The 72089-nt window shown below is 43.2% G+C and overlaps 1 protein-coding gene across 4 annotated transcripts; it reads right to left on the reverse strand.

The window, feature by feature from the left end:
* Nucleotides 1-29468: 29468 nt before the first annotated feature.
* On the reverse strand, nt 29469-45324 carry LOC120563183 (axin-2-like). 4 transcript variants are annotated; one of them, XM_039807344.1, is made up of 11 exons: nt 45036-45324; nt 42603-43532; nt 39875-40015; nt 36990-37092; nt 34917-35057; nt 33906-34327; nt 33646-33795; nt 33308-33541; nt 33028-33120; nt 32309-32434; nt 29469-29715 (listed from the first exon to the last, which is right to left on the reverse strand). In XM_039807344.1, the coding sequence occupies exons 2-11, from the start codon at nt 43427-43429 to the stop codon at nt 29589-29591; spliced, it is 2364 nt and encodes a 787-aa protein (XP_039663278.1). In that variant the 5' UTR covers nt 43430-43532; nt 45036-45324; the 3' UTR covers nt 29469-29588. The 4 variants fall into 4 exon arrangements, with proteins under 4 accessions (XP_039663278.1, XP_039663286.1, XP_039663275.1 ...); XM_039807352.1 differs by lacking the exon at nt 45036-45324 and adding an exon at nt 44691-44708; XM_039807341.1 differs by lacking the exon at nt 45036-45324 and adding an exon at nt 44458-44683.
* Nucleotides 45325-72089: the final 26765 nt, after the last annotated feature.

Genomic DNA, 72089 nt, shown 5'->3' on the forward strand with positions numbered 1-72089 from the left:
GTTTTGAAGTGTGCACTGTGATGAGGCAGAGACTTGTGCCTCGCAGTTTAACTTACAGACTACTGCTCATTTACAGTAGCGTGGCACCTTTGCCCCCGTCACCCACCGCACATGACTCGATCTGGGAAGAGAAAGGAGCGGGATAAGAGAGAGCTGTCACGGCGAGAGACGATACGATGGCGACTAAAATTAGACAGTGAAAAAAAAAAAAAAAAAATTCTGGAGAGAGACTGAATGAAAGTGAACAAACTTGAGGCGAAGGTTTGTCTCACCCCACCGCAAACTGGTGAGGCGACGTCGAGACGTTCGAGGCGGCGACTGTGATGTGCACGGAAATGAAAGAGACAAAAATACAGGAGGGAGCGAACGGGTGCTGATTACAACGTCGAGGAAGAAAGAGAGAAAGAGGGAGAGGGGAGAAAACAAACTGGAGTCATCATCGCTAATCGTGTTATCGCACTTTTGATGTGTCACTGGCACACACAATGTATTTCCATCATTTCTGACTTTAAGTGAACACATGATGGCAGAGGATTACAATTGTCAGTGTGTGTGTGTGTGTGGGGGGGGGGGGTTGAAAGAGATATGTTAATTTAGCCAAGGAGCTAAAAGAACAACATCAAATATGTCCCAGTGAATAGCCAGGAGACTTTCAAGTCTTAATATCCGTCAGAAGTGCTCTATCTTCGCACCACAACCTGCATTTACAGCACAAACAGGAAAAAGAGCCAGTTGTAGCTTCAAAGCACCGCTGGGCCACGAGTTTAATTCCAGATCAGGCTCAATAAAGGTTATCAGCTGGTCCGCTAATGAAACAAAAGGCGAGTGCACATATGCAAACGTTGTTAGCGTGTTTCGCACCGCCCCCTCTTTCTCTTCTCCTTTTCCTTTCGGTAGACGTTTGATTTATTTTTTTTTTCTTTCTTTCTTTTTTATTTCCGCCAGCATTTTAAGTTCTGCATCAAAGTGACTGGAAACAATACCCGACCCGCCTGACTCTGACTCTCTTCTCGCTCTCCCGCAGTCAGCGTTTGGAATCATAGCAGGGTGGTGCTCGTTTGATAGCTTGATAGTCATTTGTTTTGATCTGCGACTCCTTTGTCTCTGTTTGGGTCTGAAACAATAAGAGATTAGAACCCTAGACTGAGGGCGCAAGCGCCAGAAAGAACAAATGCTCTCTTTGTTGTTTTCCTTTCAAGTTTGCTTCTTTTTCGCCACAAATCATGCAATCTTTTTTTATTTCTTTTTTTATTTTTTTTCCCCCCGCCTCCGAGTGACTTGCTGTTCTCTTAAAGCCCCCCAAAAAGCCTTTCTCAGAGGGTTGTTATGAGCTGGAGCAATAATGATTTCGAGCTGTTGCATACGCAAAAAAAAGGTCGCCTCGCTCACTTTCTGGCACACTCTGACAACAGGCAAAATTGGTTCCCGCGGATCAGTGATGGTATCCCAATTATGAAACCACGAACACAGGGAGAAGGGGATGCATGATGTGAGCATCACAGCGAGGAGAGTGGTAATCGAATAGGGACCGTATTAAAGATCTTTTTCTCCGTCTTCGCCATCAAACATCAAGGCAAGAGACAAAGAACAGGAAGAGAGAAAGTGCCGTCTACCAGCAGAAGGCCTTGACTGAAGATGAAAGCTTCCTAGGAATCAAAGAAGCTTCATCACTCATTATACCTTTGGTGGGATGCCTCAATCCCCATTCGCCACAGTCACAGCTCAGGATGCCACAGTGGAGGTGGACAGAGGACCAAAGTGACGGTCCAAACGTATATATCAAGCCGTTCTCGGAACGACGGTGGTCAAACGTAATGCCTTGACATAAATATGTTGTTTTTCCAATTTTCATGAATTTCAGCTTTTTTGGGGATGGGAATGGTCAAAATTTGGGAATTACAATGTCCTTAAGTAGGGTTAGCTACCGTTTGGATTTTTACGATTCCGATGCCGGACCGGTACTTTTAAAACGATTCCGATTCCGAATTATTTTTTTTTTATTGAAAATTATTTAAATTTAACAATATATTAACGTTTTAAAGTACTTAACTATATAATAAGTAAACGCATAACTACAATCATTTAACAACTAACAGTTACACTATTAACAAGTAACAACTAAATAAATGTTGAGTTGGTATGCCAACCAGCTTCAAACATTAGCAGAAAAAAACATTTGGTCAATAGACAATACGGTAGCTGCTAGGGCTGCACGGTATAACGGGTTTTTTTTTTTTCTCGTCATGGCGATATCAACTTGCACAATAAACTTTTCGCGAAAGGCTGTGACATATCGCGAAAGACACTTCAAGTTTTTTTGTTCCAGTTGAAAGAGAATATCAGTAGAAAATTGCACTTCATAATGTAACTGTCTGTAATTCTTTTTGAGAAAAAAGAATGCTGGAAATAATGTCCTTTCATTTGTTTAAAATTCAGCAAGCAATTTGTTGTATTTTAGCAGAATACTGAAAGCAGCAGAAATACAGTAATAGCACGATCGTGATATTCAACGTTGTCTTTGGCATTTCGTATATTTTCGTCATATCGTGCACCCCTAGTAGCTGCACCTTCCCCATATGAAAGAATTCAGACACAGATACCTGTGTCTCTTTTCTCAGAAAGCCCAAAGATAAGGCTGTCGGGAAAGACAGAGAGCTACAGTCAAGAGAGCGGGAGTAATGGCAGGGTTGGCAAGGGAGGTCAGCGATTTTAATAAGCAGGACACACAATCTGATAAAGGATGGGACTCCACATTGACACACTTTGTCTCTGCAAGGTTCGTCCCGGACAGTCACCTATGCTGCCTCATTTCCTCCCATCATGCCCTCCCCCCCACCTTCCCCACATCCCCTCCTTGTACCCTCCCATCCCTCTGTTGTTACGTTTTATCTCTGTAGAAAATAATGAAAGCATGCACTTGCAACCGCGTCTCCATTGATGTTCGAATACACAACCAGCAGATTCAAAAACACAGTCTGGGATCAAAGTAAGAAAGGGAGGGAGGGGTGGAGGGGGGTCTTCTTCTTTCCAATGAAATTATGAGCGCAAGAGTCTAGGGTGCAGAGCTCATTTGCTAAGACTGTGAGGCAAATAGTCGTTAAAGAATGGCCTATAAGTAGGCATTAAATGGAAATGCCTGTGATTCCTGTGGATTAGCATAAGAACCTTTTCTTGCCAGGCCAGCTAATAATATTCATTTAAAATAAATACATGGGAAACGAATCTGTTTGAAAAGCGGGGCGATTGCACATATTTACCGAAGGGGCCGTCGAAATGAAAGAATGGAGATTCACGGACTGCTCGGAGGGATGTGGACTCGCGAATCGTCGGTTCTTTGAAGTTCCAGAGACTCAGAAATTAAAGTCTTTACAAAAAATTAGAGGAGGAGAAAGGTTGCATGATTCAGTAGACTTGTGAGGGAACACATAGGCTGAAAATGGCAAGTGCTTATAGTAATGTTAAATGAATGTATTCATCCTGTTTATCATAACTGTGTCACACAGCAGACCTTTGATCCTTTACCTGTGGCAGCAGTCGCCGTTGAACTGTGAGGAACTCTTCTGCCGTGAGTTTTTGACCCGGATTCAGCGAGTAACGGGACACAAAAGAAGAAAGTTTTCTTTTGTTAGCAAAGTCTTACATCTGTGACATGAAAAAAAGAGTGAGTTCTCTGTAGTCCAGACACATCAGGCCTCCGTTGCTCATACGTTCTCTGTTGCCTGTAAGTTCGTAGGCCAAGCCAATTAAAATGACCCCCCCTACCCCCCTAAAAACAAACAGACCCGCACGTACCCACTTCCACCGGGCCTTGTTTATATACCCTGTGTCAGCAAATGTGCCAATGTGTGTCCTGTGTGCGCCGGCTTCTAATGATGCTGGCCCATCGTGACGGCCCATCGTGACGGCCCAGTCAGACGCTGACAGCCGAGCCCTAAAGTGGAGGAACTCCAGCCGTTTCTATAGCTAGTGTGGAGTTCAAAGGCGGCCATCTTTTTCTGAGTATAACAAGAGAAGAAAGGGGCCATCACAGAGCAAGAGACCAAAGACGACCTACGTCAAGCCCAGTCCCCTCGACCCACAGACCCTTGCAGCCCCCCCTCACCCCATGGCTTGAAGGCATGGTCCCAGGATCTGTGGCTGGACTGTCAGAAGCCTCGGACGAGGTCAACCCAGCCAGGTAAAGCTTCTCCTATCAGTATTAAATCAGCCCACTTTCTTAAAGTCAAGGCTTTGAAGTGACACCAAAGTCTGTTGCAAGTATCTCTCATCTTATGTCCTTTTTTCCAAAACACTGCTGTGTCGACATTTCAAGCATCTTTCAGCGTTTAATGTTGAGCCTTTGATTTCTTTTTTAAGACACTAATTTTAACATCTTCAAGGGAGAAGCGAAGTCTCTGCATTTGGGTTCTTTTGTCTGCCCTTTCTCTCTCTTTATGATATGAAAAGATCTTAAAAGGAGAACTTGTTCAAAGGCGAATCTCCATCAAAAGTAATGCAGAATGTGCTTTTTGGTGACATTTCTGCTACTTGGCCATTTTAACATGATGCCTGTCATCCTAGGGCTACTTCTTCTCTCAAAAAGAGATTTCACAAAGCACATAGACAAAGACCGCATTTCAAGAGGCAAACAAACTTAGATTGGGAAACCTTTGATATATTATCATGCAAAGTCTAACAGCAACCAACGCAGACTATGGCCAAACCTTGCGTTGCGAAATTTGGGGTATTCAGTATCGAGCTTTGAGGCATCCGCCACACATCTGGTAGAGAAATCATCTCAGTATCTGCTGGGTGAAACTGAAGACACATGGGTTTAGAAATGATGAACGAGGGAGTGGGATAGAAGAGTGAGTGTTGAAATAGGGAAAAGGACATCAAACTTTCTAGTGAAGTTTTCATCACTCTATCCAATTACAATGTGAAGATTGTTTTCTTATTACAATAGACACATGTCATATGTAATAATAATTCCCTCTGTCCATATGGCCCGGGAAAAGACCCTCCCTAAGGCACCTGCAATGTAAAGGTGGGTTTAGATGTGGCGTAGTAAAATTCAAAGTCAATGGAAAGATGTCAACAGATACAAATCCGCTGATTCAGGCAGCTTTATGGATCTACTTCATAAAAGTACAGACTAAAGAGGAAAGGGTTACACTTTACCTGAAGGTATCTACATAAGCGTGACATGACACTGTCATGAACATGTCATAAACATTATAAACAAGTCATGAACGTTTATGGCATAACGCTTCTTTTAGTAAGTGTCATTCAGTTTTTGTCATGACAAGTTAGGGTTAGGGGTTCATGTGGCATACTGTCTTACAACAGTGTCATGTGTTCATGACAGTGTCATGTGTTCATGACACTGTCATGTCACTCTTATGTAGATACCTTCAAGTAAAGGGTTATCGAGGAAAGAAAAAACTGGTGAGTTCTGAAATCAGTCAGAGCTGACATGACAGAAACCCACAGAAACACTTTGCACACAGTCGGTGTGTACCAGGGGTTGATGCATGCACTGTATAAGAGAAGCCAAAACATCTGGGTCGCCCCCTGGTGGCTGGCTGCAGTATATGTCATAAACCCCACCCCCCTCCATGTTAGCAGACGGGACATGGGCCAATTTTAAAAAATCTAAGTACACGTCAAATAAATTATTCCCAAAGATGGTTTCTGTTATTGTAGGCAGTTTTGAACACACTGCTGTTTGTTTTGGTGTTCATTTTTCTGATAAGTTTGGTTATTAGTTTAGGTTATTAGTTATTTGATTCTATAAAAACAGAGTGAAAAGTCATGACTGACAGCTGTGATTGACTCGCGATTGGTCGGACCGGTGTAGGTGCAGGACTTCGATACTGCAGATTCTCCGCCTGATCACTTCTGTGCTCCAAAATCAAAAAAATAAAAATGTGCAGTCTCTGGTGTGTACGTGACTAGCTAGCTACGGCTAACACAAATAAAGACTGCACAAGCTATCCAGCGGTCAAGTTTGCGCAAACTAGGCAAGGCAAAAATTTGCTTTGCTTTCTGTCTAAAGATGAGGGAAACAATTCAGTCTTCATTAAGCAAAAGTGATTTCAAAAGTTCGGCCAAAGCTAATATGAGGCTCCAGGAGTCAGAGCAAAGCTGCGTTCAGACCTATTTAAGCTCTGCATAAAACAACACAGCCTTCTCAATCATTTGAATGAGAACAGTCCGGTGACGCAGCTGGGATGCCAAATGCAGAAATCCCCAGCAAAAAAAAGCAGGGTTGTCCTACAAAAAAGTTTAACCTGGCTGAGCTTTTGCCGCAATGCAACATCTGGCAAGACGCTGCGGTGGCCAATCAAAAATGCGCTACTGTTTACTTCAAGATTGTTGCAACGGAACAATCTTGATAGTTCTCCAGAGTTGTGAAATACTGTCTCATTGTCAGGGTGGGGAGGGTTACCTAAAATGTACAAATTACCTGTTAAACAATTGTAGTCAGTAACATAATCCAAGTATCACAATATTAAGGTAATGTAACTTAGTCAGTCCCAACTAAGTCAGACTGCTGAAGCCCTATATTAGCTTCCATTTAACTCTAGGAAGCATAAAACAGACTGTACATTTTCTTCCATGTCTTGTAGTGTAGTAAGAAACTATAACTCTTTCAACATATGTATATCATGTGTATTGTATTAAGACCGATTTGATTCCTTTAAATCTTGTTTTCTGTCCTCTCTTGGCTAAACCTCAACAACACACACTGTAACAGGTGTGATGCAGCTATGATGTCAATCTCGTCCCTTTTCCAGCCTCCCTTCCCCTCTCTGCTCCATTTTCTCACCCTTTTCCAGCCAAGGACACCAGTTTGTATCTATGTATGGAATCATCAAACAAAAGTGAGCTTCACATCAGGTAAAGAAGGCATGCCCGGGCACTTCTAACAGCCTCCCAAAGATGCCTGTTTCAAGTCCTCACAAGAAGGCTGCCTCTCATTGAAGTTCAAATGGATAGCTCTTGGGCACAAGCTTTCTAGGGGGGAGGGAGGGTAGCTTGCTCACCTCTGTACCAAACTCACGCATCCTACAAGGGAGTTACGTGAGAAGGGGGGGAATGGGGGGGGACTAAAAGTGCAGCTCATGGGCAAAGCAACTGATTCCTTCTTTTCTGTCTCTCAAGTAGCCCATCATCCCCTTTTATCACCCAACCGCCCCTCACCGCCTCCATCCCCTCAAGCCACTATTGCAATGTCAACAAAATTGGGGCTGGGAATGTGGCCCATCTGATGAAAAAAGGCTTGCTCAATGAGATCCTCACATGAAAAGAACAGCGCCTCAGCACAGATTTCCGTATCTATCATTATGAGCCCCATCTATAGTGAAAATGAACTAATCGTCGTAGTTATTGGGGCCTTGTTATCCACAGTATGCCCCAGCTGAATGGTCTTTCGCCACAAGGACCTGTCATTGAATTAAGAGACAATTAAACTACAAAGGGCTCCATTACAACTCTGCCACTTTGATGAGGGAACAATAATTCCACCAATACCAATCCTTAGGGTTAAACATCTGGGGGGAAACAGTGTTAAGCTGTAGTAAATTAAGTCAGAAGGGGGAAGTTCATTTAATAGCTTGGAACTCCCAATCTCAGACTAAATATCTTTTCCCATGAGCCTTTGCCTGCTGTGCCCCTCCTCCTTCTCTGCAGTGAGGCCTAATTTGTCCTGTTTTCACCGAGAAGATTTCACGGTTCACAAGATCAAAAGCTTGCATAAGCTCTGCGTTTGTTTACATCAGCCTACAGCCAGGCAAATACAGTCATGTTGACTATCTTTCTCTTTCGCTTTCCTGGCTTGCACTCGTCCGCCATCACACATGACCTCCCACCTCCACTCAACGCACATTCTCTGCTTTCTTTCTCCTTCCAACACTCCGAGGTGAATAGGAAGACCATTCCTTTCCCTAACTTGGTTGATATTCGTGAAGTGATTCCAAAGAACTCGGATCCTCCGAAACTCCCGTCTCAATCTGTGAGAGCAGTGACGTCTTCTCCGTCTCCACATGGTGCATTTTGACACATCCCAAATAAGGTCATTTGACATTTGAAATGTGTGACAAGAGGGGCAAAAACAACCACCAAATCAACACATGAATAAATGATGCGTTTGGCTTCGCGCTGTCCCCATTTAGACAAACCACAGGCCATCTTTCCTGAAAGTTGTCTGTGACTCATTTAGTGCCGAACTGTTTTGAATGAACACATCTCTTTGATGTTGGGCAGATGTCTTTATAGTTCTATTGTTTTATAATTTTCCACTGAGTCCCTTAAACAATAGAAACCAAATATCATGCAAGCAAATATCTTGAACCAACTGCTTGAATTTTACATATTGCAATAATTTGTTTGTGTTCAAATCTGTACCTCTTCTCCACACTATGTGTTCATGAGAGTTGCAGCTCTCAGGGAATTGCTGAAAATACCACGTATGGTTGCTTCTTTGGTAATTAAAAAAAAGCCTGTATCTTGTTAAATCACATTTTATTGGCCTTGCAACATTTCATTTGTCACCAAGACAATATGTTAGTCACAACATGTTTGCTTCAAAATTCACAGAACATAATAAAAATTGCTCTTTGACATGAATTTGAAGACCTTTAATACAACCAAAGGGAATAATGGACCGAGGAGTATTGTTGAGGTCACATATTGTCAGTGGGAAGCTCAAGATCCCAATTTTTTTTCCAACTGTTGGTACTACATCTGCTCCACATCAGATCCATTCATCTGTCATCGCTCACTGGGGTTATTTCTCCTTGCTAGCATCCCTCCTGCTCCACCACTTGATGCATTTAGCATTACCAGATGCTGAAAAGCAAAAATTAATACAAAAACGCAGTCAGGGGCACATTTCACAAAGTGATTTGCTAGCATTGCTTACACACGTTTCTGGTTTCGGCCCCAGGCTGGATGCAAATCGGCTCCGTACCATTTCACTAATATATAAACTAAAAGAAATAAACTATACTTAACTGTTGTACACTGAGAGTTTTTTAGAATTATTGATAGAACATTGTACAAAGGGCTAACTGTACACATTAGTTATGGTACACCTAGCAAACAATGTACTGCTTATCAGCACTGACCCAATGATGCTGCCCGAGCAACATCTGGCACATTAACAGAAACAGGTCATTTGTGAAATCAATGCTTTGTTCGGATTTTCAAATAAAGCTTTATAACAATTCCAAACACATACATTTCTGAATGAAAAAGCATAACAATGTAACTGTGGAGTGGAGTAGCGATCAGGAAGACAAACACTGCCACATGCAGTGCATATGCTTGTGTGGAAAGCTGTCGCTTATGTCAATGCAATGCAAAACTTGTACCAGATAGCAACGTTTTGGACTTGTGATTCAATATTTAGCGCATGCTACTATATTTACAATATTTTTAGCACTTTGCCTTGCGGTGAGACAGCCCTTTCCTGTCCACAGGAGTTTCCCCTCTCTCTCTTTCGGTCTGTTCAGCCTTCTTCTGCAAAAGGTATCTTCTTGTCACCACAGTAGATGGCATTGCCGTTGTTATGTTTTTTATATATTTGTTGTCTATTCAAAAAACCACTAAAAGTCTGAGCCAAACAGCTGATCTGCAGCGTAATACAGTGCGGGGCACAGTCACACTTCTGCGTAGGAATACGGAAGTTCGTTGTTTGAAAATATGTAGTGCCAAAACAAAAGGGCTGTCTGACGAAAATACTCCTAATATAGCATACACTTAAACTGATATTGGTTATTTTAGGTTGACCGGTTGGTTTCTCCAAACTGGGGATGTGCAGACCCCTCAAATCTTTTGGTTCTTGACCCTTCAACCATTAACCAAAGTACTGCAGATGAAAGTTCAGTAGGTGAAGGGAAAGTGGATTCACCAAAAAGAGTAAATCACGCCAACTTTCAAACTGCTGTTGCATCATAAAATAACACCTGGAATTACTGATAGATGAGATTTTACAGTGTAAGAGTATCTAAGGGTGGAGTTCCTTCTATATGAAACCAGGCCAACAGTTCCAATACATGTACACTAAACCTTTACCTCCCACAATCTGCGAAAATTACGAGGATCTCAGACGATAATACTTCCCACAGTGTATGTAAAGTCTGGTCTTGAGCAGATTACAAGCCAAAGGTGTGCAAAGGAGAATGGAATGCCCCCAGCTCCCGCTTCCACCCCTACAAGGCAATTGGACAACCAGAGATTCATGTGGGTAGAGGCTGGCATACCTCAGAGACAGCAGAGGAAGAAGGGGGAGCAAAGTACCTGGTTCTGGTTCTCATGCAGGCTTTATAATGGCGAGACCGTTGCCAGCAGTTGAGGTGCCCAAGGCATACACAGTGAAAGAGTTACAGCAGGGGGAGTGTGCACCATTGAGCCTCAGCCAGAGAGAGAAACAGAGAATGTGAATGAGGGAGACTTTGAATTTCTTTTTGATAAGCAAAGAGTTTCACTTTACAAAATCGTCAATCCAACTCTGAAGACCAAAACTACAGCTTTTCTGCTTCAAACGAGAGACACTAGTTCTTGTTTTTATGTACAGTATACATTATGTATGTAAAATGCATTGTTTATATATATATATATATATATATATATATATATATATATATATATATATATCTTATTTCAAGGAAAAGCCTAACCACTGCCTGGGGTGGACTCAAGTTTGAAGATGATTACGAGAGCGTATTTCCCTCTGCTCATCTCAGGAAACAAACAGTCCGACTCTGAATTTAACTCAACAAACAAGAACCATATGGCTGTCTTTCCTCTCCCATCATCCCCGTCCACCCCCCTCTTTTCCATGAGAAACATGTAAATACAAAGACCCAGAAACACATGTGGTTAGTCATAAAGCTGCAAATGTTAAAACCCCACCACCCCTCGAATTTCTTCTTCTGTTCCGCCCCCAGCCTCGACCTCCTCACCCGAGAAACAAACCCACAAGAAGGAGGGCGAGAGGGAGAAAAACTGAGTAACAGGAAAACAACAAAAAACAAGAACAAAGAATGTTGGAGGGGATCACAGCATTGGGAAACAGACTTAATTGCCTGTGTGTGAAAAGCAAAGGAGAAGAGGGACAAGCTGGCGACAGGGAGCCAGCAGACAGAGCTGCTGTGGGCTCCTGCAGACTCAGAAGCCATTTCCTCACAATGGTGGCCTCTTGTCGTGCCGGGGGGGGGTGGGCATGTTGGCCCATCAGTAAGTGGCATGTGAGATGAAGAACACAAACAAGGAAAGACAGTGCCACTGCAGTCCTCGTTAAGAGACGGCTGGATTGCGCGGTCGTCCATTAGCTCGTTCGGAGACGGATAGATTCCCTCGGAGGTTGCCGTTTTGCGGCCCGAACTTTCTACCTTTTCATCCAACTTGGTCCCTTCCCATCATCAAGGCTGCTTAGCCTAATCGTTTGTGCTTCAGGGGTAGTTATCTACTTGGGTGTTAGATGAAAATGGCTTGCAGCTGGGTTGTGTACAGCTCAATCTCTAACAGGTGCTGGGCTCTGTGGGTAAAGAGTAAACAGTGGCGGCAAGCCCCGAGCTTTGCCAGGCAGAGCGTCTATGATGGGAAACAGTCAGGCTTGAGGGCTCACACACCCACAACCCAGGTGGTTTTCAGAGGTTCATTTAGGCATGTGTAAACTCTTGGTGTGGTTTCACTTGTTTTGGATTGTAAAAAAAATCTGTGAAAAAAATACAAAAGGAACGTTTAGATCATTTTAGCCACTAAATAATGATGTGGTTTCCATCTTAGCAAGGCAAAGAACATGAGATAGAAGACGGTAGCATTATGGAATCATTAAATAAAGACTTTTTCTCATAAGAACTCCGGACAATGTCAGGAGAATCAGGTCCTGACATAGGCTAGATTCAGGCCACTTCCATATGTGGTCCTGAATCAGACCCAGGTCTGATTTTTTTTCAATGCGGCCGCAGTGTGAACAACCAAGGCGGATTTGATGCGACTTTTACCTCAATAACCCTTGCTGCGCCCTCTCTAACCCGGGGAGGGACGGGGCCATCTGCTCCCGGTGTGGCTGTCTGCGGCGATGTCGGCAACCCACCCGACCCGTCTTGAGACACGGACCAAGGAGTCAACTCACGCGCGAGTCAGAGGGTTGCCCGTGGCGCAATGAATGTGAGGGCTGGCGCGCGCCGGCTGAAGTGGGATCTCGGCCCCTCGGGGTCGGGCGCAGAACCGCCACCGTCGGGGAGGTGGAGCGTGAGCGTGTGCGATGGGACCCGAAAGATGGTGAACTATGCCTGGGCAGGGCAAAGCCAGAGGAAACTCTGGGGGAGGCCCTTAGCCCAAATCGGTCATCCGGTCACACAGACCTTTGGAGTGAATTTGCAGCCATAACCGCGCAAAAGGCCAAAATAGCCAATTTGGCTCTCTTTCTCTTCATTCTTCTCCTCCTCAGCACCTGCTCATTAATGTGACGGCTGCCGTTACACAACCATTTTGAAATAAAAGCGAAAATGCTGACTTCCTCCATAACCTCCCTAACTGTAGTGCAACAGCATGCTGCGTCTGATGTCATTGTTCTTCTGCGCATGCGGGTCAGTTCGAAGCCGCAAACAGTTCACACTGGAATCTGATAGGCCACATTTTAAAAGGTCATGGGTACAGCCAAACAAAAAATCGGAATTAAGCATTAAGACTTTCACACAATGTGAGATTGTCCGTGTCAGACATGTCCTCACTTCCTGGATATACTGGAAATACCCCATTCGGTTTAGGCGAGGGGTGGCGCCTGCAGAGCATGCATGAGGCCTGACGCGGATTACACCGTTCGTAATTTGGTCATAAACAAGCAATGATCTTGAATATGTCTGAAGATTTCGGGGTCGGCTCTTACCGACAGAACTTCTCGAATGGCATCATCTTTCCAGTTACATATTTCTTTTGCTGTCTTTGTGCAAATCATTCTTCTCGGATGTTTGCTTTCTTCCGGTTTTGCGCAAGCCCCATGATAGAAACGTCATCAACACATCCACTTGCTCACTTTTAATTCTCCGCACAATGACCGGCTCTATTCTCACATGGACTCAATCAGGCATTATACGGACTCTGTACTAGGGAGCTGGCAGGGTAGAATCCGTTTAATGTCTGGTCCAAATGATTCACATGCTGTCCCATGCAGCTCCTCTGGGTAATGTCTAGATAAGTTCAGGGTTGCAGTGCATGTTTGAAAGAGGCATAAGATTCATGACACACTATATACAAAGTGGATTTCTCGTATATCCTTATATTGACCCGAGTTGATGAAAATCCTCTGTTCCCTGTTTGCATCTCCTCTTCATAGGAATCGAGAGTCACATGAGCGCGTCACATGACGGAGGCTAGTTTTTATCCCTGTGGTGCCTGGGAGGCCTCCAAACCCAGAGTGCCCTCACCACATTTCCCACAGCCGTCTGGGGAATGGACTGCAGACCTGAAGGTATGTGTGAGGCACAACACTGAAGCACTATGGCTGTCTTAGGATAAAAGCTCAGTGAAATTCCCCAGTTTCTAAGAAAAAACTCAGTTCAATATTGTCTGTGGCAGCCACACCCAAGCAAGACACCATGTATGGATGACAATGTCTGGACGCTGCTGCAGGTTCTTTGTGGATCATGTTGGGGTTTTTTAATTGACTTGAGCTGTAATTTGCGACATCTACGTGACTTTATCATTGCTAAATTAGTATCAATACATCTTAAACTGCTAAACAAAACACAAATAGAGTTTGCAGCACCAGAATGTGTAGGTGTACATGGGCACGGCAAGAGCAGTACTGTAACAATTTCATCTTGCACTTTTGCACTTTGGGCAGAGTCGAGCTAAACTGAAGTGATAATATGACAATAATAAAACTAAATCACAGATTGGACAGCCAGCTCCATGTTGTACATCCCCACCCAACAGAAGAAAGAACAACCACAACAGCAAAAATGTAACAAATCCTGTTCTTGACGCCTGAATGAGAACTGTGTTCCTCCTCAATCTCAGTTCTCTTTTTAAATTTGCTTTTGGCCACTTGTAACCAAAAAGGCAAACAAAGTGGCAAAGCCAGGCTTTATCTGTAGGGAATTTTAGTTTTCCCCACTTGTCTATGCCACCAACTTATGACTGGACTTCCAGGGCTTCAGAGTGGTGCTGGTTTATTGGTCTCATCTGTCCCAGATATAACTTTATGACAGAAGTATGTTTAGCTTCAAAGCCTTTTCTGACCCCAAACTCCAAACCAGTTCTCTGTTTGCATACCAAGCTGCCCGCAATGTAATGTGGGCCAACGTGTTAACAAGACTCAAGGTTGCCATATCTTGACACATTAGCATACTTTGTGTGTGTAAAAAGGCCCAAAGGGAGTGAGGTTCGAGCATTCATGTGAAAAACCACAACGCCTTAATCATTGTATTTTTAGAATTGCCGCTCTCGATAGTCACAAAAAAAGACAAGAGTCTGATGGATTCAAAATACACCACACACCCTCCAACGTGAGGCCACAGGCGAAGCCTTTCGACGACTGCATTCCGTCGGGTCACTGAGGAATGTGGACGAAGTCTCTTGCCATGACAAACTTGTGTTATCGGATCATTTGGCCGCTCTGAAGTTCTAAACAATGGCGGTCCGAGCGGTAGTCGGCGTGGACCAACTTTGCGCCGCATGGCATAATTCTATCTCTATTCCTCCTCTTGAGATCTGAGAAAGATACCGTCCTGCGGTGTTTACTGACGAAAGAACACTGCTAAATGGAGCTGTGGTTCACCCATCTGTAAATATGACCCTTGCCAGCCAAATTGTTCCCCTTGTTGACAGTGGTTTGGGCCCGAATCTCTGTCTTGCCCAAAGAACACAGGCTTCCCTTGGGGATGGTTTGAGACCCGACAGGGGGTAGTTAGACAAAATAGATAATGCCTATCCACTGCTGACACTGACTTGGCAGAGGTAGAGAGAAAGGGAAAGAGACGGATGGATGCTCCCAAAATAAAGGAACAAAAGTTGTCTAAAAAGAGTCCTCTTAAATCAGCGCAGAGAGAGCCAGAAAAGCTACTATATGCTTTTTCTCCTTTGAGCTCGTGTGGACAGTCATGTAGTTTGTGATTACTGTAGGCAAGGAACTACCATCCCTGAGATAATCAGTGTTATCCACAATTTCCCAAGAAATCTGCTCATAATTTAAGATTGAAAGTTCATTCCTAATCTTTATCCTCAAAGTGCCATACTCATCAGTGCCACGAGATGATAACTGAGACACTTCCATCTGCTGATGAAGAGCGTCTAATGTCTTCAAAGTTCCAGAACAAGCTGCTGAGTGTAGGCTCATTTTTTTGTTGTCAATGTGCTCATAATTTGTTGTTCTCTAGTTGTTGGGAGCAGCATTTCATTTTGTCAAATTATAAGGTGAGTATTTTCAGAACAACAATTTTACAAAAAGATATTGTGTTATCACCACAGAGCAAGTTTGGAGCAGGTTGTACAGATGACAGTGAAACTGGGATCTGGGATCTCCACCTCGCTGACAGATTTCCAGATATGACAGAAGCCCTCTGTATTTTTGTAGTTGCATAATTGATAATCACTCAATATACATGTTTTGTTTGGCTATCAATTTACAATGCTTACATCCCGAAAAATAAGCAATTTCTATCAATAAGTTGGTAGAAAATGGAGTTTTATTGACAGTGAAGACAAAGCCCACTTCTATCTCTACTCTCGTAAACCTCGTAACTTGTGCACATAATCTTAGAATGACAGGTAAAGACAGTAAAAGGAGAAGAGTTATGGACTTGCTCAAAAGGCATGCATGCTAGTCAAAGTTATGTTGAATCTAGATATTCCCTCCAGATAACAGATACCCCCACAACACCCTCACACCCACATACACATCACCCTCACAACAGAATGGCAGAGAAACAAGATAGTTTGGGGTAGCTGGAAAGATAAGGAAAGATGACAACACAAGAGAAGGGAGAGTGGGTGAAAAAGAGAGAGAGAGAGAGAGAGAGAGAGAGAGAGAGAGAGAGAGAGAGAGAGAGAGAGAGAGAGAGATCTCCAGCAGTGCCAGCCGAAAGAGGATCAAGGTGGTTTTGGATGAGTTTCAGAGGTAAGCTGCAGTTAAAGCCCCTAGCTTGGACTGTTCACACGCAAATGCCAAGCCACACACACACACACACACACACACACACACACACACACACACACACACACACACACACACACCATGAAAACACGACACAACACTCTGGTGTTCGGTGACATCCGCTGTTTGGGGTTCATTTCTTGAATGCAAATGCCGTATTATATGCGCCGTCCTTCCATCCTGTGGAGGAATAGTTGTCACACTTTTTTTCGTCTGTTCCATCTAGTTGATGCTGACACTATAAACTAGCTCCTCTGCATGTCACCAAATGACTTCCATCGCATCCTAAGTTCCAGTGAAAAGGCTGCCTTTCTCCCTTTTCACTAGGCTCTGTTCCCAAAATTAACACTGACTACGTTTACATGCACATAATATACCGGTTTTGGCCCTTATTGCGATAAAATACTATATTCCTACTAAGCTGTTTACATGCGCCCGTGCAAAATAGGAGTTTTTTACCGGTGGTGGACTTGTTTGACCGTGCAAACGCAGCCTCCCTCTTTCATTCCTTCAAACACCTTCTTGAAAAGGTCGGTGTTGCGATGTTTGTGCATATCCAAAAACCTGTTGGTTTAAAAGTAGGTGTGTTTCTCATTCTTTGCTTTTAGGCATGCATCTCTACCCCAGCCCTGCAAACTGTTGGCTGGTTGATTTGTGTACAGTAACCATAGCAACGCACGGAGCTGACCGTAAGCTGTAAACAGCCGAGAGGCCGTGAACTGCCGTAAAACCCCAGGATTGAGACAGATATTCCTAATGCGATGTATACATGTCCAAAGAATGCCTCTAAAACACAAATATTACTGGCATATCCCACATTGTAATTGGAAAATGCTAAATTTAGAAAAAAGGCCTTATTCAGAATATCCAAACGGAATTTGCTGTTTACGTGACCCGTATCAAATGCGGAATATTGTCAAATTCGGAATAATAGTGGAATATTAGTGTGCATGTAAACATAGTTACTGTTATGTGTCTGCTTAATCCTTAATTTCTGTATAAAGTTTTAGTTTATTCAATAAATTATGATTTACTGTGTATAAAATGACACAGGCCTGTTTAGTTGGTCTATGGGTTCATAGTCTTTTAGTTGTGGTTGTGCCTGTGGTGTGTGTGTGTGTGTGTGTGTGTGTGTGTGTGTGTGTGTGTGTGTGTGTGTGTGTGTGTGTGTGTGTAAATCAGCTCAATCAAGCAGAGTACATACAGGTGTGTCTGATTAGCTCCTCTCAGCAGGGAGGGGCGGGTGGAGGAGAATAGGTGAGATAGTTCTGCAGAGAAGGATATGCTATTATATCTGGGGGTGCTTATTGTTATGGGTGCCCAGATATATATAAATAGTGATGTCAGCAGCAACTGATATATGTGAATGTAATGGTATTTTCTGGATCTAGTGTGTTAATGTTGCTTTTTCAGTTTAGCTCCACTTACCTGTGCAGGTGGTAGGTTCCAGTTAGGTGAGGCTGAGATGATGAAGTGACTTCAGAAGAACGGAGAAGAGAGAGAGAGAGAGAGAGAGAGAGAAAGGAAGGAAGGAAGGAAGGAAGGAAGGAAGGAGTTGGCAGCTTGCTGTGAGGTTGCAGTTTTATTTGTTTGTTACTTTGCCTCTGTTTCATTTAGTTTTTTGTCATTCAGGACTTTTTTTTTGTGTCCTTGGTTTGAGTATGTTTTTGTTGTTGTCAAATAAACACCACAGTTTTTGCACCTATCCCGTTTCCTGTCTAGCTTCTTAAAAATCCCTGTGTAAAAGTTCCTGGTGCCCCCACCACTTCATCGGCCTTTGCATGAGATCGAATGCTACTGTTGCTCTGTGTCGGCTGGATGAGTGAATAGGCAACTGTTTGCTAACAGGTTCGCAATTTATTAGATTACTTCTGTTGTTCATCAACCAGTTCAGCTTTAGGTATACTTAGTCTCTCATTGCCAGACCCTCCTCCACAGCGCTGTGGAGGAGGGTCTGGCTAGTCCACACAGCATTCCGGGATGGGAGAAATACGTGCTCTGGTTTATTGGCATTTCTTTAAACCAATGACAGTCATCACATGCGGTGCTAACCTCCGGGCGGAGACACGGTGCCTCTGCAAAATAGCCTCAGGAAGGAACTTGTTTTGGTGGAACATGTGTAGTGGATTTACCCTGCAGAGATCTGAGGAGCAGTTAACCATAGTCCTCAGAAATCCACCGGAGTTTAAAATACCAACACAAAGGAAGCGGAAGGTGACGGTCATCCGGCCGAAAATTAGGGACATCTGGCGGAATTTCCAGCGCCACTTGAACAATCCCGGAAATTAAACGTCATAGATATAGACTAAGGTATACTACACCTGTCAAACCGTCTTAATAAGACAACTTTCTTATTGTATTACAAGCATTATGGGATGCAATGAGTAAAATTGAGCCTGGACTATGCTTATGTTTTGAATTACTGATTTCATGTAGGATGCAGCTTAACCTCGATGTAACCTGTGACACGCCAGATGGTTTGTTACACAGAACCATCTGAAAAGCCATCACTGGAAACTGTTTGGAAAAGTGCAGGCACGAAAAAGTCCTTGGCGGATGATTGGATGAAGCATATGTCTATCGCTGTCACTGTCACGGGCTAACTTCAACCAATCAGATCAACAAACCATATGACGGAGTTGGTTAATCACACTCTTGCTGACGCCAGAGAAAAGCCTTCAGTGCCGTTCTTTGCTCTTCTTTCAATCAATAACTATTCTCCAGTTCCAAGTCAGTTCTGGTATAATCGATGCTTTTGCAACATCTATGCTAACCACTTTAGGAGGCCTCTCCGTGTCGTCACACACTCCTAACCTACACCTGTAGCTGGCAGTAGCTCCTCGAAAGGATGCTGAATTGGCAGAGCCACAGTCGTTCGGGCACAAATGCATTACAGTATTGCAGAAGAGGGTATGACATGCAACAAAGGTCTCTGTCCAGAATCACACCGGGGAGGCCAGGAGGCCACCCTGAGGCATGTTGTTACCTGGTTAAATACATATGTTTATGCATTCATGTAGAGCTGGGCGATATGGAGAAAATCTAATATCACGATATTTTTGACCGAATACCTCTATCGGTTTTGCTAAGATATTGTAGGGTTGACTATTGGTGCTTTCACAAAATATTTGAACAAACAGTCGCCTCTCCGTGTCGTCACACACTCCTAAACTACACCTGTAGCTGCCAGCAGCTCCTCGAAGGATGCTGATTGGTCCGAGCCACGGTCGTTCGGAAAAGAAACGCTTCACTAAAAGCCTGACGAGATGGATTTTCCGGTGATGTCGGGATCCCGCGATTGTGATATCGCGAGAAATCCAGCTGCTGTGCAACGTAAACCTCAATTAGACCTCTGTCGGAAATGTTGATCAAAAGAAGTTCAAGTTCTTCTCAGTGCTTCCTCAAAACATTCCCTGCAGACAAAGTAGGGGTGTAACAATACAATCGATCTGGATCGATGTATCCATTCAATCGTCAACGATCCAATATCATCGATACAAAGGGAAAATATCGACACATATCGCTATCTATATGCGCCTTTATTTGGAAATATACCACTTTATATTTATTATTTTTTATCAAAAAGAGTTGATGGCATTTAATTGTAATGTCTGGAAGAGCTTAGTATTGAAACTGTCGTATCACATTTTAGTTGCTTTTTGTATATAAATATAACTGATTGTGTTGGGCTTTTGTATCGTCTCGTATTGATCGCAGGCCCCCTGAATCAAATCAAAATCGTATCGTGGCAGACTTTGTGATATCAGTAAATATTGTATCATTAAACTAAGAATCTATATAATATCGTATCGTGATATCAAGTGTGATTTACACCCTAAATGCAAAGTGTTAAAAAATCTGTCCATGCTAATACAAACCCCAATTCCAGTGAAAAAAAAACCAGAATACAATGATTTGCAAATCCTTTTCAACCTATATTCAACTGAACACTACAAAGACAAGATATTTAAGGTTAAAATGGATAAACTTTGTATTTTTGAAACTATTCACTCATTTTAAATTTGATGCTTGCAACACGTTCCAATAAAGCTGGGGACAGGGGCAACAAAAGACTGGGAAAGTTGTAAAAAAAAAACACCTGTTTGGAACATTCCACAGGTGATCAGGTTAATTGGTAACAGGTGAGTGTCATCTTGTTTCTCCTACTCTGTCTGTCTGTGTTTTTGTGTGCTCTGTTTAACTATTGTATTGTTAGGGAAATAGTATGTTGATTGTTAGTGTCCCAGCAATGTTGTTTTTGTGTACAGTACAGGCCAAAAGTTTGGACACACCTTCTCATTCAATGTGTTTCTTTATTTTCATGACTATTTACATTGTAGATTCTCACTGAAGGCATCAAAACTATGAATGAACACATATGGAATTATGTACTTAACAAAAAAGTGTGAAATAACTGAAAACATGTCTTATATTTTAGATTCTTCAAAGTAGCCACCCTTTGCTTTTTTTGATAACTCTGCAAACCCTTGGTGTTCTCTCAATGAGCTTCATGAGGTAGTCACCTGAAATGGTTTTACCTTCACAGGTGTGCTTTGTCAGGGTTAATTAGTGGAATTTGTTTCCCTTATTAATAAAAAAGCAAAGGGTTGCTACTTTGAATAATACAATGTAAATAGTCATGAAAATAAAAAGGAAACTCATTGAATGAGAAGGTGTGTCCAAACTTTTGGCCTGTACTGTATGTCCACCAGAATGTATGTCCATGCTATTGTGCCTTGTTTGTTATCTGGTCTGACAGTTCAGCTGTCTGTGTATTTGTGTTGATCTTACCCAACTGTACTTGTTTTTATGCTGCTGTCTTTTAGCATTAGTATAATCAACTTATTGTATAGGGCCAAATCTGTATGTATAATTGATAGCCTAATCGTTTTATCTCATTTTAGGGTGACTTCTCACCACCAGTCCAGGGACAGCGGATGTAAAATAGCCTCCAGGCTAATTCTCGCACTTTTTACTTTTATGTATTGTTAGCGTGCATTGTCCCTGACAAATAAACCTGAAATAAATAAAAAATAAATTATTGGGTATAAAAGGAGCTTCCCCAAAAGGCTCAGTCGTTCACAAGCAAGGATGGGGCAAGTTTCACCGCTTTGTGAACAACTGCGTGAGCAAATAGTCCAACAGTTTCTCAACGTACAGTCGCACGGAATTTAGGGATTTCATCATGTAGAGTTCGTAATATCATCAAAAGATTCTGAAAATCTGGAGAAATCTCATAATCGGCAAGGCCTAAAACCAACATTGAATGCCCGTGACCTTCGATCAGTGCCGGCCCGAGCCTTTTGGGGGCCTTAAGCAGAATTTGATTTGGGGGCCCTAAGCAGAATTTGATTTGGGGGCCCCACCACGAGGAGTCACCTGTGCTTGACGATTATTGACACAAATGTCACGCTATAATGTTACATTATAAATTAATACAGTGAGGTTATGTATTAATACAGTGACGTTTTCTGAACTACTGTCCCCCCGGGGCACAGATGCATAAGGACCCTCCCCCCCTATTCTATTTGTGCAAAAGTGGATGCAAACAACGAGGGGTGGTCTGGGGGTGCTCCCCCAGAAAATTTTGAATTTGGTAGATGTGATTTCCTGTATTCTGGTGCATTTTTGGGATGGTCAGCTTGAGAAGGGCAATACCTAAATTTGTTCAGATTCATAGCCTTTTGCTTTTTGACTTAATAAGGTAGTGACTTCACAGAACTACTTGGGCTTCAGGGCCAAACAATACTGACATACTCTGTGTTAGTAGGAAGTAGGGCTGGGCGATATGGCCTCAAAAAAATCCCTGATTTTTTCACAAAGAATCTGATTCATGATTTAAATCGATCCCCCCCCCACCCCCACTTAAAATTAATCTGCAGATGACAAATGACAAGATCTCACACACACACACACACACACACGGGGCATGTATAACATCATGATTATTCATGCCAATTTTATGTAAATATTGGTTTGAGTGTTTTCCCTATCATTGTATTGGGGGGGCGCCCTCTGTGAAAGAGTGAAAAAATGATATTATGCTATATATTGAACAAATTATATAATAATGTTATATATTCAACAACAACTAAACGGATGCGTGAGATAAAGCTGTTTTCACACATACAGGTAATTCACTTCTCGTTCCTCAGTAAAAGTTCAATTCATTTTAACTTTAGTCGCGCAACCTTGCCCCTATTTTCACCTGTTGCTGAGTAATGTACATTAACATGCCATGGTCTCATGAGTGTAGCATACCTGTAGCAAGCTCCTTCGTAGTAACTAGCGGTAAAAACAAACGTCGAAGAGGAGCTCCGTGCTACAGAGTGGCGATTGCTAGTTGTTGTAAGCCGCTACAGACCTCCGTCACAGCTCGGTCGTATCAGCGGCTTTTAGCTAGTAGATGTGTTGAGCCGCATCAGAGATCCTCAAGGAGGCGGTAGTTCAGTAATCCGAAAATAGGTGACTTTGAGCCGGGTACAGAGCACAATGTGCTGCCGGTCATTTTGGCGGAGATTACGGTTAAGTAAGTAATGAAACGATTAGTTAAGAAAATAACTAATGTTAGCCGCTGTCGCTGCCATGTTGTTTGTGTATCACTATGGCAAACGCGCGGGGGGAGGGCTGGTCCCATTCGGAACTACGGGAGCCCAGATGGGACTGTCGGCAAATTTTAAGAGGGAAAAACAACACTCGGTGGCCAGGGGCCCCAAGCCGCCGCTTAGTTCGCTTATGCCTCGGGCCGGCTCTGCCTTCGATCCCTCAGGCGGCACTGTATTAAAAACCAACATCATTATGTAAAGGATATAACATGTGGGAACACTTTGGAAAACCATTGTCAGTTAACACAGTTGGTCGCTACATCTACAAGTGCAAGTTAAAACTCTACCATGCAAAGCCATATATCAACAACACCCAGAAGCGCCGCCGGCTTCTCTTGACTGACGCAAAGTGGAAAAGTGGGCTGTGGTCTGACATTTCAAATTGTTTTTTCAAATCATGGACGTCATGTCCTCCGGGCCAAAGAGGAAAAGGACCATCCAGATTGTTAACAGCGCAAAGTTCAAAAGCCAGCATCTGTGATGGTATGGGGGGGTGTTAGTGCCCATGGCATTGGTAACCTGCACATCTGTGAAGGCACCATTAATGCTGAAAGGTACATACAGGTACAACATATGGTGCCACCCAAGCAAAGTCTTTTTCAGGGACATCCCTGCTTATTTCAGCAAGACAATGCTAAGACACATTCTGCACGAGTTACAACAGCGTGGCTTCGTAGTAAAAGAGTACTAGACTGGCCTGCCTGCAGTCCAGACCTGTCTCCTATTGAAAATGTGTAGCGCATTATTAAGCGCAAAATAGAACAACGGAGACCCCGGACTGTTGAGCGACTGAAGTCGTACATCAAGCAAGAATAGGAAAGATTTCCTCCTACAAAGCTCCATAATCAGTGTCCTCAGTTCCCACTTCAACACTTATTGACTGTTGTTAAAAGGAAAGGTGATGTCACACAGTGGTAAACATGCCCCTGTCCCAGTACTAGCTTTTTTGGAACGAGTTGCAGGCATCAAATTCAAAATGAGTGAATATTTGCAAAAGCAAACAATAACGTTTATCATTTTGAACATTGAATATCTTGTCTTTGTAGTGTATTCAATTGAATATAGGTTGAAAAGGATTTGCAAATCATTGTATTCTGTTTTTATTTACGTTTTACACAACGTCCCAACTTCATTGGAATGGGGGTTTGTAGTTTAAGTTGTGAGAATGGCATGCAACAACCTGATCTGTGATGTCCTTGGGACTTCAGATGAGGCATTGGTCGGAATCTTGCGCTCTTTTAAGCTAAATGTTTAACATGGCGACAGCCTCGTAATCACTGCCAGCCTCCAATCAGCCCATTTGACCCATCTCCTCTCTGCTACTCGGCCTTCAGTCATTAGAGGAAATGAAAGTGAACAATCCAACTAGCTTCTCTTGCTCTCACTTTCTTTCTCTCTGTTCAACCCCTTCTATCTGGCACAGGGTCCCAATGTTTATGCATTTACTGAGATTGCTGGCGGGATTGTCAGAGAAAAAGGAGGGTTTATTTTTTTTATTTTTTTTTCTCTCTTTCTTTTTTTTTCGTGCAATCTCTTGCCTTCAGAAACCATTAATGCCCATTCAACATCAACATCAAGGCACAGCTTTGATGTCTATTCTGGCAACAGACCTCTTTCTTTCTCTGCTGCCTGCTGCTCTCTCTCTCTCTCTCTCTCTCTCCGTCTCTCTATCCCCCTTTATCCCTTCCACTTCCCTTCGCTCACTCTTTACGCTTACTGTACAATCAAATAATTAAACGGATTGCCAGACAAAATGATTTTACCTGGCAATTAAATATGCAAAGCGAGTCGGCAAGCCGTGTATGAGAAGGCGATTAAAAAGGGGCCCACTGCAAATCTACAAAGGCTTCAGCAGCACAATAGGCAGCAGCCCCTGCCTGCCTCGCACACTAGCTTAGCCTGGGGAGTGACTGGTGCCTCTTTATACCAGTCTCACACAGCCATGTTTACAATAGCCCCAACCATGCTATGCCAATTAGCACAATGCAAGGAGAAATGAATGCCAGTGTTTGAAGAAAAGACAGGGATGAAAGTAGCGGCGTATGGGACATACATATGGGATGTATGGGGGGGACGCGTATGCTGCCAATGAAATGAAAGTTACACCACAGAAATGCTCGCATTTCATTGATGAAAAGACACTGTGAAAGAATCGTGCAGTTTCGAATTAAAGTGTGAGTTTGAGGAGTCAAAAGTCATGTTTCCGTGAAAGCTGGAACTTCAGAACCTGTGTAAAACCTGCATTGCACTTCAATAAAGCACCTCCTAGGACTGGAATGCCACAGAAAGGCTGAGAGCAGATAGCAGGGGAGTTGGGGGGGGGGGGGGAGCCAGAGCTCCTGATGTGCAAGAGAGGGAATGCGACAGTCAATGTCCATCTATCAACGCTCCGGTGGGGAAAAATGCAAGCAATTTTCCTGGATAGGTTTCCCTTCAAAGCCAGAGCCCCAAGAGGCTGTAAAAATAGAGTTGGGGAGAGGCTGGGGAGGGTGGAGGGTTACACCTGCCCCGTTCCAGACAGTTCAACAGAAACTAGCTGGTTCAGCCTGATTTAAACCCTACTCATTGTGCAGTCAAAAGTGTGGAGGCATTGATGTTAAGGTTTGGGGAGTATGTAATGCATTGATTATGTGTTGGAAGTTTCCCCCGCATTGTGCCTTTAGATGAAGAAAAGAGCCTTTTGAAATTAATCTGCTAATTGGGGTATGAAAAATACAAACTGTTTTGGGAGGGCTGCCGTAGAACTATCTTCTAAGGCAAAACACGGAGTGTGTACAGTATGTGCTTTTAGAAAGAGAAAAAAACCTACAGTATCTCCTAGATGTGACAAGCATTGGCGGCTTGTCTGTTTATTTATTTTTATTTTTTTTGTGCCATTTTGCCAGGAACGGGGAAGAAAGAAATGAGCAAATCATTTTGTGGGAAGTGAAAGCTTGTCAGTAATGACTGTTGTTATCTTTGTTACGTGGCTACCTCTGCTTTTGCCAATTGCAAGTCTCTTTTTTTATGTCAACTATTTGAATTGAGCTGTACAAGTGAGTGAGTCTGCACGCGCTCCCCGCCACTGAATTATTTCCCCCCCCCCTCCCCGTTGCTGAAGTGAAGCCAGATAATTGAGGCAAACATGGCTAGGCCCTCTGATAGGGGATGCAGGGTGCTTCATTAATGTTTGTGTTGACTGTCAGAGAGTAGCGCTGGTCCTCATTGCTCTTTAATAGGACCAATTAGCCCATGCCCCCATTTCCATGCTTAAACGTCTCCCATTTAAGTGCTGAATACAGTACTGAATACAGAGCGCACACATTTAACCACCGAGGGGGCTGTAACGCATCAAAAGGTTGCAGGCTTTTAGTGATTTCTGTTTACGCAGGGAATTATACAGCATTCATACATGAATTTTAAACCTGATTTTTTTTTGGTTTTATTCAGCACAGAGACATGTTTTTTTTTTTTTTCAGGTTTCCAGTCCAGCTGTTTGTGAAACTCCCGACTGTGTGACGCGACTACAAGACTGACTTTTATAAATCATTGGGTTTAAATGAAGAGTCACCTCTCCACACCTTCAATCTGCGTTGTCATTTTTTCTATCACAGCGCTGCGCCGCTTTCATGGTGACGACTATACCATTTCATTACTGAGGAAGACATGGAGGTTATACAGAAGGCAGGTAACTGTCAGGAATAATTATTGCTCTAAGTATTTACCAACAGGTTCCACAGACCTGTCCTACTGAGCACATTCTGTCAGTTTCACTATTAATCATTTCACTAATAGCATGGTGTGGATTTTGTTAATGTTACATTTATCATTAAACAGCTGATACCGAGGTTTTTTTAGTAGTGTTTTAACTAGCATTACATGTGTTTTGCATGGCTTTTACAGTATCCCATGAGAGGGTATGACATGCAACAAAGGTCTCTGTCCAGAATCATACCGGGGAGGCCACGAGGCCACCCTGAGGCGTCTTGTTAAACACTTGGCTGGTTCAATAATACTCTGCGTGCTGAATCCATGACTCGGGCTTTTCTAGATTTGCACGACTTCAAGAACCCCCCAAATCATACATATACGTTTATGCGTTCATGTAGGACTGGGCGATTATGGAGAAAATCAAAAAGGCACGATATTTTTGACCACGTACCTCGATATCGATTGTGCGACGATATTGTACGGTTTGTCTATATCCTTCGTGTTCCACTTCCGGGATTGCTCCGGATGCATGTATTTTCTGTTTCCTTCCTCTGTCTCTGTGTTGGCGTTCTAACCTCCGGTGGATTTGTGAGGACTATGGTTACCTGCTCCTCAGATCTCTGCAGGGTAAACCCAGACAGCTAGCTAGACTATCTGTCCAATCAGAGTTTTCTGTTGCACGACTATTTTACAGAGGCTCTGTGCCGAGCTTAGCCCCGCCCATGATGATTGTGATTGGTTTAGAGAAATGCCAATAAACCAGAGCACGTTTTCCTCCCATCCCGGAATGCTGTGTGGAGTAGCCAGACCCTCCTTCAGCGCGCTTTGGAGGAGGGTCTGGCAAAGTGAGACTACAGTAGGGTTGACTAATGGTGCTTCACAAAATATTTTCACAATAAGAGTTGTGATAAATAATCATCAGCAATGCGGCTGTAACAATAAAGTGGGTAAAGGCAAATAATAGAACAGCTAGAACAGTCTGGTAAATTCAGAAAATGACATCACTTGACTGCAACGCTGATGCCATATTAGGATATCCAAAATCTAAGACGATATCTAGTCTTATATCACAATATCGGTATATTATTGATATATGGCCCAGCCCTACATTCATGTGTCCCAGACAAACAGTTGTGTTGTGTATGTCCCTTAAAGTGGACACGGCACTCGAGTCCACTCTTGTCATGTCTAAATAACGCTTCAACAAATATAATATATTATTATGTATGATGTTCTCTCACTAATGCTGGGAGATTTGCTGGGATATGAAGAAAAGATATCAGGATGACGTTAGAAGTGCAGTGATTTCCAGTAACATTCATGAAAGAAGCAAATCCAGGCACAAACAGCTTTCATTTGAAAAATATAAAACTTTAATAAAGGCTACATCTCTCAATAATTACAATAATTATAGGTCCATGTAAATCTTTAAATGAAACTCTTTATATAATGTATAATTTACAGTTTAGATAGAATGAAACAAAACAAAAAGGTTGTGGTGTAAAAAAAAAAGGAAGAAAAAAAACATGATTACAGGATATTATTAAAAGCATAAAAATATCTTTTCAACATAAAACCCTTCTGAAAACCAAGGGATATATATTAAAACCCTGAAACAGGGTAGCACATGGTATGGCATCCATGTAGGCACAGGTGCTGCTGTACTCATAAAACACCAGCGATACTGTGTGTGTGTGTGTGTGTGTGTGTGTGCATCACATGTGTCAGTATCCATACTTCAGAATGCATAATTACAATGTATACAGGAGCTCTGCTATATACGATGTTACTGTAACAACATTCAAAAGGTATATCGGAGCCATAATTCTTCAACGGTTCTTTTTCTTATTATTTTCTGACACGCTAGCAGACTTCCTTTCGAGAAGTCGCTCTTTAGTGACCCAAACTTGTTCTTGTTAGCGCAAGTTATTTTGGTGTGTGGGCTGTAAACGCTGCCATTATTAGATGGTACAGCTTGTGCTCCAGGTCTCCTTCTCTGTGTGTATCTGCAACTGTTTTGACCCCCCACCCCAACCCCCCCCCCTCTTCGTGCAATGCCTGCTTCACAAACAAAGGCACAACAAAAAAAAAGAAGAAAATAAGTTTGAGCTCTGTCGCCGGACTGAGACAAAAAGAGAGGGGGGGGGGGGGAGAGAGAGAGAAAACGAGGGAGAGGAAATACTAGTGTGACAAAACCTAACATTACAAACTATCAGCAGCATATAAGACTGGGATCGACCATTAGAATAGACTAGGGGTGCGCCTCGTTAGTTGGGATCAGACAGGGCTACAAGGCTATGGGAGGTGCTAGGCTACAGTCACATCCTTTGTGTAAAAAGTTTAAAAATAAAAACAACAACTGAAAGAAATACTAAACAATATCACCACAGTATTCTCCCAACATTCAAAGCAGCTTGCCCATTGGCTGGAAATAGGGAAAGGGGGAGGGACACAAGTTTAAGAAGACTTAAGGAAGGGAGAACTTGGGGGGGGGGTTGTTTTCTTCTCCTTTAATAAATACTTAATAAAAACTTTCAACTCATGACAAAAAGCATCTCTATAGATAATACATGTATGTATACATATATGCATGTATGTATATGCACATGTACAGACGTTTGTTTTGTTTTGTAACGACGTTGGGAGCGTAACGTTAAGAGCAGGTCGGTTGGCGCCGTGGCTTCAGTGCCTGCGAGTCCGCCGCGCTGGGGCGTGAACGCGCCCGTCGGTCTCTCATCACATCGCGACACAAACAGTCCTCTGCATCTTCAGTGGTTATATTCAAGAAGAGGCGGGCTCGGGACCGGCCTCCAATCATCTTTCATCATCGTCCTTGTATTGGTCTCTCGTGTCATTCCCTTGTGTTTCTAAGGCTGATTGGTTGATAAAGTCAGGGAGGGGGCGGCACCTCCTCTGGGTTTCGGTATACTTCATTGGCTCGTCTTCCTTCAATCACTCCTCTTGTGCTGGATATATTAACTCTGTTTAGCTTAATATTAAGAAATAGAAAAAAAAAAAAAAAAAAGTCCAGAGTATTTTCTGTTAATTACAAAGAGTCTCTTGCTCAAGTTTTTTTTTTTTTAGGGACAGTTTAGCTTTTGGTTGGGCGGGGAAGGGCATTGGTTGGTTGGCAACAAAGTGGCTTTTTAGTCCATCCTCTCCACCTTGCCCAGGACCTTGCCCTCATACATGGGCAACACGCTGGCATCCTCCCACACCTCCTCAAACACGGCACCGCACTCAAACTCATCACTGGCTTTCTTGAAGTAGTACCTGAGGGGGAGAAACAAAGAGAGAGGTCCGTGATTAGAACATGCTCCGCGGAGGTGTACGCGGAAAAATTGGACACAAACGAAAGCTGACAGAGTGGCAGCAGGAGTGCATCTGATACATTTCAGCGCGTTTACACCCGCTTTGAGGCAACCTACACGACTACTTCCATATACGTGCTCGCACACAACTCCCTTTAGTCCAAATCAAACACAAACACACACTCTGAGAGCCAGAAATGGATCCTGCTCAAAACAACTTAGTCATAGCCTTCAATGCCATCCCGGCACACTTCAAAGGCAAGAGCCTGACTCCACATCACACCGCTGCACAAACAGAGCTGAACCCTCCGTTTAAACACTCCCTGTGATAATTCAAGCTGCTAGAAACAGCCTGTTTGTGTGTGTGTGTGTGTGTGTGTGTGTGTGTGTGTTCATCCGTGTGTGCTTGTCTCCTCATCCACTGCAGGCCACTCTACAGATACCTAGCTGTCCTGCAAGGTCTTATTAAAGTTGAAGGGTTAATTAGAGGCTGTCAAAAGGCCCCCTCTCCCCCTCCTCTCTCTCTCTCTCTCTTCGGCAGTGCCCCCCACCCCTGTGTCTCCATGGCTTCTAATTGGGCTGGCTGTCAAATGAAGGGCCTTTCTGTCACACAGGTTGGCATTCCAGGTGCCTGACAGTCTGCCTGTGACTGCAAGAGCCCACTCCGCACATAAACACGCACGTGCCCTATGATTCTCTCTTACACACACTTGCCATTACAGACACAGACACACTTTGGGCAGCTTTCCGATCACCAGCGGAGAACAGAGGGAAAAAAAATAAATAAATAGGGAGCAGGAAGGGGAAGAAAGTGCGGGGAAGCGGAGCGCAGGCCTTCCCTGGCTCGGTGAGTGGGTGTGATAGGTTGGATGTGGGCCGAGGGGCTTTACCATGTGATTGTGGGGGGGGGGGTTCTCAGTCTCCTGGAGGTCACAGGTCACCTAGCTAGCCCACTCTTCTTCTTCTCTCAAGCAGAGATAACTCCCAGGGTTAGCTTGGTCCCAGTGACTGTGAAGTCTCCTGGAGCTCCTAATGATTTCTCCTCTCTACTTTCAACCCAGCAAACGATCAGCGGGAGGGGATTTAATGATAAGCTTTGTAATGGAAAAATGCCTCATTTTGCCCATGTGTGCCTGCGTTCGGAATACCAAGAAAGAAAAAAGAAGAAGAAGAAAAAAAAGGGAGAAATAAAAAGCTGCTTTATGAGCAATCGCTCAGCTTAGAGTCATTCAAACAACACATGTAAGGAGGGGCGTACGAAAACGTACACATCCAGTTTTATTTGCCATGTTGATTGTAATTACACGCAAACGAAGGAGGAGGAGGTTTGTGTTACCACAGCTGCAAGACGTTCCACTCAAGTGTGCAGCGATGAGACAGAGGGGTGATGGCATTTCAGCTAAGTTTCCCTCTGTTGTCTAAGCTGTGCCGGGCAGGATTTAGCCTTTTCCTCGTCATTAGCAGAAACCAAATAAATCCATTACCCATCTCAATTTAATTGGCTGGATGTTTTTTGCTACATTTTCACTCACAAACAGTTCAAAGTCATCGCTTTGTATCAGCGAGTGAGACAGAGAGAGAGAGAGAGACAGAAGGAGTCTTTCTATTGGAACATGTTTTATGTGGCAGGATTTTTCTCTCTTCGCAACATCTGGCACCAATATCGTCTGGCAGAGCCGCGGCGTACTGTTCTCCACTGTACCGCTGCCATGTCCAAATTAACCAACTCCACACATTCTACTGCCATTGAAGCCAGACGCTTCATCCCCACCTCCCCCTTCTTATTCGCTCGCTGAAGAGTTATGGGATAGCAGGGGTGCAGTGACTTGTTTGCAGGCCTTCTCTCTTGCCTAACAAGCAGATGTGGCCGTAACTTGATGTTGATGTCATGGGGCATGCGGGCTTTGGGTCTTTTCAGTGGCATACCACCTACGCAGTACTGGAACTGTTACTTGACGAAGCAAGCCTGCGCTTCCTGATTTAAATGTCCTCAAACTGCCATTATATTTTAAATGACTTAATAAGTTCTTACATTGTTTAGGAGTTCCCCCTCATCATCTGACATTCACAGGAGGTATTGTTTTTTTGCTGTGTTGACTGCTATCAGTCATTAACAGAAGAAGGTGCTTGCGGCATTTGATTTTAATGCCTGATGCAATAGTGTGGAGGAGGAATTTGAAGGCCTCGCAATGGTCTTTGTGCACAAAATAAAATGGCCCAGTCTTCAAAGCCATATTTATTAAGGCTGCTTTACCATGGAAATCAGTAGCAGATGTGGGGGGAAAAAATATGCTCCAGAACCCCCCCCCCTCTCCTCTCTCCCCCTCTCTCTGTAAGCTCTGAATACAGTGGATCAGCCCAGTTTCTTTTCAACTCCAGTATTTCACACTCCCACTCAGCAGACAAGCATATACAAGTACAAAAACAAATGCCCATACGTACGCAGAACCCTGCTACAGCGTCAACCCCATCCAAACAACGTTTGAATAAACATCTATCCGAGCATGTGCTAGTGTTCTGTGATTTGTGAGCCGTTGTCAGGGGTTTATAATTACCGGTAGTTGCCTTTCTTGCTAAGCTGTTCCTTGAAGTGTCCCAGGGTGAGGCAGTGGGTCTTCATCATGCTGCGATAAGGAATCTCCTCTCCACAGAAGAAGTAGGTGACCACTAGCTCCTTAGACCTGGAAATGCAAAGATGAAAAGGAGTATGAGAAGGAGTCCGACTGGCAAATGTAGACAAAGAGGGTATAATTAATTAAGGATGCCAACAAACAGCCGGCTCACCCAAGGGTCAACCAATTAAAACTAAAAGCAGCCTCACAGTCAGGTGGCTGTAGCTAAACATCAAACACCCAACCCATTCAAAAACACATGTAGTAAGGGGGCCGATACATTTGAGTTACCAGGGGCTACTTATTGCATCTTTGTTGGGTTCCAGTGGTGAGTGTGTGTGCTGGGAGACGGGTGGGTAGTTAGGATTCCGTATTAAAGCATGTTTAATCTTAAATGATTAAAAAGCGAGAGAAGAGGAGTTCAAAGACATAGCTATGCTGACTCACAACATCTCTCTTTGAAGGGAAGAGTGAGAAAGTATGTGAGGAAGAGGGTGGGAGAGAGAGGGAACGCTTAAAAAAAAAAAAGTGTCTAAGTGTATGAGAAATGAAGTCTGGAAAACTAGAAAGCAATTGAGAAAGAATTTAAGAAAAGTTTAGTGTTAGAAACAAATATTGCACGGTAGATTCAAAAGGAGCGCAGTAAAAGAAGAGCGCCGTACTCGTCTGTTTGGAGTCCAGGGCTGGCTCCGGTGGGGAGGGCGGCTGCCGGATGGCTCCTGTCTCTCTGAAGGCTGCCGGCTGCTGTTGGATGCCTGTTAAAAGTCACAGAGATCAATGACAAATCAATAAACACATCAGTATGAAGGAAAACCAATGGACACCATTTACAGTGTATTCTGATGTGGTCAGTGGCACGTGGAAGATGGGCAACATGTTGGCAGTTTGAGTTTGATGTGTGAAACTAAATGTGTGTTTTCGAGTGTGTCCACATTTGCCTACTTTTGTTTTGGTGGCTTGGAGACCTCTTCTAGTCTGCGGCAGGCCTCCTCTAGCTGTGCCAGGGTGTTGGGCGGGGGCAGGGGTGGCATGGCCGGATCCTGGATGAACGGGTGGCCTGGGTGGTGGCCGCGGGGGTGAGCCCCGCCGCCGATGCCGCCTCCACCCCAGGTGGAGTGAGTCCGACCGGGCAGAGCCTTGGAGTCAAGCGGGCTGGACTTCTTTAGGCCTTGAGTGCTGGTGGGTATAAAAATGGCCAATATATCACACCAGTTGGGAACTCGAGACACTGGTGTCGTGTGGTACAAATAATGTCATGGCCATTCCTGACCGACACTCACCTGTGTGGCTTGTGCTTGCCCTGCCTCTCACTCTCTAGGATCCACTGCCAAACATTCTGAGAGCGGTCAGTGGCGTCTAGGGGTAGGCGTGGGGAAGACACGCCCTCATCGATGGCCTTGACTGGCCGTCTGGACAAAGTGCTGCAGCGACTGGAGGAAGAAGGAGTGGCAAGTTAGGACCAGTGAGGAAAGTTTAAGAAATCGGGAGGTACTGAGGGCTAATGTACAATGTTTCAGCACAGCTCAGAAGTTACACTCACGCAGGGGTGAAGTCGGAATAATTGGCGCCCCCTGGAGGGCAGAGGCACTGCACGCGCTGAGCTGCCTCGGCCTCAATCTGCTCCTTGGTCTTGGGCCCAGCGTGGTGATGGTGAATGTAGTGGTGGTGGATGTGCTTTGTGGACGGCCTGCCTGCCATCAGAACCTTGGCAGCCCCGGGATACGCGCCAAAGAAGGGCCCGTGGCCAGAGGACACCACAGCATCGGTCCGATCTGGGGAGCGGGAGCGCGGTGAGTGCCGAACCACACCTGGTGACTGGCAGCCAGGTGTCTTCAGGACACGGGATAGGTGCTCGTCCAGGATAGCCTGGGGGTCTTCCTCGCACTGGCTGCCAGACGGCAGCAGAGGTTGATGGAGGGAGGTGCTGCTGGTCAGGTCACTGCTCTCCTCCCTTTCCTCCTCCTGGCCAGGCAAAGACAAGTACAGCAAAGTTAAGGCAACTGACAAAACACTTACACACAGTCACATGTGGGAAAGGCAGCAAGTGGAGGAATTTGTGTCTCAACTTACACCAACTTCTGTCTACCGTACTCTGAAGTCAGTGAGAGCAAACGCCTGGATAACTTGATTTTGAGTTTCCTTTTTGCCGCACAGTTATCTTCGCTAACAGGCTTTCGGGTGCGCTTCATCTATAATGCAGAGTGTGCCTGTGCTTCACAAAGAGACTGGCACTACACATACTCAGCAAACGTGCCACTGGAGAGTTACTAAGTGCTAACTATTTGAAGGAGCTTCAAGTGTGTCTAGAAACATAAGTTTGAAAGTTCCACCAGATGAAGAAGTGGAGAACAGAGTAGCTAAACCAAGACAGACTTTCAAATCCCTTGGTCTCGTCCCTGTTCTTCGACATGCTAAAGCGGGCACAAAGGCTTTTGTTGCACAATATGGAACCATCGTCCCGAGTTAACTTGGATCCAAGTTAGAATTTCTAAGTGGCAGCCGTGCTTAACGTTGGTGGAGGTGTCCGACTGTTACACTAGAACATCCGTACCTCCTGGATCTGCTGCAGCCTCTCCTCCAACGAGCTCATGGTGTCCTGCTCTCGCTTCAGCTTCTCCAGCCGGGATATGAGCTGGGCAGCAAAGGCTGAGGGCTCAACGGGGGTCATTTCCTTAGGCAGCCGATGCGTCCTCTGCAGGGTAAACAACACAGGGGGGAAGGACACATTAGTGTGTGTGTTTGTGTGAGTGTAACTAAGTAGTGTTTTTGACAGATGCAATATGTTGCAGTAATCCACGGTCCTATCTTGTTCCAAAAAGCCTGCTACTGTTCCAAAAGGCCTAATCCAGTTGCCCTTGCCCTCGAGCTAACCTGAACCTTCTCCACCGCCCGTCCCTCCCCAGATCTTCTCATGCCCAGTGCCCTTGGCAGTGCCAGGCTGCTGGGTGAGGGGGAGAGAATGGGGTAGCGATGGCGGGGTAGCAGTTGGTCTCGCTCGGAGGGGAGGCCCCCTGCCTGCACCCTCTGTAGCCCTACCAAGCCATCAGCTAGGCAGCCTCTGAAGTCAGCACACTTCAAAGGGCCCTTGTCAAACATCAAACGCACACTAGGGGTGGGAGGGACACGCAGCTTTAAATCTCCGAATAAAAGCCAGATATCGACAGAGAAGAGAGAGTGAGGAGAGTAGAGGGGAAGAAAAAAGGGAGAGGGGGACAAAATTAACAGCATGAAAAAAGAGGAAGGGGATTGAGATGTGCGTTAGTGAAGTGGCAATGGTGGCAGAGAGAGAGAGCGAGACAAAGAAGGAGGGAAAAGAGGGAGGGAGAGGATAGAGGAGTCAAATACTGGGAAGATCTGAGGGGAAGTAGTAATTTATTTTCCGGCTGCATGCAGGGCAGCTCAGAGGTACTCTAGTCACATTATCCTCCTTTTTCTTTAACTATATGCACCGGCTTCTCTCTCTCCCCCCTTTATTATTATTATTATTATTTTTTTTTTGACTTTTTTGTTATTTGGCACACTGGCTTTCTTGATTTTGACTCTTTTTTTGTTGTTCCTCTCATCTCTTTGTAGACACGATGAAGGGAAGAAGAAGAAAGGCAAGCAGAGCTGCTGGCAAAGGAGCGCCAGCCCTGCACGGGGCCCCCGCTGCCTGGGGCTGGTGCATCATGGGAGACAGAGCCATCTCCAAATCAGGAGGGAGACATTAAAGGAGTGCAAGTGGGAAAGGAAAAGAGAGAGAGAGAGAGAGAGAGAGAGAGGGAGATTGAGAGAAAAGAGAGCGGAAGAGAGAAAAAAGGGCAGAACAGACAACACTTTCAATTGCATGCACACACCACACAACTCTTACACATACACATACTTGTGTTTGGATATGAAGACAAAAGAATTTCACATTTCTTTTCTTGCCTCAAACAGACCTGCCTCCCAACCTGGTGGTAATCTGTTCTAACCCAGTTCCCTATTGTACCTTCCCACAGCAACTCCAGCAGGTCAACAAAATCTTGAATTCAAAGCACATATACCGTATGACCCAAATACTAATGGGACCAGGTATCGGGGTGGGAGTGGAATTGAATAGTGATGTAACTCCTAGTCATCTGCTGAGATGTAAACTTTAGTTTTGGGAATCATTTAGCAAGCCAAGGAGTCATATTCATGTTGAATTCAATCATTGCCATTACCACCGTTGCCATGTCTATTACCTATGCTATAACCACAGCCATCATTGATGCATAAAAGATATGACGCTATGACCCTTTGTGACGTGCTATAGTTACTGAGACGGAATACAAAGGTGGCAACACAAGTTTATATTTACAGCCCGACAGAAGCTACTGGGAAGAGGGGAGCTTGAAAAGGCAAAAGAATATGTGAAGTAGTATGCAAATCCTGCCTTTCATTTACCCTGACTTTTATATGAAAAAGAGCCGGGGAATGAAATATATTATTCTGTCACAACAGCTCTGAAAATAAATAAATAAAATAAAGCACAACTCCTCAGGGGAATCAGGACCCAGTTGTCTGTCAGCGTGTAAAAGTTTGAGTTTAGCAGATTACCAAAAAAAAATAAATAAAAGGAAACACAGAGACAGGAAGTAGAAGTTCAGGAAGTAGGACTTACAGGAAAGTGGGGAAGAGTTATCTGGCCATTGATCTTGACACTTCGATGTATCTCTCGCTGGAGTTGCTTCTTTGTGCCCACCTTATATGGAGGGATTCCATCTCTGTAAAGAAACAAAGATATTACATTAAAAAAGAGAGCCAAAGACCACTCAAAATGACTTTTATTTACAATTCATTTGGTCTATTATAGCCATCTATGTAGTGGATGTTATTTTTCTTAAGTTACCACAAAGCAATCATGCCAGTCACAACACCTCCACACCAACTGTTGGTGCATTAGCGCCATTAGCCAATCTTTGAGGACAAAGGGCCCTTAGGAGGCAGTTCATTATTGAAGTGACCGACACAACACCACCCAGTAACCCCCCACTGGGCACATTACAGCGAAATCAAAAGGCCAGGGAGCCCTTGAAGCCAAGGCAACAAAAACACACAACAAAACACACCGGGACAATGGTAAAGATATGCTAAACATCCCACTGTGGGCTTCAAAAGAAGAGCCCCGCCGATAAGATTACATCAGTCCTTGTCAACTCTGACAGCGATTGTTTAAAAAAGCAGACGACTTAGCGCTGAACTCGGTGGCCGGTTTGGAGACGGAAAAACTACAACAGCCTAGCGAACGCCGTTTAAGTGCTGCTGGCTTTGTAGCTCTGATATATTAATATGAAAAATAGAGACGTAGCTAGAAATACCAGCGGTCTCCGGACAATTAAGCATTTATTCTGGGAATCTCATTCTCCATTTTTCATTCTGTGTCTTCTAGCTTTTCCAGTCAGCTGCCACTTAAGCTGGGCCAATTATCTTGGCCGTTTTGGCTGCTCAGAAGTGTCTGACCTAGCCCAAACGCTACTTTTTCTGCTGCCTCTTTGAAATCTCACACTCATGCACATATGCACCCGCTGCCATCTTCGTTTGGCAAGCGCTGTGCTGTGAGCCTCTGATCTCAGCAACATCAAAAGGCTGGTTTGTAAGATAAGGTAATGTTTGAAGTTGGTGCAGCAGCATTCCCCAGCGTCCAAGTAAATCCATAAATAAGATATAAGCAAAAAAAGAAACCCCCTTTCTTCTACACCTCCCCTTCCCAAAACAAAAATCTTCCTTTTTTTTCTTTTTTTTTCCTAAAATTTTTTTTTTTTTTTTTTTTTATCTGGGAAATGAGATTCAAATTTGCAGTGTGCCTTTTAACCACTGTAAAAGGACACACTAATCAAATTGTTCCCTCGAATGAGAGAGGAAGAAGCTGCGTTTTAATTCCAAACCGTTAGGGGTGCGGGGAGCCGGGGTCAAGGACAGGAGAGCTCGCTGTGTCAAAGACCTCGCTGAGAACTATTCAAAGAAATACGACTTTGAACAACAAATCTATTACTTCTTCTTTATTCCCCTTAGACAAGCTCTGCAAGTCATCATTTCAGAGCGACGTCGTCGAGAAGAATCAGACAATGGAGCCGAGCTGCCGATATCGCCCGCGTTGCAGCAAGCTTCTTGTAAGTCGCGCCTACTACCAAAATCAATGCTTCACAAACTGTACCCTTGAGACTACAAGCCATCATCCCTCAAGGCGCAGGAAGAAACACAGGAAACTCTTCAAAACTAAAACTCAACAGCCCAGAGGAACTTGGGCGCTAACGAGAACCTCAAACTTATTCGGGCAAAACATCACTCCCGCACAAAGCTCGCAACTTCTCCTATCGCCAAGTTTTGTTTTTATCGGTCCAAACTGTCGGGCGCCCCCCCCCTAGCTAACCACGTGGGGGCTTTGTCCAGGTTGGGGAAGAGAAAACACCCGTGGACTCTTTCATGGTTTCATGGGCCCTTACTTTATGGGGATCTCCTATTCAGTTGTGCAAGTCATTTTCAAAGCAGCCAGCCACCCTCTTATCCCCCTAAGCTCCCCTCACCTAACAATAGGCTGAAAGCGATTCAGTTAAGCCCTTTATACTCCATGCACTTTATTTTCTCACTCCCTTGCACTTCGAGCCTAACCACTACTGCTATTGGCTCTGGAGGGTGGAGGAGAGAAGCTGGGGAGGGTTGGTTGGGTGGGTGAGGCGATTTTTTTTTTTTTTTTTTGGGGGTGCCCTAGTCTGGCCAGGGGGGGGGGAGTTCCTCATGCCGTGTCCCAAGGTTTAGAAATGAGTAACCCCTGTGAAAGCCTCACAGACACATGATCTCAGCACGCCGCAGAGGCCAGTGGCAGGAAACCGACCCACCACGTGAGTAAGCCTCCTTTCATTTGGTGCCAACATTTTTCAATGAGTTTGTCTTGAGGCCCGAATGGCCATTTCCCTCCCCCCTGTCCTCCAGCTCTTCAAAGGGAAAAAGCGATTAGATAATATGAAAAAAACAAGTCTGTTGTGGCAGAAGGGTGGGTGGGATGGATACATTTCAACTTCGAGGAAAATGAGGCAACGCCCCCACCCACATCAAGACGTTTTTTTTCACCCTTCCTCTCCAGCCTGCAACGCATCAGAATAAACTTCAAAAGGTCCTCAGACATAATGACTTTCCCAGAGTTATCTCCCTGGAGGCCACAGTAACAACTACACGTTAATAGAATTACCTGGAGTCAATCACAGAGGATAATTAAAATACATTAGGGCCGTTATTTAGCAACAGTGCAGTCCCTTGGCTTCAAGAAGCGCTGAGTCTGTTGGAATACCACGCCAAATATTTTTCTTCACACCCCAAGACTTTTTTTTTCCTGGAAAGGTGTCGACTGAACCCTGATCCAGGCACGCTTAGATACTATGGAAAGAATACAAATTCAGAGCTTTGGCCAGGATCAACTGAAAGGAAATAAGCCGTTTGAAGTTGCCACATTATCTGGGTTGAAATGAAACTGACCAATCAACTTTTGGGATTTCAAAATAAACCACTTACACACTACTGTCCGTCATGGACATGGAATCATCTGTCGTAGCATCACTGGAGATCTCGCTGTCATTGGCACTGGTGGCAGGGGCAAAAATGTAGCCGGAGTTGACGAAGTAGGGGCTGGCAGGGTCTCCTCGCCGGTGGGACCTGCGAAAGACCCAGGAAGAAATTTGCCGTGTTTTAATGCGATGTCCCTCTAGGCCGTGATGTGAAGTGAGGACAGTGAAGAGATGCAACAGCCGGGTAAAGCTTACACGCTCTGCATTTCCTTTTGGTATTCATTTCGTCACATTTGAAAAGCAAATGTGACAGCTTGCAGTTTGTTTTGTTGACGTTTCCTTTAGGTTTCTGTAATTAGAGTCACTTTCATGAGCATTTGGGGCCAGAGGAATGTGACAACACTATTAGAGATGGAGATGTGGGCTCTCTTTCATGTCCCTCCTCCCTAACATGCAGGGGTTGTGTGTTTTGGGGACTGAGGGGTGATGGCTGGAGTGGGTGAAGTGAGTAGCCCTTCTGTGTGTGAATGAACAACAGCATTTCCATTCTTTTTCTCTCTTGTGTTATCTCCACACCCTTTTGTTTGATGATACTCCTGCACTTTTCCACTCTGAAACTCCACTCTCTCTTTCCTTGGAGTGTTTTCTCCTCCATGCTCTCCCGCTCCTTTCGCTCTCTCTCTCTCTCTCTCTCTCTCTCTCTCTCTCTATCATCCAGTCTGTGGCCCCTCCTTTACCCATTCTCCCCTGCTTTCCTTTCTAAAGTCTCTCTTTCTGTCTCTCTCTCCTGCTGTGTTGCATTCCTGTTTCAGTAGTGAAGGGGGTGGACAAGGAAGAGGGAGGGAAGAAGAGGAAGGGGGAACTTGAGCTTTAAAGCGGGAGGGAGAGAGGAAAAGGGGGAAGGAGGGCCCCTTTCTTTATGAGAATGCCTTCTGCCGGGAGTGCTGAGAGGAGAACCCCAGCATGACTAAAGCCGTAGGCCCCAAGCACAAACCTGACCTTTGGAAGGTCCGCGCAAAGAGTCAGGTATTTAGCACAGCTGGGCTCTCTGCACCCCCCGCTCTCTTTCTCCATCTCTTTTCTTTCTTTCATGATCCCCCCCCCACCCCCCTTCCTGTCTTTCCCCCTTCCCCTACTCTTGTCTCTCCCTTTCTCTCTCCAAAGCATGCTTAGTCTCTGTCAGACAGATTTTTGTTTTCAAAAAAGAGAGATAAAAGTGCTGGATAGAAAAGAAAGAGGAAGGAAAACAGTGACACACACACACATCTATGGCAAAGTGGGATTGGTGGTTGAAGCTGCGGAACTGAGCTGAGGATGTTTTGTTGTTGTGTTTTTCTATCACTTTGGAGTTGAGTATTGGGAGGTTTCTCACAAAAAAAAGGAGGGGAAAAAAGGAATTTGTGCAGTGGCAAAATTAGTTCCACATGTTTGAGATGGAAATTGGTTGACCTAAAGAGATGGTGAGGGGCAGGGGAAAGGGGGAGAGGGTGGGTGACAGAGGGGAGAAAGAGGGGGCTCTATCCCTCCCAATTTTCTTTTAGTGAAAAACAAGAATGCAAGGGGATCACACCAGGAAACCAGGAGATGCCCACATGTCAACAAACCTTGTGCTTATTGGTTCCTGGTACTCAACATGGGCCCTTTCAAGCAAATGAGTAACTGTGCTGTGATGTTATCTGACATCTTTTCACATGAAGGATGAAACACTCAAGGGAGTGTTTAAGCTGAGTTATTAGAATCTTTACACTGTTATTAAAAGAATCATGCGGAAAACATTTTCAATTTCTAGTCTCACTTTAGTTGCCTTGAGAAGGAACGTATGGATTATCTATAAATTGGACTTTTCTACCAAAGTACCAAGACATTGTCCGACCTTTAAGTAACAATTGGGTCCAGATGTGAGGACAAAGTAGTTGAGTAAAAAAAAAATTTTTTTTTAAAAAATAAAAAACTTTTTAAGCACACTTTGATGCAGGCTCAAGCATAAAATCCACAAAATGTTCCTGGCTTGAAAAGATTTCAGCTGTTGGACAACGTGTGGGACGAGCTCTTAAGATAAAAGCCCAAACGCCTTCCACAAACAGCTCGGCTTTCATCTCTGACCAAGAGAACAATATCTCCGTTTGGCATACGACTGGCTGCTAAAGTTCTCTTAACTCTGTATTGGCTTTTCTTTTTGGGTTAGGGGGGTTTTGGTGGCCGTAGTTTATACAATAACTATATGGCTTTCGGGGGTAGAACAAAAAGAGAAACTACAGCATGACTTTTACAATAGCATCATACTGTCATGTAGCTGTAACAGACATGGGGGCTTGGTGTCTGAATTTGTGCCTGAACTGGAGGAACGGTTTCAAAGCACAGGAAACGTGGGCAAGCCAGCAGAGGGCTGCCTGCAAGACACCATTTACTTAAAAGGAAGACTCAGATCCATTGATGTTTTGTACCCACCCCGTGCCTCCACCCCTCCAAGCCCTTGACTAACTGGAAGGCAAGAGGGCACAAATATACAGGCATGTTCCTCTGAGACTCTTTGATCAAGTGCATTTATCTCTCTCTCTCTCTCTCTCTCTCTTTGGCATTTGTGAAATAACTGCCACTTATTCACTGTAGTTTAACTTATGAAGAAATAGTGATCACGAGGAAAGTAAGCAATACTAATAACAAAAAAAAAAAGAACACATGCACTAAGATGTAATAAGACAGCCATGCGTGCTCTAGGTGAGCGCTGCTCTTACCTGCAACTATTCTCCAGCACTTCAGCGGCCGTCCGGATGGTAGCAGTAGCCCTCAGGGTTTTCGCAGACAGTCCGACCACAGAGCCTAACGTTTTTGCCTTCAGGTCATTGCAACTCCACTCCTCTTCCTCCATTAGAGGAGGAAGGTATCCGCACATTAGCTTGAGGCTGCCGAGACCGCCGTGGTTCATGTACGCCGCGTTTTCGCAGCCCGTGCGCACGTATTCGAGGTATATGTCAGAGGTCAAAAACATCTGGTACGCGTTCTCTTCCATGTTGGACTGGATTTCCGTCTGTGCCTGGTCAAACATGGCTGAGTCTATTTGCTGCTTCTTAATACTATCCCTTATGAAGGTCTTGGTGGCGGGTTTCAGCTGCTTGGCGACAATGCTGTTGTTCTCGATGTACCGCTTGAAAATAACTTTGGCAACTCGCGACGTTTTGGTATCCTTTAAGTCCATCTGCCTGAAGCCGTTGCAGGCGAACCAAAAGTCCAAAGTGTCCACGCAGTTCTCCCGCTCCAAAAAGGTCCTAAAGAGGTGAGCGCCGTCTTGGTCGCCCAGGAGAAAATGCAGAGACTTTGTCCACCGGACTAAGGGCGAATCCGGGGACGCGCTGCCCTCTGGTTCCCCGAGTCCATCCTCGTTCCTCCGCGGTGTGGAGCCGGGAGGCGCGGCGGGGGTATCTTTAACCTTGCTCTGTGCTCTCATTTTGGCAGATCTGCTGGGGTCGAAGCATGGCGCCTCTCCCTCCTCCCCCGGTACCGGAGGACGAGGAGCATCTTCTCGGAAGCTACTGCTGATGTGCTCCGTAAGCGCCCTGCTCATGGCTCCGGCTCCGGTTGCGGTGTGAGAGCGGCTCCGCTGAGCTCCAGCCTAATCCTCCTCACTCTCTAAAAGCAGCGGGGGAGCTTCTCAGCTCCTCTTCACTCTGAAACACAAAGTATTGATCTAATCAAAGCCAGATCCTGCTGAACTTCAAAGAAAGACATCAAGTAAACAGTCCCTTTCAAAAAAAAAAAAAAAAAACCTCGCCGGGTTCACAGAGAAAGGAAATATGAAAGGCTCTTTTCGTTTCATTTATCTATTTATAATCTAAATGAGAGATCAACTGCAGCCTGCATTCTCAACGTGCATTGATCTGTCACATCAAAACCCATTTTTACAAGAGTAATCATCTCACACAGCCTCGCTCTTCACCAAAACCGTATTCTCACAACTGTGGCTTACATGTGTTTCCCTAACGAGTCCATGTCACAGGCTTCAACTCCAATTAATTTCCAATCTGTTTCGGACGACAGTACTGTACCCCTGCCTGCATCACACACACAAACTCGTTTCCACTCGGAGCCCACACTTGTCCTGACTTACCACCCGAATGTTACAGACGAGTGGGAATGCATCTGATCTGCTCCACAATGACCTTAAACGTCGTAATGTACGAGGGGTAAAATGCCCTCGCGGGAAAAGCCAGTCGCTCATGCGTAAATGTAAGCGATCAATCGCCTCAATACCTGCCCGAGAAGGCTATTACAGGAGCTTATTAAAGCCACAGCCCGTGTAACGTGTCTTAACTACCAACACGGCAGAAAGGCTCGATCTATTCGGAGTAAAAAAAAAACTCCTTCGGAGTCTGAATAACTGTACTCGGAGCCTCAGCGCCAGATCTAAAGAGACTTTACCGTAAACGATACGCGGCTAAAACGACATAAACTGCGTGCTTGGCTGTTACAAATGCTACACAATAATTCATTCAGGCTCTCAACAGGCGGCGTAACTCTACAAGCATAATCTAACCAATTCTAAAAAAAAAAATCCAGTGGATGAAGGCGGAATAAACGTGTAAAAGCACATACCATCGCAGAGCAGATCCAATCAGAGTAAAAAAACCCGTTAAAAAGTTGAAATATTAGGCTTCTCCATTTGCAGTAAAGCCTAATACAGTCCAAAAGTGTCCGAGCAGTAATCCAGCACAAAAAAAAAAGCGACGACGGACTATTTAAAGCCTGTGCCGTGGCACATGTGTCCTATCTCTCTGCAAAACAAGCGCTGTATAGTTGGATGTACCCTGTCCCGTTCAACAACTGACCTCAGAGTAGGCAGGCTCAGTCCCTATGTAGATCACTGGGGGTGTCAAAATCTGGAGGAGGTAAAATAGGGGGTGGAGGAGGAGGAGGAGGAGGGGGGCTCCGATTGAAGAATACATCCCACTTTTTTCCCAGCTAAAAGACGCACCACCCGACGAATATTCGGTTTTTATCTAGACACAAACACACACACACACACACACACACATAAGCTTCTTATCTATCTCACCGTATTTCTCGCCCACAAACAAGAAACATAGCCGGCATTTCTCAACTTCAAAGCTCAGCAGCAGCACATCAAAGCGGCCAAGAGAGGGGGCCTGTGGAACAGCTTTCCTACAACTTACCATCCATGTACCCGAGCAGCCTCCCTTTTTTGAAAACGTAAAAAAAAAAAAAAAGTATAAAGTAGTCCAACAACAGCCCGCGCCTGCTACCGCTTCGACGCAGTTCTCTGTCCTGTAATGTCCTGTCACATATGGACAATTTGAATACAGCTGCGAATAAAAGAGAGTTTTGCCCCCTCGACTTTTCTCCCCCCAGGTAGTGTTTCAAGAAGTCATGACAGGAGGCAGAAATCCTCCGGGCTGTTTCTAAAACCGACCGGGCTGAAGGTTTAACTGTGTGGACTTCAAAGGAACGAACCGCTGGCCTGGTCCCGGAAGATTTATAAAAATAAAAAAAATATATATATACAGCGTCTGATCTTCGCAGCGACCAATGAAAAAAAATAAATAATAAAAATAAATAAAATCAACTACAATAAAGATAAAGGAATACAAACCGCTACAAATGACCGTTTCTCGTGAGCAAACCCATACATTTAGATGTTCGTAAACGTTTAATAAACTTTTCTAGACAGGGAAAGGATTTACACGTATGCCAGGACCTTATCAAAGACAAGGCAATCTAGAGCCAACTCCCCCGAGGCTTTGGAGCGTCACAAGTAAGTGATCTTCCGCGCCAATGGCGTTATGCTCCCAGTCCGTCCGTGTGTGTGTTACTACACAAAGTTTCAACAGAAACACAAAGCAAACAAAAGCGATACTTGTGTTGCCCGTGGCCTCTCCAAGTGACAGGGGGGGGGGGGGTTTAGTGAGTTCTGTATGTGGCTTATTAATCTCCTGTTGTACAGCAAGATATGTATTTAGAATTTCTACATTGGTTTACAATGTATAGGCGCATTATCCTTCTGTAATTCCAGTAATATTCTCTCTTAATTACAGAATTACCAGTGTAAGGGGAGTGACAGTAAAGCATCTGTGGTTAAATATAATTTTACCATGTCTACAATGTATTTAAAACATATTCTTTAAGTTGCGGCACTGATTTGATAATACTATAGAGTGAAACTGTTCAATAATTTACATATTAGTCACAGGCTTTTTAACCACAAAGATGTCAACCTAACACACTTGCCAGTTCCACATTCAGGGAAAATGGCACAGCATGACATTTTGACTGAAATTGGACAGAGAGCAAAGGCAAGAGCTGTTCTCTAGTCTTTTAATTCACATGACTTCCCTAATGTCATTGTGACAGAATCTTAAAGAGTGGGTTAGACAGTGATCCAATCCCATGGTACTTCAAAGGCTATATTGTCCCTTTGATGTTGGAAATCAACTTTAAAAGGAGAATATAATTATATAAGTCAGACGATTCAAATTCACAAAACTCTCGTGATGGTACAGGACAAGGAAACTAACGAAATCCAACTTCCCTGAGTTCCTCAACATGGCGATTAATTAATGTCGAGTTATACATAGAGAAACGCACGTTCTGTGTAGCAGTTCCCATGTGGATTCATAGCTGCGTCAGCATCTTTGTCCATTTGTCCACATCTTTACCCTCGGCCACATGGTTTAGGGTGACATGTAATCGCATCCCGCTCATCCAGCATGAATTGGCGCTGTAAAAATGTCCACGGTCCATAATTATTTTCAATTCAGATGCTCAATACTTTCTCACGGCATCCTGCAGCCAACGCAGTGCATTTTTAGTTCTGACACATGTTGCTGAGTAATTTTAACGTGCTGCAGCTTTCTTAAAAATATGCACAATAGCGAGCCTTTCTTGTTTTCTCGGTAGAGCAAAGGAGTCTGGTTGATTACATTGACATCCCGCCAACCACTTCCTGCATGCCATAAGCTTGTCTGAAGATTGAGTCCAGCTTATTTTAAATGTAATCTTTTCAAGAAATGTTCACAGCGAGGCGTTACCACAAAGTACGGCCTCTTTCTCTCTCTGTCTGTCTGTCTGTATGTGTCTGTTTGCGTGCACATGTATGCATGTGTGTGACAGTGTGAATATGAAGAGGTCATTCATAGCCACTGTTTATACTGGAGGGCTGTGTAAAACAAACATTGCTGCCACAAATGCAAACAATCCAGCGCCCAAAATGCACATAAAGCTTCCAGCGCTTCGCAATGGGGGAATGCCCGCTGCCTGCGAGATGGAACACAAAATGACAAAATGGGTCAGCAGCGTTGGCATCGTGGCGTTCAAGGGGCACTTTGGCTGATCAGCGAGGACACATTAAAGCCATGAAATATGTAGCCGTACTGTTATCTGCGCACTAACTTCTTTAAAGTCAGCTTTGAAAGGAGAATTGAGATATAGAGGGGTTATAAAAATGTAATTTTTGAAGTGCCGGACAATCTTAAAAGTGGGATATTTCCCATTCGGGATTAGATGTTATCTTCACTCAAATTAAATTAGGCTGCACATATCACTGCAAAAGCAAAAAAAAAAAAAAAAAAGGAGTCCACAGACAGTTTAGTATTTGCTGACGGGCAGGAATCTTCGGTCATGCTTTTCTCAGTTTGCTTTTAATGACGTGTAAAGATCAATGCATTTCTACAAACAAAACGGCTGCGATCACCGAATAAGGAGCTGCTGGAAAGTGTCATGAGAAGCTAAACCCATAGACCACACCTGTTGACCCTTGAATGCCCACTCTTGTGTTTAGCAGGGACAAAAGAGAGAGGGTGCTGTAAAGTAGGCCCCAAGAAGCCCCTTTTTGATGTCGACCCTGCCCTGACCCCTTTGTTGGGGCCCAAACCATTTCACAGGAAGATCCAAACGCTTTAAAAGCACAATACAGGACGAGAGGGCTGCCACTGACTTGCTAGAAGCCCCAATAAAACAGGGTGACCTGGAGGCTAATTGAGAGCTTGTGGTTGGAGAAGAAATTAAAGGCATCTGGTGTGTCACAACAGATTGGAAACGAAGCTCCTCTTTAATTATAGCCTGCATTAAAGGCACAGAGAAAGTATGCATTCACTACTGCCGGTACAGGTGTCAGGATCAGGATACATGGAGACAGAGGACTTTAATTATAGGGTTGTGTAGGATTGGTTTGTTTGAAAAAAAACAACCTGTCTTTCTTTCTTTCTTTCTGATTGTACTGTACTGCAGACGTTTTTTGATGGTGTATCATTAGTCGCATCAGTCAAGCAATAGGCCTCTCCCTTTTTGTTGCTTTTTTTTCAGAAGAACTTTTGGATTTGCATTATATCACAGCCCACAGTATATGTTCCCACAATGTGAACAAAAAAATTCCATACAGCCCGTTTTATCCCCCCTTTCAAATCCTACACTTGCGTTTAAATAGCACAGAAAAACCAGAGGAGAGGGTGGCTAATTGCAAATAACCCAATATTTTGGAGTTCAAAGGCTTTAGTGGGTTTGGGTGATAATTTTGGCTGAAGCATCACCATAAACACTAATAAAATTAAGTGCGTCGGAGGGAGGAGGGGGCGTGGCCAGGCGTCCCTTTGAACAGACCCTGTGATCAGTTCCCCCTCTCAATTAGCGTATTGTCCACTTGTCCTTTCAGCTGGGAGGGAGGGGGCAGTCTCCCCCCTAGCTTCCCTTTGAAGTGATTATCCCTTTATCTCAAGCCTGAGCGAGGAATATCTTGGGGGACAATGGCAAATTAAAGCCCATATGGAGAGAAGCGTGAATGTCTGTTTGTAGGCTCAGAGAGAAATAGAAAAAAAAGAGCGATAGAGAAATAGAGTTGGGAGAGAGAGAGAGAGAGAGAGAGAGAGAGAGAGAGAGAGAGAGAGAAAAGAGGGGCAAATATCATGAGCTGAAGGGTGAGTGGTGGATGTCAACACTCATTCAAAAAAGTAATTTAGGGCTTGTGCCTGAATTGACACTTGTAGCAGAGAGACTTTAGAAGAGCTAAAGGAAAAAAAAAAAAAAAAAAAAAAAAAAAAAAGAAGGGAGGGGGAGAAACAGAGAACGGAGGAATGGAGAGATAGAAGGATGAGCATGAAGAGAGAGGAGTGCAGTTGTCAGCAGAATCAGATGGCGGTCAGGCAGACAGGCTTGAAGAAGACACAATTAAAGTGTGGAGTTAAGACGGGCTTTGAAGTCGGACATGGTGCATAACACCCTTAAAGTTTGAGAAGCCAGCCATTCATCCGCTTGTTATGGCTTGTTAAGACCATTCCTTTTAAACAGCCCAATTTAAGAAAATAAACTTTAATTTCAACTTCGGGAAAAGTCTAAATATATAATATATACAACAATCAGGTGAGGTTTTCAACTAGATTTAAAAAAAGAAATAAAAATAAGAACAGAGTGGTCATCTTTTGAAATTTGAGTGAGGGATTTGCTAAAAAAGGTGTGGGTGTGTAGGGGTGCGCTGAGGATGAATAATTGCTTTCCCTTCCCACTCTCACTTTTTTTTTTTTTTTTTCGTCTTACAATCCTGTTTTTCGGTGGCTTAAAAGTTTAATAACGTAGAGAAACAATGCCTGTGATGCTCGGCCTAATCCGTTTTGGCTTGGCAAACCTTTGTGGTAACCAAAACCCTATCTGATGTGAGCAAATGTTTGCCGAGCCAGCGTGTTCAGACAGACAGACTCTGTCTTTCCACGGTGCAAAATGATAATGCACAGCTGAAAAAAAGAATGTAACACAACAACCTTCTGCACACTACCTGCAATGAATGAAAAGAATAGAAAATATTTTTTTTTTAATCACAAATGATATTATAGTATAATGAAAGCACACTATACATAATCAAGTGTACGCCTTCCTCCTGCACTGAATGCTCTGTGTAACAGTTGCATTGTTCCAGCAGTAATTGCACCAAAACAGTTTCATGTGCATTCATGTTTGTCAATTTATCATGCTCGACACAGCAAGCGATTCTTCTTCTGATTGTGAAAGCGAGAGAAATGTGTGTGCGGTCACTTTGAGCTCCGTTAGCCGTCCTTAATGAGCATCAGACAAATGATGTAGAAAAATGCTTGATATGAAGCAGCGGTCAGGCCTATTAGAGGCTAAACAAAACGTGTTACAAATGGCTAACTGGCCCAGGCTCAGCCTGAAAGCAAATCCATGCACTGAGAAGGCAAATGAAATGACCCTATTGATCAAAATGATCCAGTGCTCTGGACAAGACTGCAGCGACCCCATAAAGCCAACATGCGGACGTGACGGCGGTTCATTGTTTGATTTAGTCTTCACAGCCTGCCATTGTGATATCAGCCTACCCACATCCTGCCATTTCAGACACGCTCCAACAGAAAAGTGCGGGTGATTGCTGTGTCCACACACAGTGTCAGATTCTGTGGCAAAAAAAACAAACAATTCAATGTGTGGTTGGCACTAACCAGACGAGTATTTCATCACCTCTGTGAATTGATACACTGTATTTGTTGTCATTGTAAAACCAGTTTTCTATTCACAGTGCAGCCCATTCCGCCTCGATCTGAGACCTACTGGTTTTCATTAAGCATTTCACAGGCCATAGTCTATATCGATGACGATTCATTTACGGTATTGGTCCAGTGCCGGATGTCCTTCATTTTCGGCCAGATGTCCCTCACCTTCCGCTTTCTTTATAAAGATAATTTTTTGGGGGGGGACTTTTTTCCGCCTTTATTTTGACAGGACAGCGAGGTGAGAAAGAGGGGGAAGACGTGCAGGAAATCGTCACAGGTCGGATTTGAAGCCTGGACCTATGCGGTCGAGACATAAACCTCCAAGTATACGTGCGCCTGCTCTACCCACTGAGCCAACCTGGCCACCTTCCGCTTCCTTTGTGTTGGCGTTCTAACAACAAAAGTTTCATGCAAATCCCCATGTATGGATGGCTCCCATGTAAGGAGGCCCTAAAATGCCTCTGGGGCAGCAGAGACCCAGGAAGTGAAGATCCGGAGGTACATTCCCTTCTTCCCCTCCTCTCTCTCTACTATTGCCTCTCTATTGTTCCCTCAATTTGCCAAAGGGGGAGAGAGGTGCACGGAACAATTTCAAACAGGCTAATCACTTCAAATGTTTAGCTTGTATATGAATTTCTGAGGACTATGGTTAACTGCTCCTCAGATCTCTGCAGGGTAAATCCAGACAGCTAGCTAGACTATCTGTCTAATCAGAGGTTTCTCTCGCACCACTAAAACTACTTTTGAACGTACACATGTTCCACCAAAACAAGTTCCTTCCCGAGGCTATTTTGCAGAGGCACGTCATTGCGTCCGGCGCATAGCGATTGTGATTGGTTTAAAGAAATGCCAGTAAACCAGAGCACGTTTTTCTCCCATCCCGAAATGCTGTGTGGACTAGCCGGACCCTCCTCCGTGAGAAGCGGAGTCACATCCATGTTTGCTTGTGACATCAGAGGTGAGAGCCATGTGCAGGCAATCCCGGCCCACACTCTGAATGTTGTATAGTTAAAGTTAGGCGACTAAACGCTCAGTTAAGATTAAAAAGATAGTGGTTAATTAAGGTTAAATGAAAAAGTAACATCAGTTGCAGTTCTATGACAGAACGCGAACTCTGGTCTCTCCATGAAAACTTACACGACCATTCACCAATCCAACCTGCACAACCGTACGTTCCATCTCGCTACATAAAAGGATCACTGCTTCCTGCATTGACCATATGGCATTTCCAAAGTAAAAAGAATTAAGTGTTCTTGGTATTTTCAGCTTTCAAGGCTAAGCAAACATTGGAATGAGTAACACTCTTCTGTAACAGCATGTGTTGAGCCCTTAGGCAAGGCACACATTCCTAATTTTGTTTTTCAATAAATATGATTTTAAATTGTAGCGCTGTACAAAAGAGTCTCAGAGCTCAGAAATGTAGAAACATGAGTGTCTGATCACTAAGCATACAGATGCACATTGCCGCAATGAAAGAAGAGGGAACAAATATGCTTGTCATAAAAATCCATACAATTATAGCTGTCAGCTGGATGTTTTGGCATATGAGATGATTACCTGCCAATCATGTGTGGTGATGGTGGGTTGTGTTCATTATCCTAAATGTTACAGTATGTGTTATAAGCTCTTCTGAGTTGTATTTAACAGTAGTGTCCATGTTTTCTCTGAGCTTGGAGGTCTTGTCAATAAAATAATCATTAAAATAATTCGCAATATGAAGAGGTTTAGTTAAAAACACACCAGAACTTTCCATATTTTTTTTTTTACTGTACTTATGCGGGCTCTCATGGTTTTGGTGTGAGTCATACACTTTCAAGGATGTGCCTCGAACTCTGACCCCAAAAGTATCTCATACTAAATCACAAACTGCAATTACAAAGCAAATCGGCATAAAACTAAATTGTGATTGTCATTTTTTGCAAGCTGTTTAGTGAAAAACAAAAACTTTTGAAGCTTTTTGCAAGAAGCTATCAATTACCTTGTAACCAGGTTCATGGTTTTCAATTTGCAAATGGCGTGGGAAGATTTGTTTTAAGTTGTTGGTCACTGTAGAATAGACAATAGGACTGGACACGCTCAACTAGATAGTTAGGAAGCTTTAAAGGCTAGGTGCTGGATCCTTGAAGTGAATTATCATAAATAAAGTTCCTAGGACAGCACTCCAATTTGATCGAGTTCATTGCCACCCAATGGACATTTCAGGCGTTCAAGGGCGCTGCCAGAAACGTCCGTTGTGTGGCAATAAACTTTCAAATTGGAATGTTACCCTAGTAGCTTTATCACTGTAGAATAAAGCCATTGGCCCAATCCCAAAGTGAGCTAAGAGAGCTAAGAGACTAAGGACTAAAGACTCACAGACTTAATTGATCTCAGGTGCTAAGTGAGCGAGTGTGTGAGGCCACATGGGCTCGGATAGGTATAAATGGGATTGGGACAGCACTTCACGAGATCACATGTTACCTTGGCGACATTTAATAACAAAGATGTTGCTGACACCGGTTTGGGAATATTCATTTTAAGTTTGTTGCTTTCCACACGGCCAAGGCTCAGGAGACGGCTGCCTGATTACATTATTTCAAGCTCTTGTTTTACAAGCTGGACAACAGGTTGGTCTGTTCCGGGGTCGTGTGTCGTGCTGTTGTTTACCTTTGTAATTTCCGGATTTCCCTACGGTCTCCACGGTAAACGTCACAACGCTTTGAACTGTGGGTAATTCCCTTTGGTGAAGTCTGCATCGATGCAGACTCACGGAAAGGGCTCGGTAAGTGTGTACTCAAACCCTCACGCCCTTTGAAATTCCACATTGGGACAACCCTAAGCCCTTACGAATTTCGTGAGAACGCGCAAAGTCTGTGAGTCTGTGAGTCCGGACTTTGGGATTGGGCCAATGTATTCAGTAACCCTCTGTCTACTTTGATGGCATGGATCCAGCCATTCTCACCTGACTTCACTCACTCCTAATCAATGGTCTACTCTATAAGTCCCGCCCATTTCCTTTGTTCTGGCTGGCAGCAGCAGGAAGCAGTATGTGAGGGCTCTCTGTCCCTGCGATTCAGGCCCCGTTTACACGTACATGGTTAGTTTGAAAAACTGAGACATTTCCCTTGGTTTGTGCCCTTCCTTTACACGCAAACGGAGAATTTGCCTCTGAAAACGATGCTCTCTAAAAACTCCGGCCAGAGTGAAGATTTTGGAAAACTTAGTTTGCACATTTGCATGTAAACTGAGACAACCGGAGGTTTAGGCAGCCGAGGAAGTGAGGAAGAGAAGAGAGAGGAAGTGATTCGTTGCTGTTGTTGCTATTTTCGGGATTCTGATTGGCTAACTTGGGCTTGAGCTTCTCGTTACACTGCCACCTACAGGTTTGGTGTGCTCTTGACTGCATTGATGGCATATATATATATTGGGACGTGTAAAACAACACTTTTCTGAAAACTGACAGCTGTGCACGATGTTATTTTTGAAAACTGAGAGGTTGAAATGTCTGTTTATGAAAATAGCGGCCACGTGTAAACGTAGCATCAGATACAAACCTATGGTCGTGCATGATTAAAAAACACATTACCGTCAAGCCTCATCATCACCTATCGCTCTAAATGTGTGCATATAGTGACAATATAAATCAATGAGTGATATTTTATCTACGTGTTATGCCACTAAGTGGCCCATCCCAAACAGAATTACATAACACCAATACAAAAGATATTTTATCCCCAGGTTCTGGGCCAATGTCCACACACAACATACATTTACTTTGCAAAAAATAAAGAATAAAGAAAACAGCCACAAGCAGCCACAACACAATAGTGTAACCCATAAATTGTCCAACTAGAACTGAACATTTCATACATAAAACTACAGCCACAGAAACATTTATAAATAAGTAAAACAAATAATCAGGGAATGTCACTTCCAGACAGAATCGTCGATACAGAGCCGTCTCCCTTTTAGCCCACGCTTGGTCTAAAAAAGTCTGCAAATAAAAATGTTGAATGTTCAAACAACCAAACTAACAGAATCTATATCCTGCCTCATCTCATTTGCTTTAACTTTGGTAAATCTGATTGCAATCTTAAATCGTCATCAACATTATAAAATGGAAAATACAAAGCAAAATGAACTTCATTTTATGGCGATCACATAAATAACTAATCCCGTCATCCTCGCTAGTGCCTGACCAACAAATGGCTTAAATAAATGTGCTTACGGAATCATCAGTTGTCCCTCTTTACATTCTCACCAATGTACCATGGTGATGTAGCCTAGAAATCTCGGCAGCAAATGTAATTTCGTCTAACAACTCTCTGTTGGCTTGCGAGCTGGAAAAAATAAACTCTGGCCGGGCCAATCACATCGTGTATAGAGTCGGTGGGCGGGCTTTAACATAATAACGGCAGAGTTGCGACGGTTCTGTGTGAATTGAATGAAAACAAAGAAGATGGCTGCTGCTGCTGACGAACAGCGGCCTTTCGAACTGGCTTTGGCCGCGACTCTGGAAGACTTGGAGTTAAGCTTTTCTTCGAGAAGAGAACAAACAACGGCACTGAAGTCATTCTTAAAAAAGGAAGATGTGTTCGGAGCCACCTTCTTCGTTGCTCTGGTTGGTTGCAGCGCTGTCCTATTGCGTGCAGAGGGAATTTGAAAGACAACCGTTTATCCCACCCCTCGGATTGAGCCCTGTCAATGGTGTGTTCCCAGACCCAACATCTGGATGTGGGTCTGGCTTGTCAGGCTAATAGTGATGCTCAAGCTCCTGTGAACCAATCCTAGAGATACATTCACTAAATCTCAAGGTTAAGATTGAGAGAAAAAAAAGATTAGAATGATCATTCACTTTTGGCAAAGCTTGTCTGTACAAACTGTACTGTGTATGCTATCAATTTATTTATTTGTTTACTTACGTTATTTTTTTTTTTATGGTCAATAGATACATAGGAAACATGTATTTACCTTGTGGTGTGTAAATATACATAGGAAATTTAAAGATGTTAAATCTGATATAAATATTTTATGATGCAAACATTTAGCTATTCATGATGATTATTATATAGTAATGGAAAACGATGTCCTTTTCGGACATGTTAAATTAATATTTAGTTTGTTGTTCTGTGTTTTTTTTTTTTATTATTTTAAAATGTTTGAAAATAAAGCTTTCATTCATATGCCAAGATAGTGACCACAAGGTTAAATATTAAAGCCTGGATGGCTTCTAACTTTTTAAATCTAAATGAAGAAAGAACTGAGGTCATTGTGTTTGGACCCAGTTGGGCTGATGATATCCTTCCTGTTGACCTGGGCTACCTGCAACAATATGTCAAACCCATAGTCACGAATCTGGGTGTCAAAATAGACAATGGTTTTAAACTTGATAAACAGATAAATAATGTTGTTAAATCCAGTTACTATCACTTGAGGTCTTATCTCGTACTCACTTTGAACATGTGATTCATGCTTTTATTTCAACTCGTTTGGACTACTGTAATGCACTTTACATTGGCGTTAGTCAAACCTCTCTCTCACACTTACAGTTAGTACAAAACTCGGCCGCTCGTCTTTTAACCGGAACTCGCAAACATGAACACATGACATCAGTCCTGGCCTCGCTACACTGGCTCCCAGTGCATTTTAGAATACCTTTTAAGATCTTATTGTTTGTTTTTAAATCACCGAATGGGTTGGCGCCTCGCTACATCTCAGACCTCTTACAAGTTTACACCCCCTCACGGTCGCTTAGGTCAACTGATCAACTTCGGCTGGTCGCTCCAAAAACCTGGTTAAAAACCAGGGGCGACCGCGCTTTTTCAGCTGCAGCGCCTAAACTGTGGAATGAGCTACCTCCACAGGTCAAATTGGCCCCAACCGTCTTAAAACTCACTTGTATTCCCTGGCTTTTAACCCAGCAGGAGAACTCTGTGATCTTATGTTGATTTATGTGTTCTATGTGTTTCTATGTGTTTTTTATGTGTTATCTCTTGTTCAGCACTTTGTAAACCTTTGTTTTTTAAATGTGCTATATAAATAAAATGGATTGGATTAAAAAAAAAACCTGCATAGGCAGTGCCACAGTTTCTGTAAAGTGTGCATGCATATGTTAGTGTATAATGTGCACATGAGAGCTCAAGTGGATGCCCACACATGTTATGTCCATGCATACTCCACTTCTGTTTGCTTTTATGAAGTTCTAAACATATATCTGTGTGTTGTTGACTTTATTCTGTGGGATTATGATATTGTAAGATGAAGAGTTAAACCCACCTACAGTGAATAAAGGAAGTCCCGGATACAGCAAAAGAGAGCAGGACCTCGGCTCTGGCCAGCTGCATATTGTTCGTTTATCCCTGAGAGAGTTTCTAAATCCATAACTAAAACTAAGATAAAAGTGTTTTGACCCTACTGTGGGATGTTTCCCAGTGTCATGCAGCTACTCAGCAGGTGTGCAGAGGGAGGGTGAGTTTCAGAACACACTGCGCAGCAGATAGGCAAAGAGGAACATCAACAAAGCACTGACTGCTCTGACAACCGACAGGGAAAACATTCCCACAGAGAGAAAACGAGATGGAGAGAGGGTGGAGAGACAAAGAATATGTAAAGTGAAAGACAGAAAGAGAAGAGAGGGGAAGAGGGTCACAGAAGAGAGAGGAAGGCAAAGAAAAGATATTAAAGATGATCTTTTATTTGTGTTGTATTTCTTATTTCTCTAACACTGAATATGGGATCAAATTTACATGTCGTGCCAGAAACAAGCCAAGTGAAATTTGAGGTTTAGAAAGAAAGGGAACAGCAGAGAAAGGGAGGAGGAATGCAGCCATAGACACAAAGATACAAGCGTGGAACAATAATGGAAACACCTGTACACTCTATTGTTATCAGGTACAGCAGCTGCACAACAAACACCACATTTGTGAGGCATTAATGTTCAGTTTTTGCTGAGCCTGAGGTGTTGATTTAGCTCAATTTGACAACGTTTGATGGCGTAGTTTGCGCTTTTCATTCGGATTGCATTGTACTGCAAATACACTCAGTTTAAAAAAAAAAGTTTTTTGAGAGGGCCTTTAAATAAAAGAAATACCACAACATACAACATTTCTGTAGATATGAATCAACACCTCTGACACATTTCAAGTAAAAACTAATAAGAACATTTTAGGATCTACAAAAGTAGTATTTGTTGCATTGTTGGAGGAGGAAGGCAGGTGACGCGGTATAAAGAGTGACAAAGTCCACATAGGGAGGATGTTGGGGTGTCAAAGAAAAATAGAACAGAAAAATAGAACTTTCACAGGAGACCGCTGTTCCTGTCCCTTGTGAAACCAAAAGTGCAACTTGACTTATTTTAAGCTTGATTGGTTGGGGTTAGGCATTTGACCTCGAGTGGTTAAGGGTAGGATAACCGATTGGTCAGGGGATAGGACCTGTACAAATGGAGTTACGTTACCTTGCGTAAGCATGGACGCCTGGCCAATAAATGCTATTGAAGGGTGGGTCTTGGCTTTCCCATTGTGGGATTCATAATATCGATGGTGGACGTCGGACTAAGTGGGCTCTAGGATCAAAGGGAATTTTTCGGGTTATTGAGAGGTCGGAACAATGGAGTGTTGGAGAAATGACATGGCACCGAGAAAAGAGGCCACCTGCCTCTTTCTATCTGTACGTGTGAATGTAAATCTAAAGGGAACAAATTACATTATATTGCTGTTTCCATTATTTTGTCCACCTCCTGTAAAGCAACCAAAAAAAAACAATAAAAAAATGAAAGCTGCAAGCAGCGTTGGACGGGCCCTCGCTCCTTCGTGCGCTCTACGTGACCCTGCATTTGTGCATCGGTCAGACACAGCGCACACGGTGGAGTGTGTGGTGTTGGAAATGGTATATTGCAAATTTACAAAGTAGAAGGGGGCGGGCAAACGGTCACCAATGAAAAGGGAACTCTCTACAGAGTTCAATGATACCTCACACAAGAGTGTACCTTAAACCTTATCTTAAATACCTCCAAAACAAAGGAGATGTCAATTGATTTTAGAAAAGCACAGTCCCCTAAACCCACTCTTATAAACGGGGATCCTTAAGATACTGTCACAGAGTACAAGTACCTCGGCATGGTTCTCGACCACAAACTTAAATGGGACGTATGGACTGACAAATTAAATACTAAGTCCCAACAAAGAATGTTCTTTTTAAGGAAATTGTTGTCCTTTAATGTCAGCAGCAGTATTCTTCAAACATTTTATTGTGCTTTTGTTGAAAGTGTTCTCTCCTTTGGCATTATCTGTTGGTTTGGCAACGCCACTGAAGCACAGAAAAAGTACATCAGGAAAATAATAACAACATCAAGTAAACTATCAGGTATTCCATTCCCAAGTACGGAAAGTATATAAAAACAGAACACTAAAAAAGGCAAATAGTATTGTGAGTAATCAGAGGCACCCCCTTGCCCCCTCATTTGAACTGCTGCCTTCAGGACGGCGATACTGTGCTCCTGTGTTTACAAAAAACAGATCCAAGTTCTCCTTTGTTCCACAGGCCATCAAACTCCTTAATAAATCTCAAAGTTAATGAAGGTCCTGTACGGTAATAAGGTTTTTATTCATTTATCTATATTACTTTTGTTTTTATCGTTTATCCAGCTGGTCTGCAACCATACTCAACCCACACACCCCCTTTCCCCTTCCCATATGCATGAGTGCCCTGGTCTATGAGTAGTAATGTTTACATGTTACGGTCTTTTATTGTTTGTTTTTTGTCTTTTCTTTTTTTCTTAATGTTGTTAAAGTGCTGTGATGTGTGATGTGATTTCTGCTGCAACCTAATTTCCCCACGGGGACAATAAACAATAAACAAACAAAAATAAACGGGTCACCAGTTATGGAAGGGGGCGTGGCGTAAGCATTTGGGGGCGGGCCAAACCATGACCAATGACAAAGGAACTCTCTGCTGAGTTCAAGGATACCTCACACAATAGTCTACGTCAAATGGCTCATTAGTTATAAAAAGGGGCGTGGCTAAAGCATAGGGGGCAGGTCAACCAGATAAATAATAGAACGCACCATTAGTACCACCTCATGCGTGAGGCGAGCGTGGCTGGTCAACCATTTTGTCCTGTAAATGTTCTCAGAGTTGGAGTGTTATGAATCCTGAAAAGTTTCGAGCCAATTGGACAATGTACACTCGAGTTACAGCCACTTCCTGTTTTGATTGCGAAACGCACAAAATGGCCGCCCCACCACGGCCACACCCTATGACGAAAAGTTTTTCTTTTAATAACTTTTCATCTTTAACGTCTTAAGATGGCACAGACCAAATTTGAAGTCGATCAGATGAAATCTCTAGGAGGAGTTTGTTAAAGTACGACATGTACGATGACACTTAATTAAAAATGGCGGACTTCCTGTTGCGTTAAGGGTATGGGTCCAATGAGCTTTTTTGTACATATGTGTACCACGTTTCGTTAATCTACGTTAAATGCACTGCAGGGACACCATTTTTTTTTATTTTGTAGGGGGCGCTAGCGAGCCATTGTTGTGCGCCTATTCCGGAAACCCTTAAAATACATACATTTTCACCAGGCCTGATGCGACCGCCAATTTTGGTGAGTTTTTGAATATGTTAAGCCCCTCAAAAAGGCGATTCATTTACAGGGAAAAAAGAAAGAAAGAAGGAAGGAAGAATTCCTTCAGTTTCAATAGGTTGTCGCTCGGGCCCTAAAACCAACATTATAGAGGAAGGGCAAGAGGAAAATAGCAATCAGAAAATCCCATTTGGTTTCAATTCTTGAAAATCAAAATAAATTCATACACTTTACTGTTCAGCACATACTGTATGCTACTAAACCTTTCCTTCTACTACTAGGAGCCAGTAATGCCACATCCAGTCCAATATTGGGAAGTCCTAACAGTATGGCAGGAGAATAGCAGAGACTGTGGGAGTGAAAAGGTCGACAGAGTTCACCGGGCCTCCTATTAATGAGTAGCACCACCTTGGAGTGGAGCAGAGGAAAAGGCCGCCAATCATCACCGCTGAAATGTGTCAACAAAGCAGTGTGAGAAGAGCATGCTCCACTGTTTGCCCTCCCACACCTCAAGATGACGTGATAGGTGGAAGAAAAGAAAAAAAAAGAGTGTAAAAGGAGAGGGTTGACAGAAAGTTGCTGGCTGCAAACAGGAGGCATTTGAAGCCGTGGTAGAGAGGAGGTCACTGAACAAACTGTTATCCATCATGGCTAACCCCACCTTTTTCCACTTTGTCTCGCGCCACTGAAAAAAATAGTGGTTTAAAATTGCGCACTTTAAATCGTGGCGTGCCAGCGAGATCGACGTCATTTTGACGTCACACTGTCGCGCGACAGGTCGGGAACAGCGACTGTAAAAAGGCCTCCATGAGGCGACAACAAGTTTAGGCACCAAAACGACTAGTTAAGTTTAGGAAAAAGAATGTGGTTTGGATTAAAACTCCAAAGGAGCACGCGTTTCCTGGGTGAAAGTCACTGACCCACCCATCCAACCTAACCTCTTCCCTACGCGGTCAACCGCCTACGTGGAATGCTTACGAATTATAGTGCTTAACTTTTCGTAGCTATATGAATGTATGGTTCACGAGAACAGCGTGCACCGGTCCAACAGCGGAGCACTTTCTCCAAAAGTCTCCGGCAGCTTCAAAATCGCACGGACCGCTACAGGAAATCATTCCTACCGCAGGCAAAACAACGTTTTAACTCTTAAACTCCGAGTGTTAGATAAGACTCAAATGCATCACAATACTGCACTATAGTAGTAAACTAGGTTTACTTACATCTTTTATAAATACTATTTTAGTAGGTTGTACATTTTTATCCACCACTTATGTATATACATTTGTACATTCTTTCCTGTGTATATTTTCTGAATAGGTGTTCTTATATTCTATCCTATTTATTATTTTGTGTATATTCTGTATGTGTGCTGTGTCTTATGTCTGCTGCTGTAGCACTGAGATTTTGATTTGGGATCAATAAAGTCTAATCTAATCTAATCTAGAGCAAGGAAGTTAAAGACCGACTCCCCCTCCCAGCACCCCTCCTCCCTCCCCCCCCCTCTCTCTCAGAATGAAATCCGGTGCCATAAAATGTAAGAGGGGGCAAACATCTCCTCCCCAGCTTGTCGGGGAGTTTGTTTTAAAGTGGAAATGAGGCTGATGGCGCACTTGGCGATTAGCCCCGCGGCTAACATGAAAGGAGAGGAAAAGACAGCTGCTAATTTTCTCCTTTGACCTTTTGGCTCCCGCTGGTATTTCATACAAACGCTGATTTATGGAGGAGCCTAACAGCTCACTGCTACTGGAGGGATTACCGTAAGAGAAAGAGAAAACGAAAGCTGACCCCTAGGACTCTGCACTATCTCAATTCATTCATTTCATCTTTTTGTTTCTATCTCTGTCCTTTTCACTTCACATGTCCTTCTCCTCTCGCCCATATCTCTCTGTCGATTTCCCTTTGTTTCTCTGTCCGTCTGCCGTAGTGGATTTTCAACTCTTTATCTCCCCCCCCACCCCCATCTTTATTTGTAGTCTGTTTCTGTCTGCATTTGTCCTTCATCCTGCCCATCCTTCCACCTGCGCTCTTTCTATATATCTATATATCCTCTGTGAAATAAGCATTTACAGCACGTAGGTATGTATGAGACTCCTTTTTGCTTTGTCACTCACATTATGCAGGCTGCTGAACCATTATTACACATAGCTACAAAAGTAACGCACTGTAATGTGTAAATATTCTACATATTTTCCACGAAGTAGTTAAGGGGAAAACAAAAGACTTTCACCCAGGAAACAGGTGTTTGTTTTAACCCAAACCACAGTCATTGTTTCTAATCTTAACTAGTCCTTTTGGTGCCTAAACTTAACAGTCAACGTCGCAGCGCAGTCACCTTTTGTCGGCTTAACTCAACTGTAACGTCCACTGAAACGACCGTAACCTCACAGTGCTCTGCGGCCAGCTCACAGTCACCTTTTCTCGGCTAAATTTAACTGTTAAGACCACTAAACGTGACTGTCATGTGACAGCTGGCAGTGGCCGTTATTTCCGTAGGATAACCTACGACTTGTTGTGCATACGTTTTTGTATGATAGCATACATCTTCACTAGGCCCTGTTCCCAAAATGAACAGGGTTATGTGTCTGCTTAATCCTTATTTTCAGTATAAAGTTTCAGTTCATTTGATAAATTATCATTTAATGTGTATAAAATGACACAGGCCTGTTTAGTTGGTCTATGGATTGGGTTCAATCAAGCAGAGTACATACAGGTGTGTCTGATTAGCTCCTCTCAGCCACTGCAAAGGTGGAGGAGAATAGGTGAGATAGTTCTGCAGTGAAGGATATGTTATTATATCTGGTAGGCCTGTCACCTCTTAGCCGATTAGTCGACTAATCGGTCATTTTGGTCTTCGTCGACCAAGATTTCTTCAGTCGAATGACTTATTGCAAAGAAACCCATGAGCACATCTCTGATAAACAATAACAAGATTTAAAGTGGTGCTTTTGCATGATTCTTTGTGGAGAAATCTTACAGATAAAATGCCTCTGGGGCAGCAGAGACCCAGGAAGTGAAGATCCGGCGGTACATTCCCTTCTTCCCCTCCTCTCTCTACTGTTGCCTCTCTATTGTTCCCTCAATTTGCCAAAGGGGGAGAGAGGTGCACGGAACAATTTCAAACAGGCTAATCACTTCAAACATTTTGCTTGTATATTAGCTCGAAATCACAGCACAATTGTTCCTCTTATGCATTGTAAGGAGTCATCCAGTTCTTCCTCTTTCTTTGTGTTGACATTCTAACCTCCGGTGGATTTGTGAGGACTATGGTTAACTGCTCCTCAGATCTCTGCAGGGTAAATCCAGACAGCTAGCTAGACTATCTGTCCAATCTGAGTTTTCTGTTGCACGACTAAAAAAGCGTACACGTTCCACCAAAACAAGTTCCTTCCTGAGGCTATTTAGCAGAGGCACTGTCACTAAGTCTGGCGCTTAGCACCACCCAAGACGATTGTGATTGGTTTAAAGAAATGCCAATAACCCAGAGAAGGTTTTTTTTTCTGTCTGCGGAAAGATTTTTGTCACTGCGATAGCGTCACAACGGTGAAAGATAAGTCACAAAACTTTTCGGGTGTGTGGTAGAGATCAAAATGAAGGCAGGGTTCGTAGATGGGTGTGGTCCGGGCATGGGCGCTGGAATTAGTGGGGTATGAAGTAGGGAAGGAGCCATTGGCCCCCCCCCCACTTTACGCCCCCTGGCCCAATTTGGCATTGTGGCTGGTGTGATCTCATCGCAAGATGGTCTCTAGTTTTGTATTAGATTGGCACTGTTAAACTGCTTCTGAGCATAAGGTTAACATGTTTGAAGGCTGCACATTGATTACAGTTAATACTCCCCTCTAAACAGAATGGATAGGCTTGAAACCTCTCGCAACCATCTATTGCACACTTTATCTCCAATAGAGTTTTTAAATATCTGCATTTTTTTATTTCCATAAATGAGCATTTATATTTTGGAGCAAGACTGGCTAAGGCAGACCATAATAAGAAAATCCCCATGAGTGCTGGAAACAGGATCAATAAACTTGTTTTTTTTACCGTCTTTTGGAAAATCAGACTTTAGCTTTTTAATATATATATATATATATATATATATTTATGTAATATCAATAGCTAAGATGGAGTTATGATTGTTGAAGCAATGGTTTATTTAACACATACAGAGAAATTTCTTTAGCATGAAAATAAAAAAAACAAAGCTTTTCCAAGACATAACACATCAGTAACATACAAACTAAATAATACGAGGAAACGAAAGAGTCACAACAAGAGCAGCTCGTCACCGGCCAGACTCAACAACACATGGCGGCACGTTGGAGGCAAATAACCAAGGAGTTCAAAATCAGAGCAGCTGCTCTATCAGCTGAAGGAAGATATTTGTGTTCCTGGGTTTTTGGACTAGAGATGTGAATATGAACAATGCATGAATTTCCCAAAGAGAGCCAAAACGTTGTCAACGTTGGGTTTCATTGGTTGTCTCTTGATGTTACTACAAATAAAACCCTTGGCTCTCTGGTTTGAAGCTTCTGGAATTCTCCCAAATAACACAACCGACAAATATCATAATATCCATATAAAATTTGGTTTTAAGGGTGGAATTTGCTTCTTTAAAGGAGACATATCCTACTTATTTACTGGTTTATACTTGTATTTTACTTAACAACTGTATTGCACTAGAACATGATTAAATGCTTGAATGTTCAAAAAATAAAATATTTTTTTCATACGATCTGTCTGAATACACCTGTTCTCCCTCTGTCTGAAACGCTCCATTTTAGCGAGAAAAATATGTTGCACCTTTGCAAAGGTAGTTCTCAAGCCGGGGGTGGAGATACGCAGATGGGCGGTATGCTATTGGCCCTTACCCACTGCTAGTAGAAGCTCTGCTCGGCTCGACCGCGGTGCCCCCGTCCTCCATTTTCCATTGCAGGTTTATGGTGCGTTCTATTATTCTCAACGAACCGACTCGGACCTCGGATATGACGTCATTTCCACACTTCAAGCGTTCTGGTATGTTTTGCGCGTCCGAGTCGGAGAAAAAACATGGACACCACCCGGAAAGCTGTTGCTATGGTAGCACTGGCCGAGTAGTAACGCTAGCCACGTTAGCAAACAAGGCTTCATTCAATATTGCACTCACAACAAGACCGATTCCCATATCAACAGGCAGAGAAACGGACGCAGTAAGGTATTGCAGTAATACAAATGATTCAAATCTTCATTTAAACAGCCAAAGCGGTCCAAAAACAATGACAACAATTCATACTACAAGTCACACAGGGTGCTGCCATCTTGGAATCCATGTCGGAATTCTTGCTCGGTGTCCTTGCGGTTGTCCGAGTTCCGAGCTCGGAAATCCGAGGAAAGGTGGCGTGTTGGTGCTTGTTGTTAGGCAACGTCTGTTTTCCTGGTCGGAACTCCAACACAGATAAATAATAGAACGCACCATTAGTACCGCCTCATGTGTGAGGCGAGCGTGGCTGGTCGTCATAGCGCCGCCGCAGGAAACTGCCGTGACCTAACGCGTCACACGCATAGAACGTCGAAGGTGTGTTGTTGTTGTTGCCACAGCCAGAAGACAAATTTTGTTTCAAAAGAAGCCGGAGGCAGCAAAAAAACAGCGGGTTTGTTCAGGACACCCCCGTCTGACGCTAGCAATGATGACGCAGTAATTAGTGACGATTCTCTCCGACCAATCAGTAGTCTGCAGGTTTTCACGTCACCTTTTGGTATCGCCTCGGCTCGCTGGGAACCTCGACAGAGGTGATACTAAGAAAAGTACCTGTTGGCAGGTACCAGGGACTTTTTTTTCATTATGGAAAACCAGAAAAGGCGAGTAGAGTCGAGGCGAGTCGAGCAGGTACCACGTAGTGGAAAATCGCCATATCAGCCTGCATGTGACCGTTGCCCCTGTTCTTACCTGATCAGTGATCTGACCACAAGTGGACAGCTCTAAGTACATTAGTTCACACCTGGTGTTGGAATGTGTCTCCATATGCTCCATATGATCTGAAGTAATATTCAGTGGTAAGTATATCAGTGGTTCCCAATCCTTTTGGCCTGAGGCACCCCAACAGCCCTGTCGGATGAACTCACATACCAGATCGTGCAATACAGTTTTTCTTATACAATTGAACTGTCAATATTTAGGTTGGTTTGGTCAGCAATCCTACCACTAGCCTACTAGGCTATTGCTGCATTGGGTGAGACTGAATGTTTCAATCATTTATCCATTAACATTACTGTTAGCTAATTATTTTTACTCACTACTTTTGGATACCTCACTCTTTTTGGATATATATATATATGTAAGAAACTCAATAATCAATCAATCTTATAAAATAAACAATCTTTGCAGCCATGGTTTCAACTCTCTCTCTCTCTCTCTCTCTCTTTCTCTCTCTCTCTCTCTCTCTCTCTCTCTCTCTCTCTCTCGCTCTCTCTCCACATTTTGTTCTCCCCCTCTGGGTTTCAGAGTTCAAGCAGGTCATTAGCAGAGTGTTTACAGTGGGAAAGAGGGCATTCATTAAGAAAATGCAAGTGTGTGTGTATGTGCACGTGTGCCTGTCTGTGATCACCATATGAATGCGTGCATGTATGTGTGTGTGCCTAACTGTGATCACAGTGTGTGTGTGTATCAATCACTCCAGTGTGGGTGACGACGAGGAGCTGTTTGTCTTTCTCATAAAAGGGAAAGGGATCAAAAGGGCTGGTCTACCAGCTGGACCTTCAATCACACTGGGACAGCGTGACTTTAGAGCCCTGGGCAGCTGGAGCCCTGGGCACTAATGGTGTGTGTGTGTGTGTGTGTGTGTGTGTGTGTGTTCATCATAATTTCCCAGAGTGACATCTTTAAATAGTTTTTGTGAACAACAGTCCAATGCCAAAAGACGTTTCATTTACAACATATATGACAGGAAATGTTTGGTATTTTTGCTTAAAAAATGACTCAGATGATTAATCGATCAATTAAAAAGTTTTCTTAATTAAATTCCTTTTCCGTCAATTGATTAATTGACTAATGTTGCAGCTCTAGGTCAAAGTTGAACCAAGAAGTTGATCTGTAAGATATGATCAATGTTTACAATGGGCAGGTTTGACAATCATTTGAATGTTCATCCTGTTTGTTTTTTTCTCCGCCATGCTATCATGTTCCCAGATATCAGCTAGGTGAGATCAATATATAAATGAAGACCAAAACTTAAAAAAAAAAGAGACCCCAATTGAAATGAACTAGAATTATCCTTTCATTTGATTCGGTAAGATGGTTGAAGATAGTGGCTTGACAGCAGGACTACTAGGGGATTATTCCTCACAACAGCAAATATAACAGAATGATCTCATAGAAATATGTGACATGATCACGACCTACGAACACCGTAATAGGTTATAATTACGTGCCGGCACCACGTAAACAATGCAATGGAAAGTAAGTTAGGATCCTTTATAGCAGAAGACACAAAAAATTTGAACAACTTCTCAGTTCCTCCCTCTCCCCCTTTCCAAAACGGTCTCCTAAGCCCCTCCCCTCACAAGGGAGAATGAATGCGTGTGCATGAGCAGTGATTGACACGCAGTTAGACCCCCTGCCCCCCTTCCCCCGGTCCTGATTGGTGTATCTGAACAGGGAGCTGTGGAATTTTGCAAATCTCACTACAGGCTGTAGGTGCTGCCAGAGGAGCCAGATTTTTTTAAATGATCTGCTTCATGTAGTTCTACTGGAACATAGGGTCAGTTTCAGCAGATATGAAAGTTAGTTTTATAAGGCTGACCTACTGCACCTTTAAAGGAGGACGTTGGGGTAAATGGATAGATAGATGGATGGATGGATGGATGGATGGATGCGTCAAACAAACAAGACTTTCACCCAGGAGACCACTGCGGTGTCATGTGTGAAACCAAAAGTCATCTCTGACCTTTTTTTTTAAAGATTATTTTTGCTTTTTCCCTTTATTTGAAGGTGAAAGTGGATAGACAGGAAAGGTGGGAGAGTAACGTTCTTAACCCTTGTGTTGACTTTGGGTCAAATTGACCCGTTTTAAATTTTTGTTTTATATCATAAAATATGGGACGTAGAAATAAGCGCTGAAAATGTAAAGAAGAAAATATTTACAATTTAAAACGTTAGAACGTTTTTCCAAGGTTGACGGGAAGACAACACAAGGACGTAACCTACGAAACATAATAAACTCACGTCACATAGCCTACGTACTTGATTTAATTTACGTAACATAGCCTACATAGCCTAGGAGACACAGGTAACTCATGTCATGTAGCCTGAGTAACTTACTTAACTAACGCCACATAGCCTACATAATGTACTTAACTTGCGTCACGTTTACATTTCATAGGCTACTAAACTTACATAGCCTACGTAACATACTTATTTGAACCCAAACCATGATCTTTTCCGAAACCTACCCAAGTAGTTTTGTTGGCCCAACCTAAATTGTTTCTGTGGAGCTGTCATGTAATTTATTGTTAAGAAGTTGTGGTCATTTCACTTATTTCTGTGAGATCCAGTGGAAATATGACAATGTAATTACAGTATCCCAGCTTAGGGTCTGGCTAAAGACCTTTGATGCATGTCACCCTCCATCTCTCTCTCCCCATAATTCCTTTTCCACTGTATGCTATCTAATAAAGGCAAAAAGTGGCCCAAAAATACTTTACTACATTCATCCATTTACCATAAACAAGCTTTTCAAGGTAATCATAATGCAGATTAATTGTCTGAAAGCCTAGTGTTACAATCTCAACTTTAAAGCCATGGACATGTACTTACCCCTTGCCGCATGTAAACACTAAGGTTTCCTCCGAAACATTAGCCGCCACCTGTAAGAAACAAACACAAAAGTTGTTATTTACAAGTAAACCATGAACAAATGACAAATCCTTTCATGTTCTATAATTTCATCATGGCATCTTCAGACTGTTCCCACACTGAAGCTCATTTGTTGCTGGCTCTGTGACGGGGCAATCAGACCAAAGAAAGCGATCCAGCCATTTTCCGCAAGTTGGTGCGGTGAGGGGGGGGGCAGAGGGTAGCCTCAATGAAACGGCCCATTTGTGTGACATCCAGTTGTGTTCTTTAAACCCCCAACAAAGCACAGGTAGACTTTATATTTTACAATTTCTGTTTTCCGTCAGATCGTTTATAGATTTCGATGTTTCCGACCGCACTTGAAGGCAGCTTTATTTCGCAGGAAACATTCAGCTGTTACACAAACTCCCGGGCAGTTCAGGGCTTGTGTTTCGTTTTTTACTTTTTTGTGCAACTTGGTCTCACAGAATTCCATGAAATGAACAGGGCCCCTTAACTCAAAATCTGTGTCAGTTTCACGGATTCGCCGAAAAATTCGGATGCCTATGTAAGTCAATGACTGGCATCATCCGTGGTCTACGCGCAGATTCCCTGATCACAGCACTTTTCTTTCTGTATGGAGAAGCTGTATACAGCTTTGCTATTATTGGTATTTTTATTCACCAGATCTTATCATGGTTTAATTGTATTTCTTTTAATGTTATTATTTCGGTCTATTTCGGCCAGGGAAGCTGGATTGCTTTGTTGTTTATTGATATTTTTTAAACTATAACGCTACATCTAGTAACATATATTTAGATATTATCATATTATGCATTTCTTTATTTTAATAATATTATTTTGGTCTTATTACCGGTGAAATATTACAGTATGCTGTAAGACAGAACACGATATGATCCGAGCTGGGCGCATGCAAAACTGATTTCCCACAATGCAATGGGGGCATTCATTTCAGAGAATCAGACAACGATCAGAGGGTCTTTAACGCCAGTATCGCTTCAATGTACAAATATATAATCAGTGGTTTAGCCACCAGCAACAACACGTTGCTCAGCTTTGTTCCAGTAAGTTATGTACCGTAATAACGTTTAAAACAATCAGCTTAAGACACCGGAAGTGACGTGGTAATTACCGCACGTTGTAGCCTACGTGAGAATTTGTACAATAAATATACCAATAATGAAAAAAGTGTTTCATGTTTATGTTTGACTTATTTGCATTTGTTTTGACTTGTTCTGTTGTTAAAAACAAAAAAATAAACTAGAAGCATTTTTTTTTATCTTATTTTCCATGCAACGTTATGTAAAAACGTAATTTTCTAATTTTGTGGTTGATGAACGTTAATAGCAAAGACTAAAGGGAAAAAACATGAGCATATGTATGTGTGTATTTTTTATTAGCACCATTTATCATTCGGACATACAGAACAGATTCCACAATATGAACCAGGTAATATTGGATGGTGCACGGAACAGAGAAACACAAACTGAGCAAATAAAACTAATAAACTTTTTTGAAATATCAATTTATGGTAGGCCTAACATATTAATTATTATATTCAGAAGATGATCCTCATATCAATCACTGTGGTTACAGCTTGTAGCCATAAAATTATTAAAAATTAATTATCAAATTATCAAAAATAAGAAGGGACTAGTTTTAGGAAGCATTTCAGGAAATTAAAAGGATAAGCAGATTGTTGCAGAGGTTTTTGTTCACAGAGATGTATATAGCTTTGTTTGGGTATGTGTACATATACAACGTGTGTTTTGGCATTTTCTCACAAACTGAGGAGTTGGTTGTGACATGGGTCAGAGGGGCTCTGCTCCTATAGGCACACCTTGGTGTTCATATGGACAACACCTTTGGCTGGAAGGCCCGTGTTCAAAGTGTGTGTTATCATTTAGAGCAGACACTCACGGTGAATCAGAGGGTTTATGTTATACAATATAAAAACATCTCATTTAAAGTTTGGTTGTCAGGTGACTGTCATGAAGGTTGTGGAGAGGAATAGAAACCAGTCTCTCCAGGCAAGCACAGAGAATATGGTCTGATCTGTCTTTATTCTCCATGCCAAGTAGCTCTTATCCTCTGCTGGCACCCCAATGTAAACTAAATATTTCTAAACTATAGGCCTAATTTGGACCTACCTCAATTAAAACTTTAAATAATGTTGCTTAAGGCTGATTGTGGAATAGCTTCATGATATAATGCATATAGGGTTGTGTGTAGGCCTTTTCACTGTTTGTGAAAGATGAGCAATAGATTGTGGCTGATAATGTGCTTCAGTCTGGCTGCATATCACTTTATTAATGTTTTTTTATTGTAATTATATGTCAGCTGTATGATAAAACAATTTGTCAAGTGTTATGTGTGAAGCATTTGAACTCAAGGCAGATATCCCTCTGGGGACAATAAAGTATCGCCTGCAAAGTGGTCTCCATGATATGTCAAAATTAAAACGTTGTCGTAGGACTATAGCAAAGACATCGTTGGAAACTTCTCAATCTGGAGTGTAACATATGTTAGTCTGAAGAGGATACATTACTCCTGCTTTGAAATATTGACCTCTGAACCTTGAACCCAGTCCATGTTTGAAGGCTTGTCATTTAGCAACAGAAGGTGCTACACACATAACACCAGCTGTTATAGAAAGCTCTGGACCTTAGCAATCATGTAGATATGGTCTCAAAGTTTACCCACTGTAAGCACTGTCAAATATGGTAATAAGCTATTTTCACCTATTCAACGATTAGATTTTTTTAAATCTGATGACACCAGTGTGTTCCCCATCCCAAAGAACCCCAGGGTGTATCCACAATTCTACACTGCCAACTTCTAATTATGAGAAATATACCAATATATTTAAAAACTACAACTCCCACTATAGACGGGCCCCAGAAGCTGTTACAAAGCTTGAGCACTTGTAGTTCTTCCGGGGTGGGTGGGGGGACTTGTTCGGCTCCTGTGTTTCTGCTGTCGACCGTGAGTGGGCTTCATTTCAATGCAGATTGCTGCTGCCGGCCGGCCGGCCGAGCACACAATACATGAAACTGTATTTTATTATTATTAATATCTTCATTGTTTACATCCTCAAATACGTTAGACAAAAACATCAATATTACGAATATTATGTATTTTTTTTATCTTCTTATCCGCCGAGCGGCACATACCACGTCACTTCCGCGGATTTTTTAAAACGTTATTACGGTGCATAACTTACTGGAACAAAGCTGAGCAACGTGTTATTGCTGGTGAGAAAACCACTGATTATATATTTGTACATTGAAGCGATACTGGCGTTAAAGACCCTCTGATCATTGTCTGATTCTCT

This window comes from Perca fluviatilis, chromosome 1, assembly GCF_010015445.1.
Source record: "Perca fluviatilis chromosome 1, GENO_Pfluv_1.0, whole genome shotgun sequence".
In the NCBI taxonomy this organism is placed as follows: Eukaryota; Metazoa; Chordata; class Actinopteri; order Perciformes; family Percidae; genus Perca; species Perca fluviatilis.

What these genes read in the sequence shown, in the direction of transcription:
- LOC120563183 (XM_039807344.1), bottom strand. Translation starts at nt 43,429, where the DNA reads ATGAGCAGGGCGCTTACGGAGCACATCAGCAGTAGCTTCCGAGAAGAT. An exon ending in TAACTCTTCCCCACTTTCCT is followed by an intron (nt 35,058 to 36,989) that starts GTAAGTCCTACT and finishes TTTACCCTGCAG; the next exon opens with AGGACGCATCGGCTGCCTAA. An exon ending in AGCAAGAAAGGCAACTACCG is followed by an intron (nt 29,716 to 32,308) that starts GTAATTATAAAC and finishes TCTCCCCCTCAG; the next exon opens with GTACTACTTCAAGAAAGCCA.